At 42.7% G+C, this 61,188-nt stretch overlaps 5 protein-coding genes across 7 annotated transcripts in view; 2 read left to right on the top strand and 3 right to left on the bottom strand.

Moving 5' to 3' along the window:
* Nucleotides 1-457: 457 nt before the first annotated feature.
* On the top strand, nt 458-11,530 carry dzank1 (double zinc ribbon and ankyrin repeat domains 1). The gene is made up of 20 exons (XM_070923184.1): nt 458-569; nt 1,546-1,696; nt 2,251-2,356; nt 2,562-2,625; nt 3,395-3,474; nt 3,592-3,662; nt 4,573-4,690; nt 5,177-5,290; nt 5,784-5,867; nt 6,012-6,134; nt 7,014-7,175; nt 7,276-7,513; nt 7,913-8,016; nt 8,401-8,484; nt 8,601-8,697; nt 9,423-9,484; nt 9,647-9,724; nt 9,817-9,944; nt 10,883-10,957; nt 11,262-11,530. The coding sequence occupies exons 1-20, from the start codon at nt 458-460 to the stop codon at nt 11,422-11,424; spliced, it is 2,214 nt and encodes a 737-aa protein (XP_070779285.1). The 3' UTR covers nt 11,425-11,530.
* Nucleotides 11,531-12,324: 794 nt separating this feature from the next.
* On the bottom strand, nt 12,325-19,784 carry kat14 (lysine acetyltransferase 14). Its single transcript, XM_070920085.1, has 11 exons — nt 19,744-19,784; nt 18,348-18,633; nt 17,672-17,793; nt 17,455-17,576; nt 16,783-16,955; nt 16,245-16,679; nt 15,546-16,135; nt 14,731-14,864; nt 13,970-14,145; nt 13,697-13,887; nt 12,325-12,927 (listed from the first exon to the last, which is right to left on the bottom strand). Exons 2-11 carry the CDS (start codon nt 18,604-18,606, stop codon nt 12,754-12,756), a joined length of 2,376 nt encoding a protein of 791 aa, XP_070776186.1. The 5' UTR covers nt 18,607-18,633; nt 19,744-19,784; the 3' UTR covers nt 12,325-12,753.
* On the bottom strand, nt 19,749-21,485 carry pet117 (protein PET117 homolog, mitochondrial). The gene is made up of 2 exons (XM_070920098.1): nt 21,390-21,485; nt 19,749-19,898 (listed from the first exon to the last, which is right to left on the bottom strand). Exons 1-2 carry the CDS (start codon nt 21,483-21,485, stop codon nt 19,749-19,751), a joined length of 246 nt encoding a protein of 81 aa, XP_070776199.1.
* Nucleotides 21,486-22,627: 1,142 nt separating this feature from the next.
* rrbp1b (ribosome binding protein 1b) lies at nt 22,628-38,347 on the top strand. The gene is made up of 24 exons (XM_070915384.1): nt 22,628-22,673; nt 26,579-27,260; nt 27,514-27,659; nt 27,976-28,098; nt 28,510-28,662; nt 29,161-29,279; nt 29,880-30,033; nt 30,213-30,309; nt 31,237-31,316; nt 32,010-32,047; nt 32,161-32,253; nt 32,367-32,418; nt 33,327-33,367; nt 33,674-33,761; nt 34,252-34,344; nt 34,483-34,575; nt 34,880-34,964; nt 35,428-35,501; nt 35,677-35,769; nt 35,959-36,030; nt 36,118-36,210; nt 37,527-37,610; nt 37,695-37,763; nt 38,149-38,347. Exons 2-24 carry the CDS (start codon nt 26,606-26,608, stop codon nt 38,185-38,187), a joined length of 2,634 nt encoding a protein of 877 aa, XP_070771485.1. The 5' UTR covers nt 22,628-22,673; nt 26,579-26,605; the 3' UTR covers nt 38,188-38,347.
* Nucleotides 38,348-45,043: 6,696 nt separating this feature from the next.
* Nucleotides 45,044-61,188, bottom strand: part of LOC139293843 (CSC1-like protein 2) — an 18,299-nt gene continuing 2,154 nt past the window's right edge. The window contains exons 3-24 of one of the 3 annotated variants that reach the window (XM_070915469.1): nt 60,915-60,924; nt 60,378-60,409; nt 59,071-59,161; nt 58,895-58,932; nt 57,097-57,239; nt 55,387-55,438; nt 54,619-54,727; nt 53,644-53,714; nt 52,722-52,802; nt 52,388-52,511; nt 50,929-51,062; nt 50,487-50,624; nt 50,239-50,392; nt 50,001-50,107; nt 48,736-48,822; nt 48,579-48,644; nt 47,923-48,085; nt 47,241-47,346; nt 46,599-46,766; nt 46,034-46,149; nt 45,849-45,932; nt 45,044-45,223 (exon numbers count right to left, since the gene is read on the bottom strand). In XM_070915469.1, coding sequence (XP_070771570.1) covers nt 45,044-45,223; nt 45,849-45,932; nt 46,034-46,149; nt 46,599-46,766; nt 47,241-47,346; nt 47,923-48,085; nt 48,579-48,644; nt 48,736-48,822; nt 50,001-50,107; nt 50,239-50,392; nt 50,487-50,624; nt 50,929-51,062; nt 52,388-52,511; nt 52,722-52,802; nt 53,644-53,714; nt 54,619-54,727; nt 55,387-55,438; nt 57,097-57,239; nt 58,895-58,932; nt 59,071-59,161; nt 60,378-60,409; nt 60,915-60,924 — 2,254 coding nt within the window. Of the gene's footprint in view, nt 45,224-45,848; nt 45,933-46,033; nt 46,150-46,598; nt 46,767-47,240; nt 47,347-47,922; nt 48,086-48,578; nt 48,645-48,735; nt 48,823-50,000; nt 50,108-50,238; nt 50,393-50,486; nt 50,625-50,928; nt 51,063-52,387; nt 52,512-52,721; nt 52,803-53,643; nt 53,715-54,618; nt 54,728-55,386; nt 55,439-57,096; nt 57,240-58,894; nt 58,933-59,070; nt 59,162-60,377; nt 60,417-60,914; nt 60,925-61,188 lie in introns of all 3 variants that reach the window. The other 2 variants (XM_070915451.1, XM_070915460.1) reach the window with 2 other exon arrangements.

Here is a 61,188-nt window from a genome sequence, read left to right as displayed (position 1 = left end):
AGGAGTCAGTAGAGGACAGAGCTCGCTTGCCGTCTAGACTTCCAGCCCATGAGGATCAACCATCTGGCGATTAGAGTGGAAAAGACCAGGGCATCCTTCTGGAAGCGAGAGAGGGGAATGTTTTTGGGTGAGAGGGTGAGGAGAGTAATGAGTGGGGAAGGGTCAATAATTGTCTTTAATGCTTTAGAAATAATGTCGAAAATTGACTTCCAGAAGGTACATAATGAGGGGCAAAGCCAAAACTAGTGCATCAGTGTAGCTAGCTTGCATCTATTGCATAGGTGTTTGTCCTCTAAACGTGTCGCTGTGGCTTCACATTATTTGAGTGGTTGTTACTGTAAACTTAATATTACTTTCTACTTTTTACTGCAGTACATTTATTTAACAGCTACTAACAAAACATATGATCAATATGATGCATTATTGTAGGTTAAAGACCCTGCACTCAGTCGTCGTCATGACAGCAGGAGCGGTGTCGGCTCCGCTCGTCATTCCCATCATCATCCACCTGCAGACACACAGAGCCAAGAACCACATCGACACCAGCACACCTGTCTCCATCCAGTCAGGTACCACCACTCACCTGTCTGTCCTTCACCCATGACAGACTTCCTCCTCTGTGATTGGTCACTGTCAGACCTTTGAAAGCTGCATGAAGAAATAACATTAAACCTCACAGACTTTAACTCGGTCCTCTGAGACTAAATGTCCTGAATCGAAGCTGAAGCTGTCAGAGCTCCAAAGTTCAGCATATTGTCAAGTCTCAAAATGATGAAGTCAGTTTCATATCACCACCTCCTGGATTTTAGAAGGTGGAGTCACGTTTGTGTGATTTATGACGCCTGAGAACTGCTTTTATTCAAAGAAACAGATAAAGGAAGGAAACGAGAAGTAAAGGGGGACATTAGTTGAGCTGGATCCACTCACGTGAGCAGTGACCTCAAAGTAGCATCAGAACATCAGGAGTGCTTTGATGCTCTAGAAACCAACTGCCAGAGAGGGATAACACATGAACATGTTGACCTGATGGTGGCGCTGATGAAGAGTCAGAGGATCACCAGAGTTATTACAGTTCATCCTGAGGGGACAATGAAGGTCTGAACCACATCTCATCACAGTCCATCAACAGCTGTTGAGACGTTTCAGTCTGGACCAGAGGGGAGGACAGACAGAGAGACAGACAGAGAGACAGACAGGCAGACAGACAGACAGACAGACTGTGTGGTTAAAAATACCACATTTAGGCACCACAGGGCCTCCATAGACTGTATATATATATATATACACAATATAAATATATATATATATACACACAACTGATGAATAAATCAAATTGATAAATTGATTTAAAAAACTGCACTCACAGCAAACACACGATCAGCTGAGAGCATGATCAAGACTTTTCTGTCCTGGGTTTGGCCTCTCAGGCAGTATTAATTGTCAGGCCGCCGCCTACTGGTCGTCCTAACCAGCTGCAGCTACCACTACTGTAGTATTAATACCAGTGGTACCAGGTGTATTTAACAGGTGTTTCTGTTTCTGCAGACACTCCTGGAGTGCTGATCTTCTACACTCTGGATGGGTCAAAGCCGGCGGTGGTGCAGCGGAGGGGGTCAGCAGGCAGCAGCAGGAAGTACAGCGAGCCCATCCTGCTGCCTGCTGGTCGAGTGGCTGTAAGAGCTGTAGCTGTCACCAGGTAACTGCTCACCTGACACTCTGAGGAGGAACACATGCTTCATACTGGGAGGTTTCATTACAGCCAAAAACACAATCTGTCTGTCTGTCTCTGTCTGTCTGTCTGTCTGTCTGTCTGTCTGTCTGTCTGTCTGTCTGTCTCTGTCTGTCTGCCTGTCTCTGTCTGTCTGTCTGCCTGCCTGTCTGTCCGTCCGTCTGTCTCTGTCTGTCTGCCTGTCTGTCTGTCTGCCTGTCTCTGTCTGTCTGCCTGTCTCTGTCTCTGTCTGTCTGTCTGTCTGTCTGTCTGTCTGTCTGTCTGTCTGTCTCTCTCTGTCTGTCTGTCTCTCTGCCTGTCTGTCTCTCTCTGTCTGTCTGCCTGTCTCTGTCTGTCTGCCTGCCTGTCTGTCTGTCTGTCTGTCTGTCTCTGTCTGTCTGCCTGTCTGTCTCTCTCTGTCTGCCTGTCTGTCTCTCTCTGTCTGTCTGTCTGTCTGTCTGTCTGTCTCTCTCTGTCTGTCTGTCTGTCTGTCTCTGTCTGCCTGTCTGTCTCTCTCTATCTGTCTGCCTGTCTGTCTGCAGTGATGGTAGGGAGAGCTCCACAGTGACGAAGGTTTTCTCAGTTGAACTTGTGGATTCAAACAACAGGAAGGACAACGAGGAGAACTTCCTGTCCAGCGACCAGCAGGTAATCAAACACAACACACTGTGTTTCCAGACTACGTTTCCCATCAGCCCCGGATCTCCCTGCCCTGCACAGGATCTAAATGTTGGCAGCGAGTCTTCCATCGTCCTGAAGTTAATGTCCTGATGACTCATTGATTAAAATACAGGTTTAAGTTTCAATGTCTTCCAGTCTGTCCACATTCACCAGTCGGTAGTTTTCATTTCAGCGTCCGTCTGAAGGAACCTCGTGGTCTGCTGGTCACTCTGCTGGTTCTTCGATGAGTCCTCCAGGTCTGATCTGGTTTTTCTCATTTCAAACACTGCTAATGGTGGTTACTGTACTATAATGACATAAACATATAGGTCAATTCTTCTGCTAAAGACTGCAGTTGTGATATGTATGGTATGTACTACTATGTACTACATCTCCAATCATGTTTCTGATATCAGTTTCATCTCTGTGTCCACTACAGAGATGGGTCCACGTGTTAAGCCTAGTTTAGCACAAAGACTGGAAGCTGGGGGAAACTGTTAGCTTAGCAGCCCACCATCAAAAGCGGAAAAAACACCTTCCAACAACTCTGTCCGTCTCAAGTCTGTCTGACTTAGATGTTGTATGTTGTTAGCTAACAAGCTAATCAGCAGACTGTCTGCTTGATCAGGGGTCAAAATCTAGAAGTCAACTCTATGCTAACTGGACCTAGAAGCTAATATTTAGGGCCTCATCTCAAGTTGTGTTCATTGTTGGCATTTGAGACAAACTATCTGGGACTTATTGTACTGACAGGTGACCTCCTCTGAACCACCCGAAGACAAAATAAAATGACATCATTTCCTAAAGAAAGACTTGGGAAGTCCTCAGTGACCAGCCCAGGATGCGTCTAGCTTAGCTTAGTGCTAACAAAACACGTAGCTGCAGCAGCCACTGATCATTCTAGAAAGAAACTGATGTCGACTGACGCTGTGACAGATTTACTAGGATATTGCTTCACTTCATTCTTCCTGTCCTGTTGTTTGTCCTCAGAGCCGAGGATGATGGGAAACACCTCTCCCCAATCAGGTCCTCGTTTTCTGAACAGTCGACTGGGCTCTTCGACCACCACTGCCCAAACTGGATCTCCCCAACGTTCCCAGTCAGCGGTAAACAGACCAAACAACACTAAACATCACCAACTCGTCCTAACTAACACCACACCATGCTGTGGTCCTGAAACATGGCTGTTTGACTTTTATTTTGTTGTATTTCCTGTCTGTCAGAGTTCAGGTGTGTTGAAGCAGCTGAGCAGTACGCAGATGTCCCGAATCTACCGAGAGACCGACTTCCTGCGGTACGAACAGAGACGCTAACATGTCGGCTAACAGCTTTTAAGAATCAACTTGGTTTGGTCTTATTCCTTCGTCTCAGTTCTCTTTCTTCCCAGAAGGTGAATCAGGAATATTTTAGGACCTTCTAACTTTTTTTTCTAGTGCTTCCATCAGGGCAAGACTTCCACTGCATAAACTACATGGCCAAAAGTATGTGGGCAGCTTAACATTTCAGCCATATGTTTCTCTCTGCATAAGTTTCAAATCTCCGTCTCTATGTATCACCCCCTACAAACAGCTTTAGCTTTCGTTTAGATTAGATTCCCTTCCTCCCTTCCTCCCCCCTGCCATCCACAAGCTGATGAACTGAACCGCTGATTATCTGGTGTGAGTATCACAAAGCATAATCAATATTCTTTTATTGAAGTAGTCCAATTAATCATATCAGGTTAATCCTCTTGAAATGTATCATCTTGTTTTCAAGGCCCAACACAAACAGAAAGAAAAGAAAAGGAAATTAATTCCATCAATTAGCCAATTTTTTACCAATTAGCAATTGTTTCCAGGGACAAAGAATCGTTTTAAGCAATACGGAAAGTTAAAATGAATGCATTTCATAATCAGTTGATACTAATGAAATCATCATCTCCATAGAATTGAAAACAACAATCACAAAAGAATAACAGATCTTTAAAAAAATAGAAAGTCCCAAAGTAGAACCTTGAGGAACACCTTTTTGCTGAGTTGCACCGTTGCACAACAACACTTTGCTTTCTGTTATGAAGGCCAACAGCAGCATCATTTCTTGCATTTTTCTTTGCATGCGTTCTGTTTCTTCAGAACGCATTCACTGTTTACAGGAATTAATCCACCCGATGAACCTGAAGATTCACTGACAGCTGTCTAACTCTCTGTTTCTGTCTGTCTGTCCAGGTGTGCTCAGTGTTTGAGTTTTCGTCCTTCAGATCCCTTTGCTCGGTTCTGTGCTCAGTGTGGAGCTGGGGTTCCTCCCTTACCTGAACAGAGGCTGCCCCCTGCTGAGGGAGGACAGGTACTGCACAGATCCCCACTTAGTTTAACAGCTAAATACACTCATTGTCCAGTTTATTAGGTACACTGTAGCTAAAGTAACGCAGTCTGTAATCCAACAGGCCTGTAATAAATCCTCCATCTATTCTGTGCACACATCTACTTCCTGTCTGTCCGTCCTGAGAGGGATCCCTCCGCTGCTGCTCTTCCTGAGCTTTCTGCCATTGAAAGGAGTTTTTCCTCATCTGGGTTGAGGGTCTGAGGACAGAAGGTGTCATACTGTAAAGCCCCTGAGGCAGATTGTGATTTGTGATGTTGGGCTGAATAAATAAAACTTGACTTTTGGAGGCTGCAGTTTGAACATTTTGTACAGTTCAAGTGCAACACAAACGACATCCTAAAGTCAGCTTGGAAACGATCTGGTTTCCAGTCCGCATGTAGTTTAACAGACAGTGTGATGTGATACTGAGTTAATGTGTGTGTGTGTGTGTGTGTGTTTTGTTGTCAGATGGTTTGCTGTGTGTTCTGTAACACTGTGGTTCCTGTGAACACTCGGACCTGTTTAATCTGTGAAGCCTCCACCCATCAACAACTGCAACCACAGTCCAGCCTCACGCTGCAGGTATATGTATATATATGGTATATATATATGTAGTATGTATATGTGAACATACACACACACACAGCAGGACGTTCACCTGATCAATGTGAACCTGGAAGATAAAAAAAAGTTTCACTTTTCTTTATATAATGATGTTTTATCAGTTGTTTCTTTTCTTAATTAACATTAATACTGTAATATTGTTACTTTATTCTCATAATATTATGACTTTATCTTGTAGACTTTGTCTCATAGCATTAGATCTTTCTTAAAATATTACATCTTTATTTACCGATCTATCAGTCCACTTACCTTCTCTCTGTATCCATTAAATGTGATTTCACTTCAGTTGTATCTTTTCTAGATTTTCTCATCATTTATTTCAACAGAAGAACAAAGTGTTTCCTTGTGATGGCTGTCTTGATTATGAGGAGTAAACCCTGTTTATCATGTGATCAATACATCTGATACGTCTGTTAGCAGTCACAATATTCAGTGTGTGTTTGGTGTGTAGGATCACGTGACGTGTGTTTGCTGTGGAAGTGGGAATCCAGCTCACATCTCCAGCTGTTTGACCTGCGAGAGCCGCCTGCAGCCGGTAACACACACACACACACACACACACACACACACACACACACACACACACACACACACACACAATACTACTTTTACACTCTGTTTTAGCAGATTCACTGCAGAGATTAGCTGTGTGTTAATGTGTGTGTGTGTGTTACTTCAGGCGGTGTGTGTTGGAAACAGCGCCCCCTCTGTCCCATCAGCAGACAGCAGGATGTTGTCCTGCTCGAGATGTAAACGTAGAAACCAGTCTGATGCCAGATTCTGCGACTGGTGCGGCTCAAAGGTGAAGACACACCTGGACAACACCTGGCTCCTTTAGAAATTCACACTCACACACCCCCTGAACCTTAATGTTGTATTTCATTGATGTGTAATGTTTTCATTTTTCTGTTGTTAGTGGAGGCAGTCTGCCTCTGCTATAGCTAGCTCCGTGCAAGACTGGAGGCAAAAGAAAACTACTAGCTTAGCATCAGCGTCAAAAGAAAAAAAAGACCTTCTCAGAACTCTAAAGCCTTCACTTGCTTTTTATTTTATGCTAACCAACAGTACAGCAACCAGCAGAGGCTGCGTAGCACTAGCTCAGGCAGAGACTTCACACAGGTAGCCTAGCCTCATAGCAGACCTCTAAAATGTAGCCCACATTTCTATTAAGTGGTAAAAATAATGAATGAATGAATGAATTAAATGAGATGCTACGCCGCTTGCTTACTGTAGGAAGAACTTATCAAGATTCAAGGTTAATGTATTTATCATTTTGAAATGTAAGTTGTAGCCCCTTCATGCTACACACATATTTAACATATATACAAATATTTAATTTATCAAGGTGTTTTTTTTAGCATAGCACTGAGTTTAGAAGCTGTTGGTCACATACTTAACACCAACCGGCTAACTAAAGATTAGCATCTTGCCATAACTTGTTACAAAACAATTTGTACATGATGGATGCTTTAAAAGTAATCGTAGCTTTGAAGCTAATGTTAGCATCATTTGCCCCATTGTTGATCATGGAATGGCTAGTTTCTTGTGAGTGGATTTTCAGTTCTTCCCTTGTTGAATTTTGTATTTTTGATGGGGCTAGGCTAGCAGTTTATTCTTGCTAAGCTAGTGTGGAGAGTGAAGCATTGTGGGAAAAGTAGTGATGTGATGTGTGTATTTCTAGCCTGGTCATGCAGCCAGCTGTGTGATTTGTTGGCGCTGCGGAGCAAGTGGTCACCCGTACGCCTTCTACTGCGCAGCCTGCGGCGTCTTCCTGGAAGCTCCAGCCCCGCCCACATCCTGCAATGACATCACACGACCTGTTGGGGGCATCGCCACCAACCGGGTATGCTGCACTGCTGACATCATGTCAGTCACATAATTCATAATACAGCATATCACACATTAAACACACTGTTCTCCAACTGTGTCTAACTGTGTGCAAGCAGACTTCAGCCCCGACTTCCCATGATGCCACCTGGCAGGCCACACCCTCCTCTGATCCTGCTCACGACAAGAAGTTAGCCACGCCCACTGCAGAGCGGTACACACAGACTGTTGGACTCTATTACCCATCAGCCACTGAGCTGCAGAGGAAGGAGCAGCAGAGGGCGCTACAACTCAGCAAGCAGCAGGCGACAAGAGACTGCCAACCGCTACTGACCGCCATCAGCCCGGGCCGAGGTACAATACTACTGATATTACTAGTAGTACCACTACTGCTGACCGCCATCAGCCCGGGCCGAGGTATAATACTACTGATACTACTAGTAGTACCACTACTGCTGACCGCCATCAGCCCGGGCCGAGGTATAATACTACTGATATTACCACAAAGAGACACAAAATGTCTAAAATGTCTTTTGTTGTGGTCGTATTTGTCTGACAGTTGCCACAGACACAAGGGGAGTTTCTGAAAAGATAATATCAAAACTAACTAACTAACTAACTAACTAATTAACTAACTAACTCAACTGCCACAGAGAGACTCATTGTTGGTAGTTGTTTTGTGTCTCTGGTGGTCTTGCTCCTATATATTTGGGGACGGGGGCCTGTTGTCTCATAATCCGTCCATGTCCTCAGGTTACTGGAGGAAGCAGTTGGATCACGTGTGTGCTCACCTGAGAAGTTACGCTCAGAACAACGCCCCCTTCAGGGCTCTGATGGGAGAGCCTCGCCTGGGCCAGGTACGCCACACCTCACCTGCACCTCACCTGTACAACAGTGACATCACCTGTGGGATAATCTAACTAAGCAATGCATGTCGGTAAAAGGCTACATTTATATAGCATTTTTATTCAAAGCAAGGTTTTTGCTGCTCGTTCATGCTCACGCTCGCACAGCGATAGCAGCGAGCTACCACGCAGGGAGCTGGCAGCCGGCAGGAGGCGCCGGGAATCGACGACCCGCTCTACCTGCCTGGATGAGGTTCAGACTGAGGTTCAGACTCCACATGTCTGGGAGGGGTCGTTTAGGTTGTCAGCCATCAAGACCACCTGACCAGGCGCAGGGGGTGTTGTGGTTGACTTCCTGTGTGTCAAATGACGTGTTGCGGTCCTTCTCTCCTCCAGATGGTTTCTGCTGTGATTCAGGAAGATCGCTACGAAGTTGGCCTGACCATCAGCTTTGTGTCGGCCGGACGGGAGGAAAAACAGGTCTGTTCTAAAACATGGACCCTGAACCTGCAGAAAGACTACATTTATAAAGTCGACTTGTTGTTCACTGCATGTGTTTCATAAATAAAGTCAGCTGACAGTGTGTTTGGGTACAGGTGGGTCCAGCAGGTGACCAGAGTTTTGGACTGACTGCAGGTTGGACTGAGACTCTAAGCAGCGTTACAGAGCGATCTGCCAACAGCAGCAACCTCAGTAAGAACCAGCAGCGTTAACAACAACATTCATTTAAAGCTCTGACAGTAAAAAAAGAAATTTGAGCAGGAATCAATCTGTCAACATTCAGAGGGTTCAGATTCAGATTCAGATTCAACACACCAGCCGCATCCTGTCGCATCGTTTGAAGCATGAAGCCAACAGACAGAAGTATTCAGTGTACGGTGGCCTGGACCTGACCCACGATGACTCCTCCTTGGTGTGAGGGCCAACATATAAAATGGACGCTGGTGTCGTGATGCAGGTCTTATGTTGCGTTGAGTCATCTTTGCATTGACTTCATATCCAGTCACAGCCGCCACTCAAAACACGCCGTGTCAAACAGGAAGTGAACAGTGAAATTCATTAGTGGGTTCTGGTGGAACAGGTGCTGGAATCTTGGTGATGTACTTATGTGTCTGGTGAGCTAACTAATATCATGCTAGCTAGCCAGTGACATCTTAGCAGCCAGAATAGCTAACCAAGCAAGCTAGTTTGCTACCACTCTCAAATTTGGCAGCACCAGTCTGGTTCAGTCAGGTCTCAGTTTCAGGCCTGTGCAGAACTCTGTACCAGTTTCAGTCACACCAGAAAGTCACACTAAATTCATCTGAAGGTCCTCGCTAAGTACATGGCGCTAGAAGTTTGGTGAAGAAGTGACAACTCAGGGCTAGCTGGTGTACCTAACAAGCTCACTGCTAACTGGACCTTTGTGTGTCTGACAGGAAGTAATCAGTCCACAGGTGTGATGAAACCTCCCAAACCAAACCTGACACCCAAACCTCCAGTAAGAAACGATCTATATATGGAACTCTGCATGTGGAAACTCTGTCTGATTATAAAACATAAGAAGAAGAAACTGAAGTTCTTAAGTTGTGATCTAAACTCACCTGAAACCAGACTTCTGCTGCTCTCTGACTTCCTCTCTGATTGGTTCTCCTGGTTCCAGGTGAAGGATGGCCAGCTGCTGAAGGAGCTGGGTCCGGGTCAAGGTCAGATCAGCGTCATCCAGCAGCTCCTGGATCAGGTACGAGCCTCTGCAGCCAATCAGCAGCCTCCTCTGTATCACCTGACGCAGTTTACACTGAATGGTCTGTTTGTTTCCTGATTAACCACCAGGGGGCAGACCCCTCCTGCTGCGGCAGCGATAGACGACACGCTCTGGCGGTTGCCGTGGTGAACGGTCACCATGATGTACTTCCTGTTTTAGTGCAGCGAGGAGCTGACGTCAACCAGCAGTCCGGACCGTAAGAAGACGAACGCAAACAAAAAAAAACAGGCAAAAACTGAAGATAGACTGACCTGAATATAATATAATATAATGTAAGATAATGTAATGTAATATAATGTAATATAATATAATGTAATATAATGCAATATATTATAATATAATGTAATATAATGTTATGTAATATATTATAATATAATGTAATATAATATAATGTAATGTAATATAATATATTATAATATAATATATTATAATGTAATATAATGTAATGTAATATAATATATTATAATATAATGTAATATATTATAATGTAATATAATATAATGTAATGTAATATATTATAATATAATGTAATATAATATATTATAATGTAATATAATGTAATGTAATATATTATAATATAATATAATGTAATGTAATATATTATAATATAATGTAATATAATATAATGTAATGTAATATAATATATTATAATATAATATATTATAATGTAATATAATATAATGTAATGTAATATAATATATTATAATATAATGTAATATAATATATTATAATGTAATATAATATAATGTAATGTAATGTAATATATTATAATATAATGTAATATATTATAATGTAATATAATGTAATGCAATATATTATAATATAATGTAATATAATATAATGTAATGTAATGCAATATATTATAATATAATATATTATAATGTAATATAATATAATGTAATGTAATATAATATATTATAATATAATATATTATAATGTAATATAATATAATGTAATGTAATGTAATATATTATAATATAATGTAATATATTATAATGTAATATAATGTAATGCAATATATTATAATATAATGTAATATAATATAATGTAATGTAATGCAATATATTATAATATAATATAATATAATGTGACGTGATGTAATGTAAGTGAACACCTCCTCCTCCTCCTCCCCAGGATGAAGAACTCAGCTCTGCATGAAGCTGCAGCTCTGGGCTCTGAAGGTCTGCAGTGTGCTCAAGTCCTGCTCAAGTATGATACACCTGTATGAACACAAACACACGGTGAAAATACAAACCGCTGAGCTCAGATGACAGTTTAAACTGATGATTTAGTTTAAGACGCAACATTTTTTTAATAAATGAAATCATTCAGTGAATCTGAAACATTCAAAATGACCAAATGTGAAGTCACATGGTGAACTCCTGATTGGTCCCACAGGTTTCACTTCAAATTAATAGCAACAGAGTTTGAGATATACAGTAGCTGTTGTTGTTGTTGTTGCTCCTCCCACCTCCTGATGTCACCATGACATCACTTCCTCAACTGGCTTCAGGTGTAAGGCCGGCATGAGGCGGAGGAACGCCGGCGGTCAGACTGCGTACGACCTGGCGGTGAACTCGGGCTGCAACGACATGGTGTCTCTCCTGGCTGCCTGGACTGGACTGGACTTACTGGGCAAACTGGGCAAACCTAAACTGAACCTGGATGTTTTCTGAAGCCGTTTTCACTGGTTTTATCTAACAGAGATGAGTTCCTGCAGGTTCCTCTCACTGCTTCGTCACTTACTGAAGGCACTGATTGTGTTGGTCCGCTGGATGTATTTTCTTTGAGATGCTTCTTTAGTATTTTTAACTTTGTTACTTAATAAAAACGTGTCTGTGGACTGAAGTCTGTATCTGAATATGAAGCTTAATTCAAATGATTTATTTTCCAGGGAGTTCATTATCACAGGCTCAGAATCAGTGTGTGACACAATAATCTTTTACTAGCTTTCAGCTTCGTCTCATGGTGCTCATCTGTCAAAGGAACTGACTCATGTCGTCATCAGTCCAGATGATTTAGTCAAAAATATCTGTACTTTCTTTTTGGTATTCTAAACCTTATTTGAGCAGACAGCAGAGAGACAGGAGAGAGAGGCAGGACTCAAACCCGGGCCACTGCGTTAAGGGCCTTCACACTTCTGCTGCTCTACAGGTGAACAAGCTGACTCTACAGACGCTTCGGTCCGTGTCCATCCACCTGCTTTTATGCACATTAAAAAACTTTAGTGCAAATGCTGGAAATAAAAAAAAAGTTGTTTGTGGATGTAAGCAGGAAAAGACTTGATGAATAAATGGAGCTGTGACTGAAAGTGAAGAGCTGGAAACATCAGATCTGTGTGGAGCGATGAGGAGGCTGTGACCTTCATCACACATGAAACACAAATGTCATATTTCCATCATGTTCTTCCATCGTTACATAATAATATACAAGGCGCAGCTACCACAGGAAATGCAGGAAACGGGGGAGGGGGCTGCTGGACGAACTGCAGTCTGCTGAATGAACCTGAATGAACTGTCCATAAAAACTGACGTTACTAAACTTTGATACTCATTTTGGATTTTAATGGCTCAGAAACATTCAGACAAAAACAGGTGGAAGAAAAACAGATTCACAAAAAATAAAGTGAATGAAAGAAAAAGTCACATCAGTCTAAACATTAAGACAGCAGAACTGCACTTTGTAATATTTTGATATTTTGAAGTTCTTTTTCTGCTCTTGAAGAACTGTAGTTTAACTTATCTCAGTGACATTTCTACTTTATTGTTTGACAGAATTTCTTGGTTGTAAAATTTTTCTGAGCCCCGACATGTTTTCATGATACCAAAAATACCGTTGAATTTGATTTTGTCAGTGCTCTTCGGCTCTAGCAGACGGGTTTGTAACTGGAGGGTAACTGGAGGGTAACAACCAACCAACCCCCCCAGCAGACTGGTTGTTCAGTACTGACAGGACTGCAGCCGGTCCAGCAGGTGGACTCTGGTGTTGACAGTGTCACCGTTGTCTCAGCGTCTCAGTCGGAGGAAGAAGGCGTGGCGGCACTCGGTGCTGTCTACGGGATAATATTTATCATAGAAGTCCAGGATGTACTCCTCGGCTTTGAAACCAAACTTCTGATAAAGCAGCATGGCAGGATTACTGGCCGACACGTGCAGCGTCACGTCTTTCCCCATACACGTCTGAAAAACACCAACAACACAGCAGCGTGACGCCGCATTCAGAAAGACTAGCTCTGCAGCCCTCGTTCATTTGAAAGGAGCCACTTTGTAACATGAACGCTGTATTTCTGCTCTTTACCTGAGAGCGTCATGATGACAGACGTACCCACACGATTCCTGTCTACTAGTCTGCATAACACTAATGTTATAGTGTCACAGTGAATGAGATTTTCTTAGTATAACTGAGAGATTCGACTATAACTTAATATCTGTTAGCTTTAGCTGTCGGTCAGGACTTGACTGCATTATGACGAGCTCAGTCAGATAAGGTTAGGTCCTCTATTGACTGACAGACTCATCACTCTGTTGGACTTTTCAAACAACAAAAAGACGCAATCTCGCAATCTGTTTTCTCTCTCTAACAAACCATCTTTGTGAGCGTCCAGCCAGCAGTTGGAGTTAACTGTTGATCCAGCTGATAAAATCTAAAGATAAGAAGCCTACTAACAGCTTTGATCCTGTTAATCATTTTATGGGGGGGGCGATTGGGTACAGGGAGGTTGTAGTGCCGGTACATTTCAGATTTTAACGGGGTCACTGTCACCATGACATGCTCTGGCTAAAACCCTGCAGTCCTGAAACTGGTGGGCTTAATCTGTACAGGGAGGCACGGTGTTTATCAAAAAATCTTAATGTTACTTAGATATTTGGCAATTTCTTTTTCAAAAAGGTAATGTCATATGTTGAAACAGTATCGACCCAGCTTCCATTCTGAACTCTGGAGATTCACCTGGATGAGATGGTAGATCATGAAGGTGCCGATGCCGGCTCTCCTCCACTCAGGATGGACCAGCAGGAAGGAGATGTAGGCCTCGTTGTACTTCACGTCTGGCACCATGAAACCAAAGCCGACTACGACTTTCTTATAGAGGACGACCACGCTGAAGTCCGGGTACTGCAGACACTCTGACAGGTCCACACCTGGAGGAGGAGAAGACTGAATAAAGGGCAGGTTTGGAGAGACAGATTCCTGGTATGGTAAAAAGATGTGTGTCTGTGTTACCTGGCCAGAAACTGTCGTGACACATGGCGTTAACAGAGGGGATGTGGTTTGGGCGGACGTAGCAGTAGTCAATGGGGGCGTTGGGTTCAGGGACCCAATCAGGTTCCTTCCTGTGAGGGTAAGCTCTGATCTCTGCTAACAACTTCAGCTTCACCGGACGACTCTCATAATCCCTCCTGAAGAACAAACACAGAGAAGTACTACTACTGTACTACCTACTACGAGTGTGACTACTGATGAGATGGCATTGACTCGTGAAGGTCAGAGGTACAAAATGTCACGAAACCTTCTTTACCTGACGGAAGGTTTGAGGACTCTCACTATCTGATGAAGGGTCTCTGGACTCTCTCTACCTGACAGAGGGTCTCGGGACTCTCTCTACCTGACAGAGGGTCTCGGGACTCACTCTACCTGACGGAGGGTCTTGGGACTCACTCTACCTGACGGAGGGTCTCAGTACTGTCTCTACCTGACAGAAGGTCTTGGGACTCTCTCTTCCTGACAGAAGGCCTCGGGACTCACTCTACCTGACGGAGGGTCTCAGTACTCTGTCTACCTGATGGAGGGTCTTGGGACTCTCTCTACCTGACAGAAGGTCTTGGGACTCACTCTACCTGACAGAGGGTCTTGGGACTCACTCTACCTGACAGAGGGTCTTGGGACTCACTCTACCTGACGGAGGGTCTCAGTACTCTCTCTACCTGATGGAGGGTCTTGGGACTCTCTCTACCTGACAGAAGGTCTCGGTATTCTCTCTTTACCTGATGTACGGTTTCAGGATGCGGGAGGTGTACGGACTCTTGATGCTCTGGTCCAAACTGCCCTCTGCTCCCATCAGACGATGCCAGAAGGACACAGAGTGCTGCTGGACGCCCCTTCTGCTAGAAAGGTTGGTCTGCACACAAACACGAATGTACAGTCTACATCAGTGGTCTCAGTGTTCTTCAAGGGGTTTCAGCATCCCCAACAAAATCAGAAGCAGTTTACAACCTTGTGGCTGAAACCACAATTGTGACACATTTACCATAAACAAGTTTCATTAGAATATTTTACCCTTTCAGTATCAAATGATTGAAGGGTTGCTACTCAGCCGTAAAAGCAGTTTCTCTGATACTTTGCGAAGAGTTAAGAGCAATGTTATTGTTACAGAATGAAATCGTCTAATTAATTTACTATTCAATATGTCTTCTACTGTATTTGGTAGTCTTGTTAGATTCTGTAGTAAGAACTACAGAGAACCCTATACAGGGTAGATTATCCCACAACACAACATAAAGAGGCAAGGAGTTGGTCAACAGCCATGCACCAACTGCGACGCAGCGACGGTGCCCTTACAAAACGGTAACATGCAGATAGCGGAAGGGAAGGAGAAATGAGACTGAAATAGTCGGCCAATGGCAGACTTATCCCAACAGCCTACATCCTGTGAGTCAGACTAACCATCATGCAACATGAATCATTCTGGGAGCACCCTTAATGAAATGTCGTGCTGCAGTCTCTTTGCTTCCTTAACATTAACAAATTGATAAGATAAGATAAGACAAGATATAAGATAGACAGCGTATGTTGAAGGTACCTGGAAGCGATCAAGAATACGCAGCTCCTGGCTGTTGGTGCCGTATTTCCCCATGATTCCACCTCTCATCAGTGTCCCCACCTCCTGGGCACCGTAGATCCCTCCCACCAGGCTGAGGGTAGCGCTGACAGCCCTGTCAATGTCCAGCAGGGGGAGCCCTCTCTGCCTCTTGGCCTGGCGGACCATCAGCTTCCTGTGGAGGCGTTTGGCCTGCGGGGTGACGGCCAAGGCCAGTGGGCAAGCGTCCAGCCGTCGCAGCAGCATCCTCTCCTCGTAAAGACTGAGCAGGGCGTAGCAAGGAGTCTGGGAGATGCTGCCAGTTCCATCTGCTTTCTCAGAATGAGTTATCCTCCTCCGCTCGGGCCCTCCGGCACCACCACAACCCCCAGCAGGGAGGGATGGACCTTCACTTCGTCCCACTGGCTCTTCGAAATCGTCATTGCGCTCGCGGCCTTCATCGTCCTCGCTCTCAGCTTCACATTTGATGTGTGGTGGTGCTGGCCGAAGCTTCTTGCGGGCGACAAGATTTGCGCTGGGAGGAGGGATGTACTCCATCCCTGGGTCAATCATTCCCTCCATCTCCTCATCGTCTGGAGGTCCAAGCGGCAGAGAGGACATGGCATCAGTGTTTACATTGTGTTAAAACAACACAACTACTTAATTAATGTATTAAATGTCACCTGCATGACAGTAACTCACCGTGGAACAGAGCCTGTGGAGGCATGGGGTCAGGGATGAGGTCCGCCTCTGACAGCAGGCTGGGTGTTGCTGAATGAGATGCCGGTGTCCCCGGGGCGGAGAAGTCAGGTGAAGGTGATGGTGACGGGCTGGTGAGTGGTGTTCGGTCTGAAGAGCTGAGGGAGGAGAAATCGATGACCTCACCTTTCTCCAGGACGAGGTCAGGTCGGCGTCCGGCACTCCCCCCGCGGCATCCACCTAGTTTGACTGGTGTGGAGGAGGCGCTGCGGTCGGTGTAGCCTCCCACTGCCTCCTTCTGAGCCCGTCGGATGTCTTTGGCCTCCTGTGTGCGAGAGCGTTTTTCCTTAAGCTGCATGGCATTCTCCACAGGGTTTCTAGCCCCGCGCTTCCTGAGGCCCTCCACGGTGATGATTGGGTCCATGGCAGGTTTCGAGGCTGCAGGTGAACAACAAAATATCAGGTCAGTGTCATTTACCGGCAGGAGGTTAACTGAAGCCTGTGACCTGAGCACTCCTGGATGAATGCAAGTGGAGGTCACCTTTGGTCTTGGTGGTGGATTTGTCCACCTCAGGTCTCAAAGTTGGAGGTCTGTTCTGGACGAGCTTCCACCAACCGGGCTCACCAAACTCCTGCGCTCCTGAGCGGAAGAAGGTGGGACTGCCAACAGACAGACAGCCGGCCACCGTGCTCCACCACGTCGACGTCTTCTTCCTGCACAGAGACAGTCACCAGGTCAATAGGAGACTCATCATCTTCTGGACCAATCAAGAACAAGGTACATCCAGACAGGAGGTGCTGAACTACCGGACAATACTACCAAAAAAAGACCCAAAAACATTGCAATAAACCAGATTGACCTTTTTCCTAAATGTGCTTCCACTCATTTACTAAAAGACTATGAGACTAACAATTTACAGCTCAGACATGCTGGTTCCTGATTGGTCAAGACAGAGTGACGACATGTTCACTCTCTGGTGTGAACATATCTTCTGTTGTTGTAAATAAGTGAGATAAATTCATGACTTACACACCAACAGACACAAAACCAACCAACCAGTTTTTAAACACATCACATGACCAACAGAGTAATAAACTGCTTTTTCGAGTTTTTTGAGTTTTGCAAACAAACAAGTCAGTGAATACAATGAAAGCAGGAAGGAATATGAGGTCAGACATGTTAATAACAGGATAATAATTAAGTCACAGTGACCTTGATCCCAGCAGGAAGTTCCAGTGTCGGCCAATAAAAGCGCAGATGTCCTCTTTCCATCTGAAGTAACCCTGACGACCCGTCCCCTCCAGAGACAGGTTGTACATGGCCAACATCACCACCTGAGACGCAGGATATATAATAAAAACAAAGACTATTAAAAAGGTGTCCCTCGCTGCTGTTGGTCGTTGTCTATCAGCAGCAGCAGAGTTTGTACCTGCTGCCAGGTGAGTCTCATCCTCTCGAAGCTCTCCTTGCCGTCCTCGGAGCAGTCGGAGCAGATGAATTTAAAGAAGTTGTCTCCTTTCAGGTAGCTGGGCTGCTCACCGCGGAGCTGAGCTGATAAACAAACACCGACAGAGTTGGAGGGTCAACCTGCTGACAGGACAGAAACTATCCTGGACACCTTCACACGTACAGGCCGCCTTGCTGCTCACTGCTGCTGTCCATCACTGACCCTCAGGGACAGAAGTGTCCCTGTTGTGGCTTACCCCGGTTTTCATTTTCATGAATATATGATATGAAAGATAAAGTCCAAAACAGACAGTGGACACACACATGGTTCTGTTAACACTACAGAAGGACGTAGACACACATCCTCACAGATGATGAAATTTACATCACTTGGACCTGTGCTTCCAAATGTTTGTGGAAACTATAAATTAACCTTAAAGCCTCTAAAAACATCAGAAACAGAATCAGAAACACTTTATTGATCCCCGGGGGGAAATTATACATGTATTTCACTAAAGCTTTAAATATTCATGACTAAATAAGAAACAATTTGCTTTTTTTTGTCATGAGCGTTTCAAAAACATGTTGCCAAAATATCGAAATACACTTTGTCCAAATATCTGGACAGTAATATGTGAAGACTTGACTCTGACTCTCACCTGCAGGGACCCACTTGTGGCAGCGGTCGCAGTAGAAGGACATGTCCTCACAGGCCCAGCCTCCGTCGGTCTCCTCACCCACGTCGCTGGTCAGAGAATCTCCGCTCTGGTCATGTGACAGATCCACCGACCCCTGATCCTCCGACTCCACGATCAGCAGAGTCTCTCCCTCCACCTCCCCCTCCTCCAGACCCTCTGAGGCCGACGTACAGGCCGCCTCGTCCTCACCTCCAGCCAGCTGCTCACTGCTGCTGTCCATCACTCACCCCCAGTCACAGTAACACACCTGTACAGGTAAACATCAGGCGAGGCACAAATCAGCGCCTCATTTGACAATGATCCATCTTTTCTTCAGAACAGAGCCTGGTGTATGTGACGACAGTTCACCTCATCATCACCTGAGCTTCTCTAAAAACACCAACTATATTTCAAAGAATGCAGCTTCAGGTTTCATGTGAGTCAGTCGATCTCAGAAATACTTCACAAACCCTGACTGAGAGAAACTTCTTGGTTTGATCAGAGACAGTTTAGAAAGGAGATGTTCAACTCAGAGTCATTTCCTGTATCTGTGTCATGTGGGTCTCTCCACCGCCCCGCCCCTCTAGGAGACCAGCAGCAGGTCCTGAGTCTATTCACTCCAATGGGAGAAGTGAACGTGAACACAGATTATGACCGTTGTCACTGAAGTAAATATTGGACCAATTTTCCACAAGCCACATATCTTCTGAACATTCTGACACTAAAATGGCATTTTCAGACGCACAAATCAGGAGAAAAATATTTTTTCTGGAGACCCGTCTCTGTCTCAGCAACACACTCTCACGAGATCTGACAGCACAGATTTCACTTCGGGCTGCTGGCGCTGAACCGGCGGTGAATTAAAAGTTAAAACTGAAATGAAAAGTGCGTCTCTTTGCTTAATAACACTATTATCGTTATTGTTTAACTGTTTTTAGAGGGAAAAAAGAGAATATTATTAGACTGATAAAACGAGCTGCAAAATAAGGCAGCAGGGAGGGGACCACGCCCTCTTGGGAGACAGGAAGTGTATACCATTTCAAACCATTGGCGCAGATTGGCGTCATCCTCTGTTATAGAGGCTCTTTGGTTTGGTCACCTGAGCTGCAGGCTGAAGAGTCATGTGACTGAGCTGTAAACCACCAGGAACACAGAAACAACCTGAAGCATCCTGACAGTCTACTAAACAACTAAGACACTAACCTGCTCCACAGTATTTAGTATTTTCTACTTTGCTTTAGGTGTTATATCTGTATTTTGTTTAGTGTGCTTTGTACTGAAGTGTTTCTTGTTGCCACATTTCTTTTATATGTTACTTTTCCTGCATTTATGTTTTGGTCAGCGTCCTTCATTAGAGCAGGTGTATCCGAGTGTTTACCTGTCTCAGTGGTCCTGTGGGTGAAGCTCTGTCTCTCTGCGTCGTCTCTCCTCCTCCAGCTGTCTGGTCAGAGTCTTCTGCTCCTCCAGCAGCCTCAGATTCTCCTTCTTCCTCTCCAACCGCTCCAGGTCTCTGACTACACCCTCGTGGAGTCGCTGGAGGACAAAACACACAAATACACATTAAATAACCAGAGTCTGCAGCCATGACAGCTGCTCTGTGAGGGGGTACTGCTTTGAGCTAAATGCTAACATTGTCATGCTAATATGCTCACAATGACAATGCTAACATGCTGCTGTTTAGCAACATTAGCTAATTATAAGTAAACACAGGCTGTTACCGACAAATGCAGTATGAACGACTCAGTTGACTTGATGAAAGTTATCACAGTTGGTGGACTGTGGAGATGGTGTTAAAGTATTTGTAAAATACTTTAACACCATATATTTTTTCTAATGTTATACTTCACAGTTTTTATAAACCACACGAAGAACCCAACACAACAAACTCCATTAAAAAAACAGTGAAAGTTATTTCTGTCACTTTTAACTTACATCATTTGGTTTTACAGTGAAGTCAATACAAAGCAGGAAACAACTTCCCTTTAGTTCACTGACCTTCAAAATAAAGTTACACTTCAAGGTGGCAGGATTCTGTTTGGTAACAAGGTCAAGGACACAAAGTGGAGCAAAGGACTATAATAAGCATTAAATGATGTAGTGAGTGTTGCTGGTACATTTATATTAAATGGGAAAAACAGCCTATATATAAATGTTCAGACTGATGTGACACAGAAAACAGCCAAAAAGTACACTTGTACTTTACTTGAGTATTTCCAGTTTCTGCTACTTTATACTTCAAGCCTTCACTACATTTCAGAGGGAAATACTTCACTTCATTATTTAATAACTTTAGATCCTTTGCAGTTTCAGATTGATAATACAAAATATATTCAACAATTATATTATAATTACTGCGTATTATACTTGATTAAGATTTATGGATCCCTGGGGAGAAATTCACAAGCTGCCCAGCAGTATAAAGTCATTAACAGAGCCCCACCTTCATCAGCTGCAACATTAAAGTGAAACACGTTAATAATTAACATTATTATTCTGAAATGGACCACTCTGCATAATGAGTACTTTTACTTTTGCAACTTTAACTATATTTTGCTGCTAATACTTTTGTACTTTTACGTGAGTAGAATTTCGAATGCAGGACCTTTACTTGTAACAGTATATAAGAGTATTACTACACTGTGGTATTACCACTTTCACTGAAGTAAAAGTTCTGAGTACTTCTTCCAGAAAGCACTAAGTTACACAAACGTGTGTCTGACGCCTCTACTTTGAAAACTGTACCGGAAGTTTTTAGCAGCAGCTGCTGTTAGCTTGAGCCAGACGGAGCAGCTGTTTTCATATTGTTTCATACAACAGTTTCAGTTCAGAGAATGTTAGAATGCACTTTGTCCGTTAAACACACCGTCAGGTTTTAATTATAAATGGTACAATAGTCCGCTAACTTCCTGTGACCTCACCGCTCCGTTAACCTGCCTGACTCCTTCCACAGCTAACTGTTAGCTAACTATTAGCCCTGCTGTTGGCTCTGATACCGGTAGACCGGGTCGGTCTGGACCGGGTTACCTGTCTGTCCCAGGTCTGTTTGAGGTGAACGGCGGCCACAGTGCTCAGAGTCAGAACCACAGAAACTCCCAGAACCACTTTAGAGGCTGTAGACATCACGTTAGCTTTAGCTTCACGTTAGCCAGCTGCTAACTGACTCCGCTGTTATTATGCTCATTCAGTCACTGCAGCTTGTTCTTCTTCGGCTCCCGCTACTGTGTCTTCTTCGTCAGATTCTGGCGTTTGGGATCTAAATTGTCTGATTAGCGCCCTCTGCTGGCATTTAGCATCAGGTACATCAGGTAACGTTACACAACAGGAGTCAGGAGAGCTGCAACATCTTCACGAATATGATATGAATATAATAATAGATTAATTAAATGAGATCAAAAACAAACAAATATAAAAAAGTGTATAAAAAACAAACAGGCAGATAATAAAGAAAAAACCCATAAAAAGGCAATTCATTTGTTCTCCAAAATATTTCTACATCAGTAAGTAGAAAATATGAAGAAAGATAAAGCAAGTACTGCAAGTCAAGAAGCATAAACATGAAATACACGATTAACAATAAAATGTTAACAAATATCATAAAACATATGTACAATATGTTATTTAAATGACAGACTGTACAGTTTGTGCAGGGATGTGCATGATGATGTGTAGACTTAACATTAATACAACTTGTCTCTGTACACATATTCCTTATACTAATACTTCATACTGTGACTTTTTGTACATTCCTGCACAAACTGTACAGCTCTGTCGTTCTAAAAACAGATATATTCTACGTAGTTTTCTAACATTTTTTGTCAATTTTCTAGTTTTTTTTCAATCTTTCTTTTTATATTATTGTTATGCGCCAACATACCAAAGCAAATTCCTTGTATGTGAAAACCTGATTCTGACTGATAATGAAACACCGTCAGCACTGACTTTAATGAAAATAAAGTTTCAGTTGTAGACGAGGAAGAAAACACTTGCAGAATGATGTCAAATCAGTACACTCATCAGCACACTACATCTCCCATGAGGCGAGTGGGCGAGCTCGCGGTGTCCTCCCGCCTCCGCTAGTCCGTTCGGGTTAAATATCTCTGAGTGACGTCCCCGCTGACCAATGAGGAGCCGCGGGGGGCGGAGCTTCTGGTCACGTTGAGAGAAAGTGCCACGACTCTGCAGCCTGACAGACTCCGCTGAGGTGAGAGAAACTCTTTAAAGCTGAATCACGGAGCTTTTCTTCCTGCGCTGCGGCTCCTGAATGAAAACACCAGACTGAAGCTGAAGAGACGCGGAAAAGTCAGAAAGGTTGGAACAAATGTTGGATTTTATACCCAGAAATGATCAAAAATAGACGTTTTAATGTGAGAATCCAAAATTCAGTGACACAAAACTCTTTTTCAATGAGTGACTTTCTCCTTTGAAACATCAGAAGAAGGATGACACACAGATGAAACTCTCTGACCGGTTTGAATGAACATAAAACTTTATGGAAATGATGAAAAAAGAGCCTGAGACGTTCAGACTGCACGTGCAGCCATCTGTGTTTATAAAGAGTTTTTTAAAGTTTGTTTTTGGTTCTAAAATAACTATAATGTGACATTCTGCATCTGAGGTGTTCAGAGAACAAACAGCGTTACATAACTGCTGTGTGCGTGCGTGCGTGCGTGCGTGTTCACAGTACAAAGGGTTAATTGTGGACTCAGACACGTCACTCCTTCAGCCCCTCCAAAACTGTAAAACATATTAAACTACATCATATATTCGGAATATTTTACCCTCTTTTGATATTTAGATCAATATTTTTCTTCTTGTGTCTCCAAAATATTCAGGTAATACTACTACTACTCTATAGAAATACTGTTTGCTTGTTTGTTTACTATGTTAAAAGTACTGCACATTGAGTCTACGCCTGTGGTAGGAAACCTTTGGCTGGTGAAGTTATAGAAGTATCGGGAACAAAATGAAAGTCAGTGTCATATTATTATATTATTGACTCATTATTAATGTATTAATGTGGCACATGTAAGAAGTATTTTAATGTTACATCGTAAACTGTTTGATGTGAAACAAAGAATCATCTTTTATAAACTGGTCACATGTAGTGAAGTAAAAGTACAACATGTTACTGCAGTAGAAGTATAAAGTAAAGTACAAGTAACTTACTTTGTACTGAAGGTTTTCTGAACACCATTATTGTCATTAATGTGTTGATAATTTTAATAATTAATAACTTGAGATGTCAGAAGAGATTTACTGAGAAAGAACACAGAGAAGAACAGACGGGCTTTTGTGTCTTCAATTATCGGTAACGCTTCATTTTACAGCTCCACAAATGTCATGGTAAGTAGGCGATAATTAGCAAGTGACGCATTTGAAATGTCTATAAATTATCCCCAAAATGTATTGAAAATTACTGCAAAATGTTTTAAGAATTATATTCTGCTCTTTCCTAATAAGCAGTTACAGTTAGTTTTTTCTCGCTGAAACTGTATGAATGAACCAAACAACCAAAACCATTAAATTAGCTACCAACACACTTTCGGCTAATGTATAAGCACTATTTTAGTGTTCAGTAGTTCGTTTTTATTTCGCTTTTTATTATGAAATGATAGCATACTGTATAAAAAGGGGCCTATTTACTTTTTGTATTTAGTTTCAGATGTTTAAAAAAGTTCATGAAAGAGAATTGTTCTATTTGAAAAGGAGAGAGACTGAAATATAATAGACTTATGTGCTACTCATATAAAGTTACTACAATTTTTAATATACTTTTTATATGTTGGATATTAATTACTATTTCTATTTCTTTGCGCATTTCAGCACATGCACAGCTCATCCTCACCTATTCACCGGTCTTTCCTTACTTTTCCTCCCTTTAGTCTGTTGTTATGGAATAACTGAGCTAACTGAGCTAACTAGCTAACAGCACCTACAGTTAGCAGCAGTTGGTGGTTATTCACGCTGTCATATAAAAGTACAAATACTGTGTTTTCATTTAAAAAACTTTGTTACTTTTTTCCCTGTTATTAATTTATTTGTTAATGTATTGTTTCTCAACATATAAACAGTGACATTTAACATTTGTTGAGTGGCGCGAATACATTATCATCAGGCCAGTTAGTAACTTGACTCTTGATTATGACCCTGTATTTGTCTGTAATTAGCTATTTATGGTGGCGCACAATAAAACAAATTGACATTTAGGAAATCTGTTACAAAGTTGGACTGATCTGTTGAAATTATACAGAAATTGGTGAGAATGTAAATGTTTAAAAATGTTCTACTAGGAAATTAAGCTGCAACAACTCACTTCAGTTTCCAGGTCTGCTCAGCAGACGTTAGGCAGACACACGCCTGTAATGCAGAAGTTACACATCAGGTAAGTGGTGACAATTCATCCCCTGCTGCCCTGACGATAATATTATATGTACACGAGGTCTGTATGCTCAGTCAATGGTATCAGTTAATTAAAAAAGATAAAACACTGGATAGAAAATATAAACAAAAGGTACTTGGCAAGTTATTTCTATAAGGTCATGCGTGTTAACGGGTGACGGGTCGCCTCAGCAGCTGAGGTGAAACACCAGGCCTTGACCTTCAACTACTCCATCCTTGAAAACAAGGCTGTGCTTAAGGCGAGTTGCTAACCCCCAGATTCTGTTTGACCTACTCTCGTTGCCTATCACAAGCAGGTAAGGACAAGTTGGACACCAGCTCTAGATGAATGTCCCTCCATGCTATAATTTCCATGTAAAAGAATGTAGGTCTAATTACAAAGGTATGTGATTCCTCTATATTTTGAGCCTAATTATGCATATCAATTAACTTGGTAGAACTTTATAAAATAAATTACCAGCTAATTATCAATTGGGAAAGAGAATATAATTATACAATTATTTGGTTGTAATTTCCAAGGAAGTTACTTGCTAATTATCATCAATTTACCAGGAAATAACGGACCTGAGAGTAAAGCGTTTGTGTTACCTCATGGCTATCAATTAACTTCGTATTACTTTCCTGGAAATGTATTAAATAAATGACCAGCTATTTTTCCGATACATTTTGGGGTAAATGTTGGTGTAATTTGGGTGTAATTTCAAAGAAATTTCAATTAAGTTACTATCTAATTATCACCTATTTACTATGAAATTTGTGGACTAGTAAAAAGCGTTACGGAAAATTAATCAACAACTAGTTTGATAATCGATAAATTAATATATAAATATATAAATATCCTCTGGTTCCATCAAATGTGTAGTGTGCATGCAGCCTGTTACAGTTGCTCCTGTTTGTTTTTGTTATTTTTTCTTACTTTTCTCCTTTATTCCTTTTATTTAACTCAGTACTTTTTAAAATGCTGACCCTCTCCAAACGTGCTGGTGGAGAGAGTTCTGGCACTTTTTTTCACTCTGGAAGTACTTTTTCCCCCCGAGGATCAATAAAGTATTTCTGATTCTGAAATGTGATGATTTGACGCTTTTCTTTGTCACGTGATCGTAAATGAAACTATTATGACTACGTCACCTCGGGCTGTGGGAACGTTCTGACTAAACAATTAATAAATTAATCAAGACCAATCAATCAATCAACAAATCATTACAGAGCAGCACTTCATCCTTTGGTTCACCGAATGAGAGTTTAGACTGAAGCAGTGATTCACTGCTGACCGTGAACTTTGACCTCCAGTCAGTGAGCAGTAGGCAAACAACCACCGAGAGAAATCAATATGTTCACAGAAAGGACTGATTTGTGCTTTTTGACTGTTTTCTGTGACTTTTTAAATATATATGTTTATGAGTGACCTGACAGATGCAGTGTGGCCGTTCATGAAGCTCCTTGCTCCGTACGCTCCTCCACAAAGCAGCTTCACTAACAGATTTCCTTTTTCCAAATATCTGGACAACCATTCAAAGTTATTGATTTGTTTCTTCTGTTTAAAACTGTGTTTCTATATCAAATTATTGTGGGTGAGTTCACTTGTAACCAAATTTAGGTGCACATGTGAACTTTGAGTGTTCCTGCTGAAGGTGATGGCATTTCTCCTCTAGGTGGCGCTACAGTTACATCGTTAAATGGCCGACGCTCAAAGGTCTTAAGTTTGACATAAATGAAGCAGAAAAACAACCCTCACACTCCGCCTCATGTATTGTAAGAAAGATTGAGCTTTTCTTCAGGCTACATGCTAAATGTCCTTCATCTTTGTCCCTCAGACTTCCTGTGTGACACTCTGATCAGTCATGGACGCCTCCGACCCGCAGACACTCGGCTTCATGGTCTTTGGAGGCTTCATGATCATCTCGGCGTTGGGCATCGTCCTCGTCTCCACGCTCTCCATGAAGGAGACGTCGTACGAAGAGGCGCTGGCCAAACAGCGTCGCCAGCTTGTCCGAACACAGACCCAGAGAACAGAGAAGAAGAAGAAGGACAAGACCCTGGAGAAGAAGAGCAAAGCCAAGAAGAAGGAAGACCGGCTTGATGGGAAGGTCTCAGAACCAGGCAGCGATGGTGGCGAGGAGCCTGAGGTGGTGACTTGTACCGAACCAGAATCTGATCCAGAACCTGGGGCTGCCCCTGAAGCTAAACCAACACCTGAACCAGAACCAAAACCAGAACCTGAACCAGAACCCACCGTGGTTACCACCACCACCATCGAGTCTCCTCCAGCCCCCTCACCAAAGGAGAAGAAGAAGAAGAAGTCAGCCAAAATGGAGCCGGCTGCTGTGGTGGAAACTGTTGCTAAGGAAGTTCTGGTCATGGCCATGGCATCGGTGGTTGATGTTTTTCCGGTGAACGTTGTCACTGAAGTCACCAAAGAACTGTCTGCTACCAAAGCTGAAGAACCCAAAGAGACCTTGAGCAAGAAGAAGAAGTCCAAGAACAAACCTGAGCCAGGTGAATAAACTTTCAACACAGATCATTGCCATAAATATTCATTTTAAATGTTTATCAAACAATATTGTTATCAGATTTTTCTTACTCTCAAATATCAAATATCGATATCTGTATTGACCACCACCATGATTGGATGGGCTCTACTGTAAAATAATGTTTAATTAAATGTTTGTTTACAGTTAGATTAAAGTCTGTCAAATTAATACAGAACATTAAGAACATTGGTTGTGTTGTGTTCTGGTTTTTCTTTAAGTGACAGACTCTGCCGTCTCATCCCGGCTGCCGTACGATGAGCTGCTGTCTGCCGTGTCCAACATGACGCTCAGAGACGACGAGATGCACAAACTCATGGAGGTCCTGAACCAGAAGGCCGGTGTCCGCCACGACTCATGGCAGCTGGTAGATAAACAGCTTCACAACACCAGCTAGCAGCTCACATTCACAGCTAACAAGTAGTGAAACAGTTAGTGCACAAACAGTACTCCAGACAATGTTAGCCTCCAGTACAGCTCACACTCACCAACTACTTTTAGCAGCTGGCTCAGTATACAGTGACACAGATACCATTCGAAAGCTTATGTTTCAGACTTGTTTATACCTATAAGTGGTTATGACTGGGATTCTTGGATGTCTGAAAGCTCCGATAACTTGGTGCTAAGTAATACGTTAGTATCTGATTAACAAACAAACATGGCTGCCTTTGTATGACATTCAGGCCTGTCAGAAAGGAGACCCACTGTCTGCTCTGAAGAAACAGCTGGAGGAGAAAGAGAAGCTGCTGACCACCGTGCAGGAAGACGCCGCCGCTGCCAAGAGCCGCCTTCGAGAGCTCAGCAAGGTGAGCCAGGCAGCGTTCAGATCATCACTCATGTCATGTGAGTTCTGTTGGTTTGTCAAGGTGACAACAATGCCACTCAACAAGGGACGGTACCAGGACACCTTAAAATATCTTGTTCCTCTAAAGGTGCACTGAGACACAACGACAAGTCAGTAGACTTGCAAATGTTCTAGACACAGGAGACTGACTTAGACATTTCTTAAAATAAAGTGTCTAAACCAAAACAATGGACTCATTCATGATTTCACTGGATTCTAGACACAGAACTGTGACTTTGCACTTACACCCACCACTTTATGGGAGTACAAATAAATTCAGTGGAATCAGTTAATTATGTGTATGAGTATGAACATGTTAGCTTCAGACCTTCAATTCTTGATAAGATTTTGGGCTGGCTGTTTCCTTCTTCAGGAACTTGGTGCAGAGAAATCCAAGATGGAATCTTTGGAGGCCCGTCTGAAGGTGGCGCTGAGTTCTCGGGTTCAGGAGGTTGATGTCCTGCAGGCCAGAATGCAAGCTGCTGACAGGGAACACCTGAAACTTACCCAGCAGCTTAACCAGAAGGTAGGGTTAACTAACATTTAATTCATTAGTGGCAGATCAAAGCAAGCTTCAAGTCAAGCCTCAAATTATTCAGGGCAAGTCAAATTGCAAGTCCTCAAGGGCAAGTCTAAGTCAGGTCTCAAGTCCACCAGGGCAGGCCCGAGTCCATTCTCAAATCTTGTCAAAGCATGTCTCAAGCTCTTAAAGGCAAGTCAAATCTCAACTTCTTGAGGGGATGTTTGAGTCAAGTCCTTGAGGGCAGGTCTAAGTCAAATCTCAACTCTTGTTAAAGCGAGTCTCAGTTCAAATCTTATGTCCTTGAGGGCAAGTCTAAATCAAGTCTGAAATCTTGCCAAAACAAGTCTCTATTCAAGTTGAAAGTCATTGAAGGTAGGTCCAAGTCAAGTCACAGGTCTTCAAGAGCAAATTACTAATTACTCAGTTGCAAGTCTGTCAGGTGTCTGAATGCTGATCATGATCTGTAGCATATTTAGCTAACTGGCTGTTAAACTGGAACAGATCGGGAGTCTGCAGGAACAGCTGGAGAATGGCCCCAATGCTCAGCTGGCCCGACTGCAGCAGGAGAACTCCATTCTCCGAGACGCCCTGAACCAGGCAACCAGCCAGGCCGAGAGCAGGTAACACACACAAGTCAGGTTAGGTTAGTAATTTGGTAAAGTACCCATGAGCTGCAGCAGCCATTGCTATAAATTTATCCAACAAGTTCTCTAAAGATTAACCTCTAACTTTACCCCGCTGGTTTGAGCAGTCAAGTTATATTTAAGTTTTCAGTTTCTGACTTGTAAATAGCCTTCACTTCAACATCCACGTCATTTTTATGACTTAATAATACGACTGAAAACCAAACTAACGTGTACCTCACGTCAGTCGTAGTCCGTTGGTCGAGGTAATTAAACGCATATTTAGTATTAAGCGTCACACGACCAACTCTGTAATCATACAACTGTCTTTATTTGTCATCAAGATGTGAAAGTCCCAGAGGGAAACATGGAAATCTTTCCCATCCACCCAATTTGACGCGAAGGCGCTATTAGCTACATGCCTACAGAGTTTGAAGCTCTCTGATTGCATTGTTCTTACAGCAATGCTTTCTGGGACTCTGATCTAACAGACAGTTACATGACTGTCAAAGGGACAAATGAACAGGACCGGTACTTTTGAACCGTCTGTGATCTACTGATGTCTGTTATCTGGTCTAACCCTATCCCTCCCTTCAGGCAGAATGCGGAGCTGGCCCGTCTCAGGCAGGACTGTGTCCGTCTTGGTCGGGAGTTGGCCGAGCATACAGACGCTCAGCGGGGTGACAAGGAATGCAGGAAGAGCCTGGAGACCAAGATGGCCGCCACAGAGCAAGAACTGGCCCAAGCCCAGGTCAGCGATATAGAACTGTTGTCCTTAAAGGTCACGTCTCACCAGCTGCATTTGTAGTTTCTTACTTCTTTCAAATAGTCTTTCTTTCTTTCTACAGAACATCTTTATTTTAACAGCCACTATGACGGTGGAGCTGCTGTTAACAGGAAGTGACCCGTGTTTTCTGTCTGTCTGTGCAGCTGGTCCATGCAGACACTGAGCGCACTCTGCAACAGCGACTGGAGGAAATGTGTTCGGAGCTCAAAGCATCGCGGCAGGAAGCTGCTGCTGTTAGCGGTTAGTGTTTCTGTTAGCATGTAGCTAACTAGGCCCCTTGGTTTCAACAATGCTAACTAATGCTAACCAGTTCTATATAAACTTAAGAACAAGTATTCTAATGTTGCATTCACATGGATTCAGGCAGACGGCAAACTGGATATCATTTTTGTGGACGAGAGCAGGATGGTAAAATTAAGTGTGGCCAGCAGAGAATAGCGGCAACGGTAGATGGCATCGCTGTCCAAAATTAAAATATTTTTTTGCCGTCCTCCGCGACAGAATTTACAACCGGATGTAATGTAGCTCCCTCACAAGGAGAAAACATGGACGATCTGGACAACGAGAAGCTAAAAAACGAAAGAGCAGTTCTGCTTTCACTGTTCATGTTGGAAATGAATGAATGACGTTTTGGAGGGAACAATAATTTTAAGTTTGTAATAGAACATTAAGAGAAAGTTGCATTTTATAGCTACATGCATCACTAGAAAAATTACATAAAATAATAGGCACGAAATAATTGTATGTAATATATTTTATTCCATTCTTTGTAAACAATACCAATGCAAATCACCATAGCAACATATTGTCAGGTGTTTCGTTTTGCTGTTTGTTTGTTTTTCCCGTGCCGTCCAGAAGGTGTTGTCCGGCTGCCGTTTGTCTGAATCCACGTGGAAGCAGCAGCAGTCTATTTGTCCATATTTACTTTGGCTGCCCATGATTTAGGCTAACACAAAGCTGTTAGAATGTATCTGACATCTAATTGCAGCCTTTCTCACCAACTAGTCAGAGGAATTATCTCTAAGTTTGGGAATTGTCACAGAAACTAAAACATTCCTTCAGCACATTGCTTTCTGTGGTTCCACCACGTCCAAATGTCCCAGAAACCCTTTCTTAGAAATCGTAACCGACATGACTCTGCTGGTTTTTCTGCTGTTTGTACCTCAGAGCTGCAGAGGGCGCTGGTGTCCAGAGAGGCTGAGCTGCAGGATCTCAAGGTCCAGCTGGAGAGCCAGGCTGCAGTCCAGGTAACAACCTGAATACCTCACTTTCATCATGTGATTTATGTCCTGTTTTTTTTAAACAATTCCTTTGATTGATTTATATTTATCATTGCAAATGAATAACCATAAGACTTTATACTCTCAACCAAAACATTGGTATTCTGTAGCTATCTCCACCTTCATGACCCCTTTCATTGCTGATATCCATAAATGTTGCTGATGCTGATTGAAAGAACAATGATTTACTTCTGGATTTGGTACTTCTCCTACTTGTGTAGTTTTCCAGCTAGTGTTTTTTTAGTTAGCTGTGTTGCTTTATAGATGGCAGTGTCTGTCCATCACTTTGGTCCAAACTGATTGTGATGAGATGTGGTTCAGACCTTCATGGTCCCCTCAGGATGAACTGTAATAACTCTGGTGATCCTCTGACTCTTGGTCAAGTGCCATCATCAGGTCAACATGTTCATGTGTCCAAAACTTTGGTTTATGACCAAATACCTGCAGAACTGATGACGTTCATCATCCTCAGCTGGACTCTGTGTTTACTGCTAGTTAGCCAATGTTAGCATGCTAACACGCTAAATTAAGATGGTAAACATGGTAAACATTATACCTGCTAAACATCAGATGTGTGGGATAATGATAAAGAGTGGGATAATGTTAAATAACTTTAATTAAAATTTAGCGTTTTGATCATTAACCAGTTTGTGTCTGCAGGTGGACGGATCGTCTGAGGTGGAGCAGCTGAAGAACTGGTATGAAACTTTTTCTGCTGTCATATTATTGAAACAACAATAATAACAGTGAGTGTAGATGTTGTGGAGGTGTGACGGACTGTAGTTTGACTTCCGCTGCGACTTCCCGTCAGTGTGCAGCGCAGAGACGAGCGGGTCATCGCTCTGGAGGCGGAGCTCACTCAGCTGAGGGAGGAGCTACAGCTGCTGACATCACAGTCACAGAGGTCAGAACCACCAGAAGCACAAAACATATTTAATATGTCCTTAAAGTATATTTTCAACATCTTTCCTTTTTGTAAGTAGTTGAGGTGATTCGTTAGTTTCTTTGTGTCCTCAGAGTGAAGGACGATGAAGTGGAGGCAGCAGCTGGTGATCAGATGCAGAAAGACGTATGTTTGAAATTCACAGACCAGATATCATCATGTTTACAGTTTGAAACTAAAGATCCTAAGGTTTGCCTGCTAGTGTCTGTATTGTTCCATTTTCAGCTAACTAGCTACCTACAGTAGTAACTTAGTATTATTTCCAAGAGTTAGCATATCTTACAGGTAATGTAACACCAGGACTAACTAGCTCTACACTGCTACATAAGAACAACGCTATTTCCATATCTTCTACATGGATCATCAACTTACCAGAGACCTGTTTGCTAAGCCTCAGTCTGTTAGCATGATATCAGGGTCAGGGACCTGTTAGCTTTAGCCTCGGCCTGTTAGCATGATATCAGGGTCAAGGACCTGTTAGCTTTAGCCTCAGTCTGTTAGCATGATATCATGCTTTTTACAGGATTCTCTTTAAAACAGGTAATCTGGATAGTTTTTACTCATTAAGTCATGAAGTTAACGTTAGCTTAGTTAGCTAGCTACAACTGATAAAACAATCACAGTCAGTGTTTAGGCACCTTAATTTGAGTCGAAGTTACGTTACCAATTTTGTCATGTTATGTCATGTAGTAAAAATCCATTTTCAAAACTCTTGATATATTCAAAGACAAGAAAAACTAATGATCCAACATGGACTGCTTTTGACATTTTCTTGCATTAAAAGATTTTGGTTTAGCAGCTGACTCTCACACATAAACAAACAGATGACAGAATAATGAAATTAAACTCTATAATGCATTTAAAATAAACACATTCTCCAGTTCTATCATTCTTTTATTTATTATTTTTAATTTTATTCTCTTATTCCTCATTCTGTTATTATTTCCTGTTTAGTAAACTCTTCAACACAAACAACCTGTGAAAGTTTCCTCCAGATGTTTCTGATGTTTGTTTCGTCTTCTTCTGCTCTGCAGGGATCAGGAAGTGAAACAGAGTCTGAACAACCGTTTGAAAGGTAAAAAACAGGTTTTCATTTTTAAATGTAACAAAACATTTATCGTAACAGAAGAACCTTAACTACAAATAAATCTCCATGTTACCAAATAATGTTAAATTAATTCAGTTAATTATGGAGTGCTAAAAGTCTAATTTTCTGCCAGTGAAATTATTTCAAACGTTTTCCAAAACAATCTAGAAGTGAATCAGAATATTTATTAACTTTATGAACACAATGAAACAAACAGCTGCACCAGAATCAAGAAAAACAACCGTTTACTGTTGAGAGTTGATTGTTTTGTTTGTTGGTGTTTGTTGTTGTCAGTCTGGAGGAAGACTCTCAGCTGCTGCGTCTGGAAGAAGAACTGCAGCAGATCAGAGAGGAGCTGCAACAGAGTCGTAACCACGGCAACGTGAGTCCAGATCAAACACTTGATATAATATTCATAGTGGCACACAAACCTGCTGATGCTACAGAAGGTTTCACTCTCTGGAGGCCATTTTGGAAGAGTGAGAAACTTTTAGTCTGAACAGAAGCTGAAAGTGAGAGCAAAAGATTTACACATTAAAATCAAATCAAATATTAGTTTCAGTGAGAAATAAAAACTTAATCTGAAGTTTATTCTTCATCTTTATATATGATTCTTGATTGTTTGGATGGAAATGAAAGCAGCTGATTCAGTGACAGTTAAAATCCGTTCGAATCGTTCTGACATGTATCAGACTAAGAGGCTTTTTTCTCATTTGGTTTTTAAAATGTTTTGGAAATGAAACCCAGCACCTCAGAATCTGCAGTTATCAGAGTCCTGAAGACCCAGGTTCATCTGATGAACTACGATGTGATACTGAATAGAAACCTGAGAAGTAGGTCCGACTCGTCTTCCATCTTGTTATATTCTTCAGGAGCTGCAGGAGAAAATGGCGGCTTCAGCGGCAGCGTTTTCAACTGCAGAGCGTCTGAGCGAGCAGAGAGAGGCGGAGCTTAAAGCAGCGCTGGTCAGTGAGATAAAAACACACCTGGAAATATACGTTTATTACATATTAAAGATCTGAACTTTTTACTGTCTAGCATATTTTACAGTGTAATGAACTGACCGTACACTGTAAAAATTATGAATGTCTTTGTGTGTTCAGACTGAGTCGCGGTCCAGGGTCGAGTCCCTGCGTTTGGACTTCCAGGGGTCTCTGCAGGTTCTGTTTCCTGGCATCTCTGTGGAGGCGGAGCAGGTCGGTCAGGTCTCAAACCAAAGAACAAGTGATGAGTTTTTAATGCTGATCCAGAAATCTCTTTAAAAAACTTCAAACGTTATCAAACAACGACGTTTTGAACACTTGAACAATTTTCTCACTGAATGACATCATAGAATATTTTTAATTTGTAATACAGCTTTCAGTAGCTCTTTGACTCAGTTATTATTTTTTACGATTATTGCTATTATTATCATCATTCAGTGTGTTGCAAATAGTTGCAGGAGCCTTTTGAGCCTGGCAGTCAGAACTCGGGGTGTAACAGCATGTGTTTCCTCTGCAGAATAACTGGCTGGAACTTTTTACTCAGAAAGTTCAGGAGAGTAAAAGTGACGAGGCGAGCTCTCACTCTGAGGTAAAAACACAAAACTCCAAACACACTCACATCCGGTCTGATGGGGAGTTTAAAGAACTGAGAACTACCCTAACCCTGACAGCTGCAGTTCTTCACAAGCTGTTTCAGAACTTTTCCTGTGAAAGCAGAAACAGGAAGTTTTTCTGGAGCTGAAAACTCAGATTCCTAAACCTCCGGAACATTTTCGGGAACTCTGGAGGAACTGTTAGTCAGTGTTTTTCAGGAATTTTCTTTTCATTAACAGCAATTTTTTATCTGAATTTAGAAAGTTTTTCTGGCTTTCAGTCGGTTGTTTAGGAACTCAGGTTCTTCAAAAACTTTTTCAGGGACTCGAATATTTTCTACAGAAGGTTTTTTGGAAGCTCAGACTCTTGGAAATCAGTTCTTTTTAGGAACCTTTCCTAGAAATCAAACTTTTACAGAAGCTCTAAAATGAGGAATGTTTTTACTTGATTTAGGAAACGTTTGCAGTTTTGTTCTTGATGTTTGGCTGTTGTTTTCTCAGCTGCAGTGGCAGTTTGATCAGAACACGAAGCTGCTGCAGGAAACGGTAACAACTTCCAACAACTTTGACAACTTTCTGCTCATGAACCTGTTTCACGTCGTTACTCAATTAGAAAAAAGTATTTTCTTTTAGAATGTTTTTTGTAATTTGCCTCCTTTGTATCTGTTGTATTATTGTTTGTATGCTGTTTGTTGTGATGCCTCTGTGACTGTCCCTGAAGGAGGCGGAGCTTCAGGCCCTGCAGCGACGCTCTGAAGAAGAAGAAAACATCTGGAGGAACAAACTGTCTGAAGCCGAACAGCAGAAACAAACGGTGCGGATCATAAATCACGTGTTTATAAGTCGTATAAGTAGTAGTTCCAGCTGTTACAACTTGTTTCTGTCTAAATAAACTCCATCGAATATTTAGTGTCTCTTTAACCAGACGACCTGCAGCTCATTTACATCAGTACTTATGAGCCGGTCGTCATGTTGTTCAGTGTGTGATTCCTGATGTCTGCAGGTCCTGGATCAGCTGAAGCTGCTGGAGGACGAAGTTCAGTCGAAGAGGACGGAGACAGAAGACACTCAGCAGGTCTGTCCTCTCAGAAGCTGTATTTTATTAATTATTATTTAATCCTAATAATTGACGAGTAATGTTGAGGTTGTCGTTGTGTCTCAGCTGAAGGAGCAGCTGATGCTGTTGGAGGCTCAGCTGGAGAAACAGCTGGAGGAGGCCAGTTTCAGCCAGAGCTGCAGTGAGGAGCTCGCTCAGGTTTGAATGACACCAACATGATCAACTTAATAAACACGTGTCAATCAATCGATTAATTTCAGCCTCTCATGAAAAGACATTCAGTTTCTGTGAATGAAGAAGACGTTTATGAAGTTACGTTGTGGGGACTTAAATCTGTTTACGCTGTCGCGTTGTGGGGACTTAAACATGTTCACACTGTCACGTTGTGGGGACTTAAATCTATTTACGCTGTCACGTTGTGGGGACTTAAACCTGTTTACAGAGTCACGTTGTGGGGACTTAAACCTGTTTACGCAGTCACGTTGTGGGGACTTAAACCTGTTTACAGAGTCACGTTGTGGGGACTTAAACCTGTTTACAGAGTCACATTGTGGGGACTTAAATCTGTTTACGCTGTCGCGTTGTGGGGACTTAAACCTGTTTACAGAGTCACATTGTGGGGACTTAAATCTATTTACGCTGTCACGTTGTGGGGACTTAAACCTGTTTACAGAGTCACGTTGTGGGGACTTAAACCTGTTTACAGAGTCACATTGTGGGGACTTAAATCTGTTTACGCTGTCGCGTTGTGGGGACTTAAACCTCTTCACGCTGTCGCGTTGTGGGGACTTAAATCTATTTACGCTGTCACGTTGTGGGGACTTAAATCTATTTACGCTGTCACGTTGTGGGGACTTAAACCTGTTTACAGAGTCACGTTGTGGGGACTTAAACCTGTTTACGCAGTCACGTTGTGGGGACTTAAACCTGTTTACAGAGTCATGTTGTGGGGACTTAAACCTGTTTAAGTTGTCACGTTGTGGGGACTTAAACCTGTTTACGCAGTCCCTTGTTGGGACTTAAACCTGTTTACAGAGTCACGTTGTGGGGACTTAAATCTATTTACGCTGTCACGTTGTGGGGACTTAAACCTGTTTACAGAGTCACGTTGTGGGGACTTAAATCTGTTTACGCTGTCACGTTGTGGGGACTTAAACCTGTTTACAGAGTCACGTTGTGGGGACTTAAACTTGTTAACGCAGTCACGTTGTGGGGACTTAAACCTGTTTACGCAGTCCCGTTGTGGGGACTTAAACCTGTTTACGCAGTTACGTTGTGGGGACTTAAACCTGTTTATGCAGTCACGTTGTGGGGACTTAAACCTGTTTAAGTTGTCACGTTGTGAGGACTCGCCTTCCTTTTGGGGACAAAATGTCCCCTTAATATCAGTCATTAAATGTTAGGCTGAAGACTTAGTTTAAGGTTAAGGTTAGTCTCCGGGAAATGAATGTAAGTCAATGTGATGTCCTCTGAAGGGATGGAAACATGACTCTGTGTGTGTGTGTGTGTGTCAGGTGCAGTCTCAGTTGCAGCAGATGTCCTTCAGGCTGCAGTTGGAGCAGGAGCAGCGGCAGCAGCTGGACAGACAGCTGCAGCAGGTCAGACTCACATCTGGAAAATCTGCAGGTTTTACAGTCAGAACAGCAAGTCAAACAGTTTCCTTTTCTCTCGTTGACTTTCAGGCTCGACAGGAAGTGTTGGAGCTGCAGCAGCAGACGGCGGCTGATCAGAGATCTGCTGCTCCCCTCAAGGTTTCTGATGTTTGTTTATAAAGTGAACTCTGACAGAGAGGAAGCACTCACCGCAGGGCCTCGTCAAAGTAAAAGCCATGAAACATGTTGCTCCTTCAAGACTTTTACTAATAATAATGTTTATTTACAGCACATATCAAAATGATTACAACTGTTAAAAAGTGCATTGCCAATCATAAAACAACCATATATATATACACACACACACACACACTTTAGTGTGATGAGTTTGTTTTCCATCTGAAACGTATCGGATATTAAATATATCCCAAACATGATTAGTAAATAACAGCTGTTCTTCTGACTTGTATTTTTATATTATATTTATATTTTGCTGAGACTTTAAGATGTTTTTTTCATGTGAATTCTTCTGTTGTCTCTGCAGGAGGCGACAGTCGAGGTGAAGGAGGAGACGCCGGTGTGACATGTTACATGTAGTGATATCTTGAAGAAACAGAAATAAGATTTCAGGTCTGGACACATGATGAAAGTGTTTTCACAGTGAAGCTGTTGAGAGTCAGTGGACATGGTTTTACTGGACTGGTCACTGAGACACTTCAGGACAAATAAACTGTCAAGTCCGACTCAGCTGTTGTTTTTATTGATTTATTTATAACGGTCATTTATTAACGTCTGCAGGGCCACTGGTTTTATTTCCATCCTGATGCTTTATGTGGCTTTTGACTGTTCGTCTTGGACAGTTTCTCTCATGGACGGAGATATACTGAATGATCTGAAGCTCTCCGGCGCCCCCCTGAGGAGGCTTTAGTCGTGCTGAATGTCTCCATGTCTATTACAGACCACATCCTGTAATTTCAGCAGGGTTAAATTGGTCCTGAGCAATGAGTTAAATAACAGAGGAGATTAATCCTGTTCATCTTGTCTGAATGGGGCTGAAGAAACACTTTTCCCAATTATTTAGTCACAGAAAAAGCTGAATAATTAAAATCCCAAAACTGCCTCCTCAGCTGTAAACTAAAAGAATAAAGACCTTAAAAGTAGACTTTAACTGGTTATTAACAAACACATTTACTATGAATTAAATGACCACTAACGAAATGTATCACAGTGACCCTGGAGCCTTCGGTGCCCCCGGGGCTCTGGGGGCCCTGGGGCTCTGGGGGTCTGGAGTTATTTGCTTGTATTTCATGTGTCCACAAACTCAAAGAACAATGCGACAGATGAAAGCCAATTTTATTGATCAAGTAACATAAATAAGACAAATGTTTCACTGTACATACAACCTGGAAACCAAAGTAAAAATAAATAGTGTCACAGCAATAAATTAAACGCATGAATGGACCAACAGACGGTCAGCTTGAGTCTGTGAGATGAGACGCTGAGTCGTGTTCGTCTCCCAGGACGACAGTGCAGTTCGATGGCTATTTACACACATTTTATTTTACACGTTTCATTTCACACTCGTCTGTCTTCAGTTCACGTTTGTCTTTTTACAACTTCAATAACTTCAGCAACAATTTAAAAAACTAAAGCAAAAAGCAGCGGCTGATTATTAAAAACTTTAGTTACATGTTACAACAGCGTCGTCACAGCTATCAACGTTTCTTTAATACGTGTTCAGTATCAAATACTTCAGTCAGCAGGTTACAAAAATATCACAGACTCTTTGTTTTTGAAATGAGCGTCTTCAGTTCCTACAACATCGAGACGTCAGTGAGCAGCAGCTCTCAACCCTCAGTTCAGCTCGTCAGTCCCAAAACAGACCAGAATAAACCAGAACACGTCGACCTTTGACCCCTGTGATGCCGTGACTTTCAGCCTGCTCTGTTCTGCAGCATTGAGCTCTCACGATTAAAACGATGTAAATGTTTGTCTTTGGGGTCTTTGAAGGCGTCGAATTGTGAAACTTGTGAAAAGTACATTTGAAAAGAGGTCGACTCAGTAGTTCATATCACATGATCGTCATCAACCTGTTTCCAGGTCAAGAACGAACTCAAATCCATTTGCTGATGAAGATCATGTGACATGATCAAAAGCTCCAGAACAGCTACTGAATGGACCTTGTCGTCAGATTGTTTTTGCTCTGAATCTTCCTGACGCTGAAGCTAAATTCAGATTGAAAATCAAAGGAATTCGTACGTAGCTTGCTAGCTAACTGGCTACATCTGAGAACAGCTGTGGCTGAGATGTTTGCAGCTGTACAAGCTGAAACAAGACCAACATATTTCTCTGACCGACAGGTAGATCTTGTATTAAGATCATGAACAGGTGCAGCAGCCCATCACAAAATTTAAATCAAGTTATTCATCAATTTATGCCTGAATTCTGTCCAACACTGTTCAAACTAAACAGAGCTAAACGTCCTGTTTTCCATCTCACACTGAGAACGAGAACTCGTATTAATACGTCTCGCAAACATCTCGATACCTGAAGAGCAGAACAGAACCTATCATTCACCCGTGACGAGTGATTCTGGTTCCTACTGATCGTTTAGACCTCTCAGGACTTCATAACCAATCGTTTTTAACTCCAGTTGAGGTCCTCTTAGGAGCTTTTCAAAATCTTGACAGTGGACCTTGATCAGATTCTACAAATTCAATCATTCTGTATTCTGATAACAGCTACAGAAATAACACACACTCTCTCCTCCAACCTCCAAAAACAAAATCAGTCTCTGAGGGTCTTTCCAGACTGTCGGGTTGAGCGCTGCTGAGCTGAACCTCCGGTCTCAGATTCAGACCTCAGATCCAGATCCTGTGAGCTCTCCTTCAGTTTCAGATTCGTGTGCATACAATCACAGCCGGAGTGCCTGACAGGAGACGCCCCGCTGGAGGTGAAGAGGAAACTAAATTCAAAACACATCATCCGGACACAAACGCTGCAGGTTCTCCGGCGTGTAGCCACCAACTGTAACCGATGGCTACAGCTTTCATAGTCCAGCTCTGTGTCCGCACACGCACACGCGCGCACACACACGCACACGCACACGCACACACACTCTGCAGAACATGACAAATTAAACACAAAAACTGATGTAAACATTATTTTAGGAAAACAAACTCCTGAGACTACTTCGTCGTCACGTCGCTGCACTGAAACATTTGACAGTTTGTGTTATTACTGAAGTTCCCCTCCTTCCTGATGATGCTGCTGCCAGCCGGGTTGGCTTCATCTTACTGTTGCCATGGCAACCGATAACGGTGGCCAGCCGGTGAGCTCCTTTCCCTCCATCACAACCAAACATCATGCTCACTTAGGAACTACACGTCAAGCAGCTGCTATGCAAGTGCTACTGAACTCGTCGATGTAACTTCTGTGTACTTAGAGGATTAATACATTTGTCCACTAGGGGGCAGATCAGAGCCGAATCATCCCTGGTGACCCTGGTGAGTGTGAACATGGCAACACTCGAGGAGGTTTTCCACAGACCTCGTTCAACAAATTTATCTTAGGTCATGGTCATTTTGCAAAGCTAGTAAGTGGACCTTGATTTAAAGGGACACTCCATTGATTTAGTATGTTGGTCCAAATCTGAGCAGCACGGGTGGAAATATCTTGGATATAGTCTTTCAACGGAGGCTCCCTGGCTTTTTGGTGTCTTTTTTTTACTCTTTCCAAAATCAAAAGCACACAGCCTAACCAAATGTTACTTCCAAGGCCAACAGTTAGCATATCATTGGCTAACTGCATTTGTTTCTGGGGTTACGGGTTATGTTAGTGGATGTTTCAGTTCTGAACAGGGATTTTTTTTGAGTGGGAGTCTGGTTGCTATCGGAGTTTAGGCTAGCGTAACATCTCTGTCCTGCTCTTTATTGGATTCAGGGAAATTACCTTCCAGCAACTCCAGCTAACATTTTCCAAGAGAGAGTTACGTTTGCCAAACACTTCACTAAGTCCTTGTCCTAAAAGCCTTTTCTCTTGTAGTGTTAAAAGTGAAAACAGTCTGTTTGAAAATACGAACAAGTATGGAAGCTAAGCAGCTAAACAGGGTTTTGTTGGACAAAATAACAGTCTGATGTATTTTTCCTTCTCAGACTCATAACAGGAGGCCTAACTGGCTCTACACTGCAACACAAGAACAATGCTGTTTCTTTATTTCCATGTCTTCTACAACCATCAACTTGAATGAATACTTGTTAGCTTTAGCCTCAGTCTGTTAGCATAATATCATGATCTAGGACTTGTTAGCTTTAGCCTCGGTCTATTAGCATGATGTCATGTATGTAGCCATCATATTTAAGACTCTCTCTTTTAAAGGGTTCTTGTTTTAAAATGAATAATTTCAACTAACTCATGGTGCTAACTTTAGCTTAATTAGCAAGTTAGCTACAGCTGATGAAATCTGCCAGCTACAGCAGTCATTTCACAGCAGACAAAATCGAAGGTTGCCGGGTAGAAATGAGAAGCTTCTTTTGTCTACTACTGTACGAAATCAAGGACCAATTGTTTCATAAATAACTGAATTTTGATGATAAATCTGCCACCATTATCTCTGTAAACTGTATGTGCTGTGTGAGAACAGAAAGATAATGTGGTTAGCAACAGTAACCAAGGGGGTGGGGCTTAGTGAACATGGGATACGCAGGGTAACCATCATGTGTATGTGAACGTGTAGTTAAAAGCAAGTTAATAAGATTTTAAAAAACACATTTTAGTCCTTGCGCTGTTTAAGACACCACAGACATAAAATATCAGATTCTGATTGGATGGTAGGTGTCAATTAAAAATTGCATGTGGGGACGCTTAACTTTGATTTTCAAAGAAATGAACTGAAACCAGAGATCAGCAGGAGAATGAAGTAAATGTGATGAGGAGTTAAAACATGAGAAAGCAGCAGTAAAGTGAAGATGGAAGTGAATTTTCCCTCCAAAATTCCAAAGTCCTCCAATCAGAAGAAACAGGCACCGCCTGGCACACATTATTGGAAACCACGAGGATCATAGGAAAGTGACGCCTGAACCTCCAGTGTTATTTTTTTCCCACCTGAAGCTTTATTTTCATGTGAAGTTTGAGTGAATTCTCAAATAGCTGAAAAGCAACCAAGTTAAATGTTCTTTAAACATTTCTCTTGAGGTGTACCTGATATTTCAGTATTCTGTTCAATTTCAATTCATCTATCCAGATCTGTTTTTTCACAAAGTCTAGGGTGTGTTTAGCCTAGCTTAGCACAGAGACTGGAAGCAAGAAACTGTCAAGTGTGAACCGGGTCTCTGTTGTGGAGCAGTTCATACTTTGACAGAAGAGCTTCAATAAACTGGACGGTGACACACAATTAATAAGCTAAGATAGCTTTCTCCATTCTGGACCCTCAGGATTTAGGATTTATTTCATCCTCACAAGCGAATCCACTGACTGCATTGAAATAAATTGATTTTGCCCCAAAATTTGCCGTTAAAATTTCTTGTTATCTAGTTGGCTAACAAGCTAGTCACCAATCCAAGAGTCAACTTGGTTTTGTTGGCTAGAGCCAGGGGTCAAGACCTCGAAGCTAACTCTTTAAGCTAACTGGGCATAGAAGGTAATATCTTAGTCTTGATCTCAAACTTTACTACTTGTTAGCTTTAGAGACAAAGACAGAAGCTCACAAGAAGATACAACATGTAAGTCAGGTGGACTTGGAGTTGTGTGAAGGTGGATTTTATTCCTCTTTTGATGGAGCCAGGCTAACAGTTTCCCCATGCTTCCAGTCTTTGTGCTAAGCTAGGCTAAACAGGTCCTGGACCTCTCTCTGTACTGGACCCACAGATGCAACTGAAACGTCTGACTGACAAAGTGATTTCAGTTGGACTAAATATAATTCAACCATTTAGGACTTTGTTGATGTTTGTAGAGGATGTGAAAGTCAAACATGAATCGTATTCTTTCTAAACGCAGACATTTTCGTACCAAAGTGAAGGAAAACATTTTGTTGAACTAATTCTACAGTAGACAAATGACCGGTTTGAGGAGCACTGGAACTTGTTAACTAGATGTTACTGTGTTTTTGGTTACCTGGTGATGTTGTTGAACCCTTCATGGTGCAGGCTGGTGAACAATAAGCTACTGGACACACACACACACACACACACACACACACACACACACACACAGACAGACAGACAGACAGACAGACAGACAGTGCACACTTCAAAACACACACAAACAGAAAACATTTTCCCTTGAGAGTCCTGACAGCTTCAGGCGTTGAGGGTAGACCGTCCGGACGAAAAGCGCTGCTCTTCTGCGTCTACCCGAGCTCAAACTACTTGTCTACTGCTGCTGGAAGTGTCTTCCCAAAGTTCTCCCCACGAATGGAGAGTTCTGATTGCTAAACCTACACAGACACAAACATCCCCGTTCCCTTTGTCAGGTGTTCATGATTTAAGGTAGTTCGGGTGAAATCAAAACCAGAAAAGAAAGCCTTCTCGTGTTGAGTCCAGTGGTCCAGCGGTCGAGGAGCCGAAAACGCTCGTCCAGCAGGTCGGAGGATGTGCTGCTGAGATCGGGTCGGAAATCTGGCGAGTTCATTGGCCACTACTGTCTGCGATGGATGACACCGTCCGAAGGTGGCGATGTCAAAAACCCAGACAGCACTTTTAACAACATGCAGCGAAAGCTTGGCAGGTCAAAAACCCCCCAACGTTTCCAGGTGATGTGTCGAACATATCGTCAAAATCCACAAAAAGAAAGAGAAAAACGCCGAACAGGGAAGGGAGACTGCGATGCGTCTGCGTAAGCAAGGCTTCTACCACTACAAGAGCTGGCGGTTGGCGACTTATTCAGCACTCCAGTATCGGAGGACGGTGGCGACGGCGGGCGTTCGCTTGGGGGCGTCCACCAGGCCAAGGAAAAAGACAGCGTCAGCATCAGCTTTGACCCCTCGACAGGTCGAGTCCTGGGGACCCACGGTGGGATCAGGAGTCAAGACACGAGTGCGAACGAACAAAATCCAGCCCAGGCACGAAATTTTAAACCCCGCCCCACACCCCGAGAAAATACAAAACAAAAATCAAAAAGAAAAACTTTTGGCTTTGTGGTTATGTACAGTGACTTCCTGTGGAGACAGTTTGATGTCCATCAAGTTTCCACAGACGTGCAGGACTGGATGTTGGCGAGCCGGCGCCGGCGTCAAAGGTCAGGGTCAAGTCTTCGAGCTGGAAGGGGGTGGAGCTAACTGCGTCAGTCTATCAGTCAGTATGTGTGTATGTGTGTGTATGTGTGTGTATGTGTGTGTGTGTGTGTGTGTGTGTGGTGATTCTACAGTCAGCTTTATTTTCTAACTGTTACGTGGGTATGGACCCTCAACTAGCTCCGCCCCCTCCCTCTAGCTCCACCCCCAGCTACTGGTGGACCTCGTTGGCGATCAGACTGTCCTCCCCTGACTGAAAATCCGCCTCATTGATGCTGTTCCCTCCGTTCAGCATCTCCTCGTCCTGGGACGACCCTCGGTCCTCCTCTCCGCTGCCACCGCCCGGCTCGTCTGAGTTTGGGTCCTGGAGCACCTGGGCAATGTACATCTGCTGGTGCTGCTGGTGCTGGTGCTGCTGCTGCTGCTGCTGCTGCTGCTGCTGGACCACAACGAAACCACAACAAACCAGCGAGCGTAAGCAAGCTACGCAGGGTCTATAACATTTAGACTTATTAGCATCATAACTGGGATGGGGTTTTCAGGTGTCCATAGAAAATATACCAAAAGTAGCATAAGTTGGCATCAAATGTCTGGAGTCATAATCTTGTTGACTTTTTCTATGAGGAAATGTTTCCTGATTTAAATAATTTCTCCAGTTTTAAACTGTAAAAAAGTCCCAAAAGACACAGTTTGATCTTGTGTGCACAACATCGTAACTGCCACTACGATTCATTTTATCGAACACAGCATGAACAAATAGTGTCATTCAGAAATGCTAGAATTCAGTTTTTACACCTCAAGCATCTGTTATTGGACTGATGTTTATGCGTTGGAGTGTAAACCTTGGCTATGCTTCATCTGCTGATAAAGACCATGTGATACTGTCAAAAGCTCTGGAACAAACAGTAAGTGGAAAGTAAGAAAAAAGTAAGCTAACAACCCTAACAACTATAGATGTAGTTTGTAAGAAAGCTAACAAACCTAAGAACCAAAGCTAGTAAGTTAGATCCACTCACCTGAGATTTGGTGGTGGGGGAGGACGAGGGACGAGCTGGACGTCCGTTCTCGACGGCGTCCACGTCGTTCTCCTTGGTGTCGATCTGAGACAGAGACACAGAGTGAGACAATGTGCTGAACGGCAACATTAACGTTTCATACACACGTTCTTTTTGGAACCTTTAAGTAAAAAAAGTTGCCGTACCTTGTAGTTGTGAGCGCTGAGGTACTTGAAATGTCCGAAGCAGACGTGAGACAGACAGACCACAATGGTGACGATCAGCACCACCAGAGTGAACATGGAGGTCGGTGTCTCGAAACCTGACAGCACATTAGCAGTTAGCATCCCGTCTCATACAAACATAGAGCTCAAGATCAGATTTCTGTCTTTCATTTTCACACCGAGAACAAATTTGTCAAATACCAGATTACAGAGAAGGACTCAGATCATTCAATTAAATTCAAACTGAATCCAACAAGGAGTTTCCAACCAGCTTACAGGTGTGTTACCACCAACACCTGGACAGGTGTGACACTGTGAATATTACAGTAATAGTATAGTAATGAATTACTGTAAAAAGGTCTCACTTATGAAGCTTTTCAACCTTCACGGTTCCCAAAGTCTCCTTCATCCACTCACTCACACAGTCACACACTGGTGTGATTTGGACTGGTCTTGACTGACTCGAGGCTTGCTTTGGACTCGATAATGATATTAATCGAGTAGAAAAGATGATTTAGTGGTTTCTCCAGTAGGGGGCGGGGCTCACCTGTGCGTACAGTGGAGAAGAAGAGCAGCCAGAAGAGGCAGAGGATGGGTGCAGCCACCACCTGGGTGACGGCTCCGGAGTGGATCTTCTTGTCCAGTTTGGAGGGCAAGTAGGCATAGTACATGTTGTATCTGTCCACCAGGTGTTTCAGCAGCATGTACATCAGACCTGCAGGGGGACAGGTGAACTGCTGAGTCAGGAAGTCACATTGACGACTTAATATATCTGATCAGGGAATTTATTACGGACTTCATTTGAACTCGACCTGGACTTCAAATGACTTAAGACTTCATTTGGATTTGTATTAACTGACCTGCGTCTTGACCTAGACTTGTCTCAACTGACTTGAGACTTGATCTGGACTTGTCTCAACGGACTTGTCTGGATTTACTTGGGACTCGACTGACGTGGAAATTAATTTGGACTTGTCTGAACTGACAATCAACTTTCACTTTTCTGGACTGACTAGAGATTTAATTTGGATTTTTGTCAACTGACTGGAGACTCAATGAATTCATTTGGACTTGCCGCTGTAGTTCTAAAAACAGCTCTGGGTACTAGAATTAACACTGTGCTGATGCTGTGGTACTGATACTGTACTGTAGTACTGATAGTATATTGTGTAGTGTAGTTGAGACTGACCGAAGGGGACGATGATGGGGCAGGTGATACTGTAGGCCATCACCACCGTGAAGACATTCATCATCCAGGCGTACGCCGCTCCGAACTGAAACTCATAGGCCTGGTGCTGCAGGGACCAAAGACCAAGTTTTAAACAGGATACAGCCACAGCAGTGCCCTCATCAGGCTGTAATGTTCATCACACACCAGAAAACTGAGCTGTTGGATGTAGGGACAACTTGGCTATTTGTAGATCCCGGAGTCCACATAGAAACAATAGTGGACTTGAGTCCACATGGAGACAATAATAGACTTGAGTCCAAATAGAAACAGTAATGATGAGGACAATAATGGACCTCCATGTGGTCGAGTCTTATTACAAACTGATCTTAGTCACAGTCCGTCCTCTTGGTCAGTGAGAGAGTCCGTCCTCTCGGTCAGTGTCACAGTCCGTTTCACAGTCCGTTTCACAGTCCGTCCTCTCGGTCAGTGTCACAGTCCGTTTCACAGTCCGTTTCACAGTTCGTCCTCTCGGTCAGTGTCACAGTCCGTCCTCTCGGTCAGTGTCACAGTCCGTTTCACAGTCCGTCCTCTCGGTCAGTGTCGTCCGTCTCACAGTTCGTCCTCTCGGTCAGTGTCACAGTCAGTTTCACAGTCTGTCCTCTCGGTCAGTGTCACAGTGCGTCTCACTGTCCGTCCTCACCCTCTTGACGTTGCGGCGGTCTGCGGCGGAGCGAGCTAGGCACAGCCGGATCATGTACATGAGCAGACCAGGTATCCTCAGCAGGTCCATGGCATTCCCGATGAACGCCGAGGCAATGACGTAGTTAACGAAGAACGCTCCGTTATCCGGCAGGAAGACGCACCTGAAGGTGACGCAGCACCATCATTAGAGCACATCTGCTACTGAATGATCAAACTTTAATGATGCGTTCAGAGTAACTGAGCTGTTTCAAAATAAGAGTACGTTATCACAGGCTACAGATACTTTCATCACTTTGAATTGTATGATATTTATTAGAATTTCTTCGATTTAAAATTTGATTTAGATTTTTACTTATTCAATGTTAATTTAGATTTTGATGTAAAAAACTAATTTTGAATGTGAATTATATAATAATGGTAAAATTTGCTTTTTCAAAGTTAACTTCAAACAAAAAATTAATTCAATATTTAATTCAAATCCTGTCATAAATCATGCACACTAATGTAAGACTAATTTTAATATTGGCAGCTCTGGACTTCCATTACAATATGATGAAAATATTCTTTAAGAATAAATGAAACATAACAATGTAAATGACGACGTATGGTGAGTAGTAACAGCGGGACACTGCAGGACCTAATGTCTATACTTACTCAAATCTGACTTTGGCATCAGCCAGGAACTTCTTATCAAAGAGCCAGCGGAAGAAAACATCCAGACTGGAAAACGTAGACAGAGACGTTTTAGTGAGAACAGCAGAGGTCAAAGGTCACTCAGGGATGGATTCTTACAGCCAACAGTTTTTATTACCTGCTGAGTCCGAGAGACGGCAGCAGCAGAACCATGAAGATCAGGAAGGTGTAACATTTATGCATTGTCGTCCTGTTCTCTCCAGACCTGCAGATACAGAGACGGTCAAATCAGTTGGCTTGGAGTGATATTCAAATGACTTAACTGAAGAAACCTTCCTTCTGAATTGTGGACTTGGACTTACCACTAAAGTCTTAATAACAATTCTGTGTGCTGGTAATGATATTGCAATATTGACGTCGTATACACAGTGGGGTCCAAAAGTCTGAGACCACACTGAAAATCTCAAATATTTTCACCTGGAAATAATCCCCAAGTTTGAGGCGGTCTTGTAGTGGTCTCAGAGGACCAGTAGCAGTTTCTAAACCACTTCTCAGAAGGGGAAACAAGGCCAAACTCTTGGGGTGGGCTAAGAAACAGCAGCATTTTACTGTGGATGAAGAAAAGTCCTATTTACTGATGAATCCAGGTGAGAGATTCCTGGCAGTAACAGAAGGGTGTATGTAAGGAGACGAGCAGGAGAGAGAATGATACCGCAGTGGATCAAACCAACAGCGACACATGGTGGAGGGAATATTCAAGTCTGGGGGGGTTTGCCTACTCTGGAGCTGGACCCCTGCAGTGAATGGACTACACCCTGACAGAGGAGAAGCACCACTCCATCCTTCAGAGACATGCTGTACCCTCTGGTCTGCATCTTTGTGGAGAGGGATTCATACTGCAGCAGGATAAGGACCCCAAACACACCTCAAAGCTTTGCAAGAACTACTTGAAGACCAAAGAAGACCAAGGAGTCCTGACTGTCATGGACGTTCCTCCACAGTCACCTGACCTCAACCCCATTGAACTATTTATGGGGGCACTTGAAGACTCAGAAAGCCAAGCTTTCTGTGACATCACAAGAAGCCCTCTGGAACATTGTCAGGTCATGCTGGGATAACATGGGTCATCAGGTTTGGCACAAACTTGTGGAGTCCATGCCAGCTGGAGTGCATGCTGTCATTAAAGCAAAAGGGGGACATACCAAAGACTAAGATTCTCTGAAATACCTGAACATCTTTCAAAGATTCAACTTTTCACTCCTGCTGTTGAGCTGATATTATCATTGGTAATGGAAACAAATAGTAAAATGCTAAATAGAAGTCTCTTGACTAGTGGTCTCAGGCTTTTGGACCCCACTGTGTTTATGATGCTGTAATGTAGTGCTTTGAAACTGTATTGTAGTACTAACGAAGAGGAGGCTGAGGAGGAAACAGCAGTGTTACCTGGTCCAGTGAGCCTCGAAGAAGGCAGAGTAGTAGACAATGGTGGGCAGCAGAGCAGAGAAAGCCCAGAGCAGCAGAGTGGGGAAGAACTGAGTGACGATGGGATTCTGTACAAAAGAACCAGCAAACACACAGCAGAGAGTCAGCAGAAGAACGGCTTCATGTCGGCACGAGGATCAAAACATGCCAGACTAAAGAGCTGCTCAGTTTGACCAGAAGGCTGGTTGTGGTTTCTTACGTTGAGATACTCGACAGGCTTGGTGACGTTGAACTTGTCCATGGTGGAGATGATGATGGCAGGCGTGGTGAGGAAGAAGAGCAGGATGAAGAGGATGCAGTTGATGATGAAGCAGCGGATCCACCAGGAGATACCGCCAAGCGACAAGTGTTCCCTGTAGGAAGAAACAGGACACATCAGCTGAGGGTGAGGGGTGCGTTTGTTTGGTAATTGGTGAGGTTTTAGACGGGTGGAACTTGGGGATGTACCAGCGGACGTTCTGAGGGTCGGGCGCGTACGAAACGCTCCAGTTGTGAACATGAAGAACCTCGCTGAACTGAGAGGATCCTGGCTCCTGACGACACCGACAACCCTGAACCTGACAGGCATTAAAGTCCTTCAAAATACTGTGAAAACAGAGAGGGGGGGGTCAGAGCAATGTAAATTTATTCTACAAAAACTATGACTAAAAATATTGGTCAACAACTAAAACTAAACAAAAACTAAATAAAAAATAACCTTTGAGAATAAAAACTGATGAAAAGTTTTTCAGTTTCAGATGAAAACGAAACAGTAATGTGAAAGACAAACAAACTGACAACTAAACTAATTAGCGATTTAAAATCATCTATCTTTTGTGTTTACAGACTGTTGGTGGGAGGAGTTAGAGGGGCAGGGTCTGATAAGGGGCGGGGTCAGGCTGTGGCTCACATGGCAGTCATGGCCTCGTTCTGGAAGGTGACGAAGGCCATGCCCAGCGGTTTGGTGTGGACCTTCTCCTTCTCCTTCCTGTACTCCTCCTTCAGCTTGGCCTCCCTCTTGGTGTAGTAGCTGACCGCCTCCTCCTGCAAGACACATGTAGGCTGCTGAATCACTGATAACATGCTAACACGCTAGCAACACAAACCCTAACCCAACACATCAAATCAGCAAATTAGACCTGAGGCCTGTACTACAAAGCAGGATTTGAGGTCAGCGAGGTGCCTTCAGGGTTAACTCTGTGTTTCCAGGGTTACGACGTGGTTCTCTTCTCTCCGGGGTACATCGCCATGGTAACTTATGCTACACACTTAACCTGCTCCGGAGCAGGTGATGTTATCATGATATCAACTCATATAAAAGCTCCACCTACTGACCAATCTGCTCTCTTGGAAAACGGCATCAGCAATCACAGAAGATCCCGTGGAGCTCGTGGGGGGGACGTGAGAGGGTCTCTTAGGGGGGCAGAGTGTTCAGAGACCAGCAGCCCTTTGTCTTTCCCTGACGGTGTTTAATATGAGAGATATAGATTCTGGATGGAGGGAATGACTCCTGTGTGCTGATATCATCCTCCAGCAGAGACTGACTGAAGCACTGAAGCCTTGATGTTCTTGTTGTTCTTAGAAGATATGAAAGTAAGCCTACTCACCGCTGTGACCCATGTTTTTATATTTTATTTGCTCCGTCTGAAACTCCGGGGCTGCAGCTGACAGAATAAGATTAAAACTGTCCAACACGCCGTAAGAACACATGAATTTAATAGAACACACAAATGTAATCAGTCGGATCTGCTCGGCCCTCATGATGGGGCAGTGATATTAGAAGCCTTCAGTCACACAGTGGGGGTTGTTGGCAGCTGCAGCTGCTGTGTTGCTAACCAGTGCCGTGTGAGCGCTCAGTGGGATGCGGTTGTTCGGCTCAGTGAAGACAGATAAGGAGAAGATGTCCTGGATCTGCTGAACCTGCTTTGTAGTTCAGGCCTCTGGTCTCGTGGATCCAGATTCTTTTTTTATTTGGTCAATGAAATGTATGGACTATAAAAATTTCCCAAATGTCCAAAGTGATGTCATGAAACTGCTTCCTTAGTTTAGTTCAAAAACTATTTCCACTAAGAAATGACAGAAAATCTCAACAAAGTAAAAGAAGTTAAATGGAGAAAAAGCTGATTGTCAACATCAATGCCGTCTCAACTCTCTACGACAGAACTTTAACTGGCTGCGATGAAACTTTAGCGGGCTACTTGAAGAAGAAAGATGACATGTGGAAACAAATCATGTACCAGCAAAGTAGCCACATGAGAAAATAACCAATCAGAGCTGAGTATGTAAATGACATGATTTATAGTCAACACTCCTGCAGGCGGGTGGAAGCTACTTTGGGTGTGCAGGTGCGAACAGAGCGCGAGCGTCACCTCCTCGCAGCCGGTGATGGCGCAGCAGCAGAGGTGTCCGCAGGGTTTGGGGTTGATCATGGTGGGAACGTGTTCCTTCGCCATCAGGTCAGTGAAGAACTTCTTACTGCGCTCAGTCTTCTTCCTGACAAACACAAACACAGAGCAGAGTGGTCGCTTCAGTCGGAGAAAAGAAACTCCTTTTAAAAAGACTTTCATTTTACTCAGTGACATGTTACTCTGAAAAACAGGATCTGATTTTTGAAGAATTTAGTTTTTCTTTAATATGTCCAGTAGCAGTTAACACCGCTGGAGTGTATCCCAGCATGCACTGGGCCCTGCCTCTCTGTCTCACCTCTCGGCGTTCAGAGACATCAGTTTGGCCACGTTGTAGCAGATCCGAGCCTCCAGCACCGTGCAGTTCTCATACGCCTGCCTGAAGAATAAAACCCAGAACTTCAGGACACTCAACAAACTACTGACTTCTTATTCAAGAAGCAAACCAGCAAACCTTCAATTCATCTCAACATTACGTCGTTACTGTGAATAACACAGTGGACATGTAACTGTGGGACATAAAACAAAATACAAAGACTGAACAAAGAAGTAGACACAGATCTCTTCATTTGTTTCACACACTGAACTGAATATCTCACGAGATGAAGACTCCAGGGCCCGTGTTCATAAAGCTTCCTTGTACAAAGAGTTGCTCCTAGTGGCAAAATTCTACGAAAATAGAATTATGATGTTTTCTAAGAAGTTCCCCTCATGTTTAAGACCAGCTCCTGGTAAAGATAAACTGTTAGGAGTATGGAGGAGGACTTTTAAGAGTTTCTTAAGCAGAGGAGCCAAAGAGGCAGGAGAAATATTCTCCAAACGCTGAATGACAGTGTTTGTGGTCCATCTCATTAGAGATGCGCTCACACCTCCCACATTGACGCCAGAAATGAAAGTTATCACAACACGAAAATATTTGGCGACTGGACAAATGCAGCAGTGCTTCCACTGCTGTTTGTATGTTCGCTGGTTTATTTACATACATTCGGCTTATCGATTCCACGGAGAGTGCGCTTTTATTTCCTTGTTTTTGTTTGATGAACCAATCACATTTTGACTGTGAAAAGACTGTGTCATACCTAGCAACAGGGTGACCACGCCTCCTCACTAAAAGTCCCTGTCCCTTTCTGAATCACTCCTCAGCTCCGACTCCTTGCTAAACATGTTTAGGCTACGGCCCCTGATCTTTATGTGAAGCAGAAGAAGACCAGTGAACTTACTCAAAGTGCTGTTTGATCTGAGTCTCCTCTGCGTATTTAGAAATGCCGTTAATGAATAAAGTACGTTTCACCTGCAAAACATAAAACTGGGATTAAAACAGCAGATAGACAGAAGATAAAAATACAACAAGTTCATATTTCAGATAACTTTTGAAATGGCGAAGCTTGCTTGGATTGGATCCTGATTGAACAGGAACTGACTTCTCCTTTTAAACCTATTGAGGCTTTAACATTTTAACACTTTAACACTGTGCTCCGTTGATTCTAAGATGCTGGAAAGAGCCTCAAACTCCTACTATGAAAACGTGGACAGAACAAATGATGGAATTAGTTGCGTGTGAGAAGATGGTGGCAAGACTGAACTGGGAAAATGATATGATTAAAGAACATGGGACAGCTTTGGTGGATACGTGTCTGGAGGAAGCAACCTAACCCTGTCAAGAATCTGATGGTCTGATACAGTACATTTGTAATTATTACCTGTATTAATGTCCACCACATTATTGTAACCAAATAATTGTCTTTCCTGTATCACTGTCTGTCAGTTACCTGCCTGTTTTTTTCCCCCCATTCTTTTTTTGTTGTTGCTAGATATCTGTGATATAAAACTCAATATAACTTCAAATTACAAAAACGAGAACGCTGAAGAGAAAGCTAAAGAGAAGATAAAGAGAAGCTACAGATAAAGCTAAAGAGAAGCTAAGGAGAAGCTAAAGAGAAGCTAAATATAAAGCTAAGGAGAGGCTAAAAAGAAAGCTAAAGAGAAGCTTAAGATGAAGCTAAAGAGAAAGCTAAAGATGAAGCTAAAGGGAAAGCTAAAGAGAAGCTTAAGAGAAGCTAAAGAGAAAGCTAAGGATGAAGAGAAATACATGATACATGATGTGTTAAACAAGTCAGATGTGATGCCATCTCCACAAAGTTCTTAGACTAGATTAGATTAAATAAATATCACACTGCTCTGGTCTGTTTTCCTACCAGGTCGTCCTCCTTGTAGTGCATCTTGGACGTGTGTCTCCTCATGCTGTAGACGGTCAGCAGCAGATACATGAAGGCAAACGAAGTGTGCAGCCACAACAGATTCGTCCTGGACACAAAGAAAACGTTTCATTGTAACTCCAAGATACCAAGCTCCAAGCTAGACTAACACTTTCCCTCTGCTTCCAGTCTTTGTGCTAGGCTAGGCTAAACACATGGACCTGCTTCTGTACTGGACACACAGGTGAGACTTGACAGAGAACAAGAGGGTTCACAGAAAAGTTGGACTGTTATAAAGAATCGTATCATCCTCCTTCAGGACCAGCAGTTCCTCCACTGATCACAGGGTTGGTGGTCCGATCCCCGGCTCCGCCTGTCCAAGAGTTGTTGAGCAAATTACTCCAGAGGGTCAGAGCAGCAGCTTGTGTGGTAGCTCGCTGCCATCAGTGTAAAGCACTCACCAAATGTACCCTTTACACCCGGGACCTGACCCCGGCCTCCTCCGACACACTGACGAACACCGACCTGCTAATAATCCAGTCTTTCTGTGTTCATCTACAAACAAATATAAGAGGCTGACTGCACTGCTGACTTTTCACTGTCTGACTTTCATCACGTCTTGACAGAAAAGCACTGATCCTCGATCTGCAGCTTCCTGCTGAGGACTGTTAACACTCAGTCCAAACCTGATCGCTGCTGCTGATCATATATATAACCTGCAGCAGAGACACCTGATATACGGGTCCAGCAGAACCCTCGTGGACTCACCCAGACTTCAGGTTGGCTATCGTGGTGCGTCCGAAGCTGTAGGCGTTGTTTTCTGGAATAAAAAGAGTTTATCATCAGTAAACACTCAGCACTGTTACTCACTAGTGGAAAGTAACTAAGAACATTTACTCAAGTACTGTACTTCAGTACACTTTTGAGGTACTTGTACTTTACTTGAGTATTGCCATTTTCTGATACTTTCTACTTCTTCTGCACTACATTTATTTCATAACTAGTTACTTACAGATGAATATTACAAACTATAATCAACAAATAAATAATGAGGTATTATTATTGATTACAAGAACATAAGACTTCATTCATCCCCAGGTGGATATTCACAAACTACCCAGCAGTGTAAATATATATATTAAATCTATGAAATGAACTTAAAGTCATTAAAGTAGCTGCAACATTAAAGTGATTGACATATTAATGCATCAATAATTATAATCCAATAATATTATAATACACATTATAGTGAAATGGGACATTGTGTATAAGGAGTATTTTTACTTTTGATACTTTAAGTGGAATAGGTACAAGAAGTCACATGTGTCCTCTGCTCTGTGTGTTTTAGTATCTCAGCTGCTCTTTACAGAAATGTTCACTTCATGTAACGGACAATAAAGTGTTCTCTTACTCAAGAAAAAGATCCGAGTACTTCTTCCAGTGCTGATGTTACTACAAAACTACCTGATCAGAGGACAGGTTGAGCTAAAACCACCATCTACCATCAGACAGCAAACACAGACCAACACACCTACAGACCTGCAGACCCCCTACAGCTCTGGTCTGACTGCTGTTACCTTCTTTAGAAGGAGGTCCAGGCGCTCCTTGGTTTAGGAAAGCATCTTTACTGATAATTCTGACTAAAATCAATCAGACACAAGGCGAGAACACTGTGAGTCCAGAGTCCAGAGTCTGCATGTTTCAGTTCAGCTGCTGAGCTCTCAGAATTCAATGCACAAACTGTTCAAACAAACTCACAGATGTCGATATAATGACAGTGTGAACAATCCAACATGTATAACATCATATATTTAGAGGACTTCAAGGCTGTGATGTAACTCGTAATGTCTGAGAATGGATCATGTGTCTTTAGTCTTGTCTTCAACATGAGTTTCAACTCCTAATTTAATTTGTCGGTTTTAAAATCTTGAAATGGAGGTTTTGTGTAACTTAGTGACAGATGTAACTTCAGTATTACATCTCTAAATGTAATTAGAGTAATTCTCATCCTAAATGGATTACAGATGTCTCGTTAAAGCTAATAAATGCTAAAACAGAAACAGAATGCAGATTTCCAGAGTTAACCAACTCTCAGCCTGGAAGAGGAACAAAATCTGAGAAGGAAATGTTAATAAACATGTAAATAGAAATTACTTTTTACCTTTTCAATTCATAACTGTGGTTTTCACAATGTTGGCAAGTCAGGAGCTAGCTGAAGCTAAACCAGCTAGCTACAGCTAGAAGAGCTAACTTAAATTTTGGAGGGAAACTTCCTATTATCATTTCTTCTGTTACCTTTCTTTCCTTTCCATTTCTATTTATTTACTTTGAAATCCTGGATAGTTTCACCTCACCAGACGCCTCTAAGATGCATTTACAGACGTGCACCCTGTGACAGAAGGTCACGAGGCATTTCTTTGTATTAAAGTTGTATTAAATTAACCCTGATCGCTGCGATGCAGTTGCCGTTGTTCTCACCCAGCAGGTCTCCAGAGAAGTTGACGGGCAGGACGATGCCGACAGAGAGGACGCCGACGACAACCAGCAGGCCGATGATGTGACGCTGGAAGGACAGATAGTGAACAGCATCCTCACCACACTTCTCTCTGATCTCTTCATCCCTGCAAGAGGAGGAGGAGGACGGGTCAGTCAACAGAGTCAAAACCAGCTCAGGGTCCCGCATGGACCAAACACCGAGACCTGAACCTGACCCCACTGAGCCTGACTGCTACTATCACATTTGAGACCTGAACCTGACCCAAGAACTGAGGCTACGTTTTGCTTTACGTCCATTAGCTGAGCAGGCTACTGCAACAAATGTGCTAACAAGACACGCATGGACGCAGTATTACAAATATTAATACATTATTCTCAATACTTCACATTCAACCAAACCTGAACCCAACCTGAGCTGGATCAGAAACCTAACACTGGTGAGAACTGTTGGGTTTGAGTCATGTGACACCTGTAGTCACTGGTGGAGTATTGTCAAGTATTGTTCTTAAGTACAAATGAGGTACTTTTCATGCCACTTTCTGCTGCACTACATCTCAGAAAACTTTTTACTGCACTACAATCATCTGACAGCTTTAGTTAATAGCTACTTTACATATACACACATGAAGAGTTTATAAAATCTGATGTTTTGTAATAAATGAACTACTACTGTACCCAACAACACAAATGAGTATGGCTGAAATGATTAGTTAATTAATTGATCGACAGACAATTAACGGCAACTATTTTGATAATTTCTGTCCTTTTTTTCTGTAAAAACATTTCATGGTTCCAGCTTCTCAAATCTGAATTTACTTGGAAACATTTTAAAGTTCGGACTGTTGGTTGAACAAAACAAAACAAACAATCAATTGGATTGATTAGTCGAGAAAATAATCAGCAGATGAATCCATAATGACAATATTTAGCTTTACTACGACAGTTCATTAATAATGAGTAATTATAATCTAATGAGATAATATATAATAGTACAACAGTCACAGGGGACATTGTGAATGAAGGACTTTTACTTGTAACAGAGGATTTCAACTCTGCGGTATTACTACTTTTACTGAACACGTCTGAGTACTTCGTCCACCACCTTTAGTCCACACTGGACTCACTGTGACACACCAACGTTTCTCTTACCCCACTGTGACAGATACAAAACCACAGAAGAAGAACTGTGGAATATTATCATCTGGATGGTGCGCACACTGCTCAGAGTCTCAGACAAACATGGCTGCTGCAGGTTCAAGCTCCCAGATTTGGTGTTTCAGTAACAGTCCAGCTGTTAGCATTGACACATCTTTGATGTCACCATGAAGGTTAACAGCAATTCACACACAGACTCAGAGAACTGGTCAACACGTCATTTACATCCTCAAATCAGTTATTTTCTCACATTACCACTAAACTGACACAAGATGGTGGATCGCCCTCCGACTCTCTCAGATAAACATAATTTAAGTAGTGAACTCAGAAGATCGAGTCAGGGACGGATCCAAAACACATCAAATATATAAACAATACAGAGAAAAGTTATACGTTTCATGACAGTAAAACATACTCATGCATTATATGTTTCAATCAACAAACTAACATAAATGTAGCAACAGTTGAGACTGTGGCCAGATATCAACAGCAAGCTGCACCATGAACACATCTGCACCCATCCACCCTCCTCACCAGATGGTGGCGCTAATGAAGAACAGTTCTGATGCACAAAAGATGGAAAACCTTTGACATCAAATGAATTATTAGAGTGAATATTACTCACTTTATTCTGAAGATGGCCGTCAGCCACGAGCAGAAGCCCTGCAGTGAAAAACACCATGATTATATACTGCTTTATACACACACACACACACACACACACACAGTACAGGGATAGAGGAGGAGGTAGAAAAAGAAGAAGACATTGAGGATGAGGATGGTCAATGATGGCGTCCTTACGTTGTCTCTCTGGTCGAAGTCGACGGAGCTGGAGACGGAGGTGAGGCGTTCGTAGCGGTCGGGCGTCTCCGAGTGCATCGCCGAGGCAACGCTGTGGAGAGACACAGGAAGGAGTCAGCTGACCGTTAGCTGTTAGCATGTAGCCACTCTCACCTTTGACCTCTACGTCTGAAAGCTGGACTCCTGAGTTTAGTTCCTCTGGTTCCAGAGTTCCTTAACCATTTTGGTCGAAAAGATTTATAAAACACTAAAACACAGAGGGAGCTAACAGGAAGTAGAATATTTTGAACCTGCTTTTATCTAAAAACCACCAACATGGACTCTGACACTTTAAACTGCAGCTGAAAACACCTACAAGTCCTCTTTAAGTTTCTACATTCACCAACTGAACTCTGATCTGAAAACCTCAGCAGAAACAGGACAGAGGTGTTTCCAGATGTGAGCGTGCTAGCATGTTGGGTTTTGTGTGGAGTTCGCTAACTAGCTAGCTAGCACGTTACAGGGTTTACGACAAATGGAGCTACAAACACACAGCCTGTTACCTTTTGACCGGCTCATAGTTATCTCTGTCACGTCTTCGGCTGAATTAACGTTAAAATGAAGAGAAGTGTGGAGCAGTGTTAGCATCACATCTGTTAGCACCACATCTGTTAGCACCACATCTGTTAGCATCGCATTAGCCAACAGAGAGATCCAAAGACACCCTTAAATTCTGTACACACCACACACACACACACACACACACACACACACACACACACACACACACACACACACACACACACACACACACACACACAGTATTCATGGCTATGGGGGTGATTGGTGCCCCCTGCCACACTGAACACACACCACCCACGTGTCCATATTTGTTGATGGGTCATTTTTAAATGAAAATGCAGAAAATTCACTTGTTGCAGCTTCTCAAATGTGAATATTTGCTACTTTTGAAAGAAATGAGTTCAATATAAATTAAAACCGGGCAGAAACATGATTCTTGTGTAATGTAAGTATTTCTGATTCTGATTCTGAAAACAATTCAAAACTAGATTTTGACTCAGGGTCCCTCGTCAAGACCAGGTCCACAGGACGGAGGAGCAGACACATTTGATGTTGGACAGTGGTGCAAATTTCAGACACTAATAACCCCCCATACAGACACACATAAACAAACACAAACTGAAATGAAGAAGAAGCTGTGTTAGTGCACCAATCAGAGAGCAGAACCCTGGTAATGAAACCAGAGGAGGGCGAGGAGGAGGAAGATATTAGCGGACAAAACAAACAGGGAGGAAGCAGCAACATACTATTCCCGCTCCTCCAGGTCGCTGAAACGCTTCTTCAGTCTTCAGGATGGAAACAGAAAGAAAATCAAAAGCTGCCGACGTTGGCGGGATGGCGACAATCATCAGGAACTGAAACTCCCTCTTTTTACAAAACATCACGTCCATATTTCAACAGAGTAGTGCTCCTCTTCCTATCCGTCTGTCTGCAGCTCAGAGCACCTTCACAACATTTCTTAAAACAACAGTCAGGGCCCATATGAACATATGAAGTCCTCATTCTGCTGTAATGGGCTCATCACTGCCCCCTGAGGCCGGAGGACAGACATGAGTCAGCATTTACACTTGTTGTACTTCCTGTTCCCTCGTCTCCAAGTCAGTGAGTTCCTGAATGGGTTTTTGGTTAGAGGCCTGAAATAAGGTCTGTGGTTAACACACAACATACAATACGTCTATAAAAGGCGGTTGCTAACAAGTGGCTAAATGAGACTACAGAGGTCGTCGCGGACATTAAACATCTCACTGGTCCGCCTTTACAGCCTCGTTGTGTTTCTACTCTACATCTATCTGTCTAACAGTGGTGTTCATGAGTGAAGAATGTCTTGCTGAACAAAACGTGTGAGTATCATTAAAGTTTGTTTGCCACGAGTTCATTTTCTGTAATATTCATTTATCAGTTAATATATTGTATCTGTTATATAATATGAACAGGAGAAATCCATGTCAGTGTTCACATGGACGCCTGACTGTTGTCAGTTGGACTTTAACAGAATACATCCTCTGTGCTTGATGACAGCTGTCATCAGAAACACATACCAAAACAGACAGAATGAAA

Source organism: Enoplosus armatus, chromosome 2, assembly GCF_043641665.1.
Source record: "Enoplosus armatus isolate fEnoArm2 chromosome 2, fEnoArm2.hap1, whole genome shotgun sequence".
Lineage (NCBI taxonomy): Eukaryota > Metazoa > Chordata > Actinopteri > Centrarchiformes > Enoplosidae > Enoplosus > Enoplosus armatus.
Note: the sequence above shows the minus strand (reverse complement) of the source record. Positions and strands in the feature narration are given on the sequence as shown.

What these genes read in the sequence shown, in the direction of transcription:
- dzank1 (XM_070923184.1), top strand. Translation starts at nt 458, where the DNA reads ATGACAGCAGGAGCGGTGTCGGCTCCGCTCGTCATTCCCATCATCATC. An exon ending in ACCTGTCTCCATCCAGTCAG is followed by an intron (nt 570 to 1,545) that starts GTACCACCACTC and finishes CTGTTTCTGCAG; the next exon opens with ACACTCCTGGAGTGCTGATC. An exon ending in CGAGAGACCGACTTCCTGCG is followed by an intron (nt 3,663 to 4,572) that starts GTACGAACAGAG and finishes CTGTCTGTCCAG; the next exon opens with GTGTGCTCAGTGTTTGAGTT.
- rrbp1b (XM_070915384.1), top strand. Translation starts at nt 26,606, where the DNA reads ATGGACGCCTCCGACCCGCAGACACTCGGCTTCATGGTCTTTGGAGGC. An exon ending in CCCAGCAGCTTAACCAGAAG is followed by an intron (nt 28,663 to 29,160) that starts GTAGGGTTAACT and finishes AAACTGGAACAG; the next exon opens with ATCGGGAGTCTGCAGGAACA. An exon ending in CGAAGCTGCTGCAGGAAACG is followed by an intron (nt 35,502 to 35,676) that starts GTAACAACTTCC and finishes CTGTCCCTGAAG; the next exon opens with GAGGCGGAGCTTCAGGCCCT.
- kat14 (XM_070920085.1), bottom strand. Translation starts at nt 18,606, where the DNA reads ATGGACAGCAGCAGTGAGCAGCTGGCTGGAGGTGAGGACGAGGCGGCC. An exon ending in ATCCTGAAACCGTACATCAG is followed by an intron (nt 14,146 to 14,730) that starts GTAAAGAGAGAA and finishes TTTGTTCTTCAG; the next exon opens with GAGGGATTATGAGAGTCGTC. An exon ending in TCACGACAGTTTCTGGCCAG is followed by an intron (nt 13,888 to 13,969) that starts GTAACACAGACA and finishes CTCCTCCTCCAG; the next exon opens with GTGTGGACCTGTCAGAGTGT.
- pet117 (XM_070920098.1), bottom strand. Translation starts at nt 21,485, where the DNA reads ATGTCTACAGCCTCTAAAGTGGTTCTGGGAGTTTCTGTGGTTCTGACT. An exon ending in AACAGACCTGGGACAGACAG is followed by an intron (nt 19,899 to 21,389) that starts GTAACCCGGTCC and finishes TTTGTCCTCCAG; the next exon opens with CGACTCCACGAGGGTGTAGT.